At 38.3% G+C, this 72,089-nt stretch overlaps 3 protein-coding genes and 1 pseudogene across 3 annotated transcripts in view; 2 read left to right on the top strand and 2 right to left on the bottom strand.

Annotated features, from left to right (window-relative positions):
• Positions 1-28,829: 28,829 nt before the first annotated feature.
• On the top strand, positions 28,830-40,764 carry LOC104221785 (wings apart-like protein 2). The gene is made up of 13 exons (XM_009772918.2): positions 28,830-29,659; positions 30,573-30,672; positions 31,203-31,539; positions 32,358-32,470; positions 32,972-33,100; positions 33,192-33,285; positions 33,424-33,534; positions 34,573-35,192; positions 35,464-35,714; positions 38,243-38,393; positions 39,502-39,599; positions 39,686-39,767; positions 40,335-40,764. Exons 1-13 carry the CDS (start codon positions 29,031-29,033, stop codon positions 40,416-40,418), a joined length of 2,799 nt encoding a protein of 932 aa, XP_009771220.1. The 5' UTR covers positions 28,830-29,030; the 3' UTR covers positions 40,419-40,764.
• A 7,942-nt stretch (positions 40,765-48,706) lies between these two features.
• Positions 48,707-50,222, bottom strand: LOC138884134 (epoxide hydrolase 3-like; annotated as a pseudogene).
• Positions 50,223-63,258: 13,036 nt separating this feature from the next.
• On the bottom strand, positions 63,259-65,553 carry LOC104237029 (epoxide hydrolase 3-like). The gene is made up of 4 exons (XM_009791125.2): positions 65,264-65,553; positions 64,574-64,740; positions 64,248-64,505; positions 63,259-63,576 (listed from the first exon to the last, which is right to left on the bottom strand). The coding sequence occupies exons 1-4, from the start codon at positions 65,549-65,551 to the stop codon at positions 63,324-63,326; spliced, it is 966 nt and encodes a 321-aa protein (XP_009789427.2). The 5' UTR covers positions 65,552-65,553; the 3' UTR covers positions 63,259-63,323.
• Positions 65,554-69,826: 4,273 nt separating this feature from the next.
• The window catches only part of LOC138884132 (uncharacterized), a 3,998-nt gene continuing 1,735 nt past the window's right edge, over positions 69,827-72,089 (top strand). The window contains exons 1-2 of the mRNA XM_070164987.1: positions 69,827-70,731; positions 70,773-72,089. The exon at positions 70,773-72,089 is cut by the window's right edge and continues 1,735 nt beyond it. Coding sequence (XP_070021088.1) covers positions 69,827-70,731; positions 70,773-72,089 — 2,222 coding nt within the window. The remainder of the gene's footprint in view (positions 70,732-70,772) is intronic.

Here is a 72,089-nt window from a genome sequence, read left to right as displayed (position 1 = left end):
GTAACCCCACCAGAAGGTAGAAGGTTACAACAGGAATCCCCAGCAGGAAACAATAAAAATCCCGAATACCGGGAAGCAAAAGGTTGCGACAAGAGGTCTCAGCACAAATTCAGGCGCATGAGTCAAAAGGAAGAAAAGACCCGTCTTGAAAGAAGCAGCTTGTGAACATTAAATCATTCCCAGCATAACAAATCTGATGAAGAGAGTCGTACCCCCAGAGGAACCGCTGAAAAGCTTAACGAAGAAAGTCATGTCCCCAACGGACCGAGCAAAGCGATGAAAACTGGTATTCAGAAAAGCAAAGGGCCAGTATCATTCCCAAATTCAAGGAAGAAAAGCACCGGAGGAAACACAAGCCGACAAGAAAGGAAGGCAACAAGAACAAATTTCAGTCTAGCCTAGCTTCTTGTTTTCTTTTAAGCACGGTGTAATAAGGAGATCGGTAAGCAGTGGTAATAGCATGCAACAACAGTAACATTGCAGTCCCACGGTAGTCCCAGCTACCAAAACTTCCCGAACTATATTAACCTAATTCCCCTTTAGCCAGGGATATGTAGGAAACCTTTGAAGCAAAGGTTCGGTTAAATCTTTTTCAAAAAAAATGCTTCACACGGAGTACTCGGATGGGCAAAAATCGCTCGCTTTATCTTTGCACGAAAACCCTTCGTGTCTTCGGGCAAAGAGGGGCAGCTGTAAGCACGTGATTTTTGCCCTATATGAGAATTACTCCCAAAAAATTCAAAAAAAATGATTTTCCTTGGTGTGCAATTTTGTGATATTTTGTGATATTTTTGGATAATTATTTGTATTTTGTCTGTGTTTGTTTATTTATTAAATTAATAAAAAATATACAAAAATATGTCGCATTTTGCATGTAGGATTTAATTCTACAATTGTTAGTAATTAAATTTGTTTTACAAAAATTAAAAATTACAAAAATAGGCATCTTTTGCATTTTTAGCATTTAATGTCCAAATGAACAATTTTATGCTTAATTATTACTTAATTGTGCGTTAATTGTTAATGGGAGTTAATTTGCGTTTTTATAACTTAAGTTAGTTCTTAATAATAATTTAAGTACTTTTATAATTTAGTTTTAGAAAAATAAAAGAAGAAAAGAGAACAAAAATACAAAGAAAAATCAGATTGGGCCACTTCTTCAATTTTCAAACCACAGGCCCAAATAATTGCCCAATCTTCCCCATGATCCGGTCCACTTCAAACCGGGTCGACCCGGTCCGCTCCATTAACCCAAATACCCAACACCCCTTCTTCATTTTTGTCCAACACAAAAACAAAAAATAAAAATAAAAATAAAAAAAACAAAAACCCTAAAACACTAACTCATCCGCCCCCCCCTCTCATTTTTGCTTCTTCTTCATCAAAATACCGAACACCCCAAGCATCCATGGCAGACCTTCTGCCTCCCCATCGACAACACACACACGCACATCAACCACACACAAGCTCCACCACCCTCGCGTCCAAATAGACCCCGCCGCGTCTGCCTTCATCGTCTTCGTCGAGCTCAAGCTTGAGCTCGACATCCATGGTCGCCACTGCTGCGTCGTCGTCGTCAACCACCATCCATGCCATACCAGTCGACACACCCTCGTCGTCCAAACAACCCGCTGCTTCTGCTCTTTCACGTCCAAACAGCTGCTGCCCAAGATCTTTATCTTCTTCGTCCAAACAACCATCGTCGTCTTATTTCCAAGCGGTCAGTTGCGCCATGGACAACCACTTCGCCATGGCTGCTAAGTCCATGGCATTTTATTCCTCTTCCTCGACGTTCTTTCTTCTTCCAGCTTCGTCAGCATTCGAGGGGAGCTCGTCGCCGCTACTGCTCCGGCAACCGCCATTATTTCAGCAGCGATGATGAACTGCCACTGTTTCAGTAGCGATGAGGAACCGCTACTATAACTGTTGCGTCATCTTCAGTCCGTTTGGTCGAGCGATGATATGCAGCGATGATGAACCGCTTTGGTCGAGGTTTATCGAAACAGTCCGTACGTATTTCATTTCAATCCGGTGAGTAGATTTTGAGTTTTATTTTGTCCGTAGTTCGTTTTGATATTCTCGAATCTAAAATCGGCAAATGTTTGTTTTGTTCATGTCTATCGTTTGAATTAATTTTTTTTAATTTGTTCATGTGCTTTGTTAAATTAATTTTCAGATTTCAAACGGAAGTTTAATTAGTTGTTTTTCATGTTTATTTCATGTTTGTATTATGTTTAGGTAAATATTTGTTAGTTTAATGTTTGTTAGATTCAAATTGAAATTTAATTAATTATTTCTTCAATTTGTTTCATGGGTTATGTATTTTCCAGAATTTATTAATGTTGTTTGAATCCGTCATGTTTGTTGTTTAAAATAGATTTTAAGGCATGTTTATTCATTGTTTGAAGATAATCCAGTGATTTAAGTTGAGTTTATGTTTGTCTTTGATTTGTTAGTCTAGTTTGAATCATGTATTTTGTTGTTTGTATTGTTGTATCCTTGCTCATCCATTGATGGTCTAAATTAACCAGGATTGGTTCCCAATATGGTTAATTTATTTCCATTAATTTGGAGTTGTGTTGATTCATCGTGTGTTGAAGATTGTTGAGAAATTGGTCATCTTGGCTATATTTTGGTTAAGTTTTGATTAATTGATTGTTTAGAGCTGATGGGGTAGTTTGGTAAATTGCATTACATTCAGGGGTAGAATGGTAATTGCAATGAGGTCGGAGGGGTAGTTTGGTAATTGAATATTATTATAATTGTTTATGTAGGCATGGGGGACAAAATATAATGGGGTGGGGTTTGATATAATTGTTTAACATAACGGGAGACAAAACATAATGTAGTGGAGGGAAATATTGCATTTGTTAATGTAGGCATGGGGAACAAATTATAATGGGTTGGGGATGTTGTATTTATTTAATGTAGGCATGGGGGACAAGGTTTAAAATAAAGAAAACATTAGATAGTGGGGACAAAGCATGCCTTGGGGGAATAATTTCGGGTTGGGGATTCAAGACTTGTCTTGCTATATATATAGGGTCATTTGACACATTAAAGAGGAGGTTGAACATTATTGAGAGGACCAAGATTTGAGAGAGCACTTGAACATTAAACAGATTTTTACACTTGAGAGCGGACAGACTTGAAACATTTTGAGAGTAAAAGAGAAATGCAATTTGAACTTTCACTGGAATAATTTCCGTTTGCTTTTCTCGAGTGTTATTCAAAAATCAGAAACTACTGCATCTTGTATCTTTTCTCTCTTCTCCTTTGACTGTGATTGCACTTTGGCATTGTTGATTTTTCAATCCGTTGCTGGGTTATTCTACTGGTTGTTACTGGTTTGCGGTGTTGTTGAACCTGTTGTTGCTGTGTTATTATTGCTGCTGACTTCTCCTTCTTTTGTTCTTGTACTGCCATTTCCAGGTACACATTTGTACACTCTCGGATTGAAGAGAAAAATGAAATATTAATCAGGCTTTGTTCCTGTTGAATCCCTCATGTTTAGATTTGTGTTTGAACATAATTTCCCTTTCTTTGTATAAAAATCTGGTCGATTTATTAATGAGTAACGGGGTTGCATATGTATAACTTCTTCATCTAATAATGTTAGTTTAAATTAATCAAATACTAGTTAATTTGTTTGATATTATGGTATGTCAATCTCATGTTCTACTATTATTGAATAATATAATATATAATGAAAGCAGTTTTTCTTTGTACAACCGCGATCACAATTTTCCATTCACATTAGCCGTAACTTAATAACTAATAAGTTACGTTTTTCAGCATGTAATTAATTGAGAAATTTTCTTTTATTTTTAGAGACAAACTTAATAGAAGAAATGTAGTCACTGTAGGTTTATCCTTAAAATAAAATGAGACGAGCCTCGCCAAATAAATCACACATCGCTGGGGCCCTCGATAAATGCATAACCATTGACTAGACTTTGGATTTGGCCGTTTAATGAACCTTCACGGCCTCTTCCTAAATAACAATACGTTAGTCTCTTTAGGACGCGCCTTAATAAATCTTACCTTCCTAAACTCGGGTGCACATCTATGTGACCCAAAATCCAAATCTCAATGGAGTCGAAATGTGTTTCTAATCACGGGTACATTGATTGTGACGTGGTTTGAGATGCGTGTCCATGACGTTGCAAATTCCTTTTAAAAATAAGAATGAGATGAGCCTCGCCGAATAAAAATACAAAATTTGCGGGGCCCTCAATAAATATTTTCTTTGAAATTGCTTAGACTTCGGGATGGACCGTTTAGCAAAATTCCACGGCCCTACCCAAAGCAAAAGATACGCTAGTCACTTTAGGCGTGCCTCTAATAAATTTAATTTTCTTAAACTCGGGTGCACATTTATGTGACCCAAATCCAAATCTCAACAGAGTTGAAATATGCCAACAACCACGGGTGCATTGATGTGACGTGGTTCGAGATGTGTTTCCACGATGTTGCAATTCTTGATAAAAATAACAGTAAATGATAAAAGCGGTTAAAAGTTAAATTTTGCACATAGGTTCAACATGTATTAAATCAGATAATCAAGCCGAATATGACAGTTGAGCGACCGTGCTAGAACCACGGAACTCGGGAATGCCTAACACCTTTTCCCGGGTTAACAGAATTCCTTATCCAGATTTCTGGTACGCAGATTGTAATATGGAGTCATTCTTTTCCTCGATTCGGGATTAAAATTGGTGACTTGGGACACCCTAAATCTCCCAAGTGGCGACTCTGAAATAAATAAACCAATCTTGTTTCGATTGTCCTTTAATTGGAAAAAACTCCTACGCCCCTCGCAGGCGGAAAAAGGAGGTGTGACAGCTCTGGCGACTCTGCTTGGGAAATACCCAGAACCACGGGTTCAGGGTTAGAAATTCGAGCTTAGATAAATTGTTATATTTGGTTTTATCTGATTTTTACATGTTTGAGCCTAATGTGCTAAATGCTGCTTTTACCGCTTTGATATTATTTGAACTGTACATATAAACTGTGCCGAAACTCATCTTCTCTCTGAGTCTTCTGAATCATGAAGAAGGGTGTACTTCGTACGACTTCTTTTCTGTATAGTGTCAAATCCCAATTTAGAACGAGGTTCGGACAAGTTGCTAAGCCGGTGAAGCTTCTGTATTCCCGGTACGCTACCCCCCCTCGGCTCGAGCTGTCCGCTCGGGTAAGCCAGGTCTAGAACAAACACCCAGGTTCTGAACCTAGTATAACAAAGCCACATGCCGGATCCCTAGTAGGAACGTTTGTTTGCATCACGTGCATCTGACTTTGGAGGCTCAACACAGGGGTTGGGTCTGTCTAGGACAGGTGTACCAAAAAATAAAAATGACCATCCTGATGCATCTTACTTGTTGCTACTTGTGCATTTATTTGATTCGGACTTGTGTGTAGACCGATTTTTGAATATCAGGAATATTGTGAAATTGAAAAAAAAGGAAAAAAAGAAATAGCGGTTAGGGAATTGATTGTTTATTTTTGGAAAAAAAAACCAATGCCCAAATACTGCCGAAACTCTGCCGAAATTTTGAGAAACTGAAAAAAAAATATTTATTAGTTTGTTTTACTAAAATCAAAGGAAAAATAGAGAAAAAAAGAGTCGTTATTCTGTCTTGTTTTCAAAAATAGAAAAGGAAAATGGTTTGTCTTCCCATGGAAAATGAAAATGAAAAAGAGTCTTATTTTTAAAATAGTTTTTCTATTTGTTTATGAAAAGGACAAAAATAAAAAATAAAAAGAGTCTTGCGTTGAACGTGGTTTTATTATTTGTTGCAATATATATATATATAAATCCAAAAAGTATTTTTCTTTATTTCCTTTCTAGAAAAGTTTTTTTTAGACCCCCAATTTTCAAGAAACAAATCCAAAAATATTTTCCATTATTGATGTCTTTAGAAAGTCTTTTTAATTGTTTTAAAAAATATATATATAAAAATATTTTCTTTCAATTTCTTCCCAAAAAAAAAATCCGAAAATATTTTCATTGTTCTTTCAAAATTGAAAAGAAAAGTCAAAATTCAAAAATATTTTTAGAAGCATTTCTTTCATTGAAAATAAAATTCCAAAAATATTTTCTTTCTTCTTTAGAAGTCTCTCTTTCAGAATTCAAAAAAATAAAAAAACCCTTCTTTATAAGTCTTTCCTTAAAAAATAAATAAAAATAATAATAAAAAAAAAGTTAGTTTATTTACTTTATTCATGATTGCCCGAACTACGCGGGTTTGATTCTCACCGGATGTGAGATACGTAGGCAACCCTCATCGGGTCCAACCTCACCTTTTGCTAAAATAGCCAAAAGCAAATAAATAAATAAAATAATAATAATAATAATAAATAAATAAAAACATCCAAAATTTTAATTCTGTCAAAAAGAGGTCGGGTGACGCTGTTTTGTCAAAACATAGCCGAATGTTCCCGAAAGGGACGCCGGAAGGCTGACTTTGCATAAACAGCCACCTTCGGGTCATTTTTAAGATTTGGTCCAGTTGACCCACACAGCCTTAAAAATCTTCGTCCCCGAGACGTTGAAAGGCCGTGTTTGCAATATTGACTTTTCTAATTCGAAAAACGATAAAAAGAGTCATAAATAAGTTAGATGATGTTGTTTTGTCAAAAATAGCTGAATGTTCCCGAAAGGGACGCCGGAAGGCTGACTTTGCATAAACAGCCACCTTTTGGGTCATGTTTAGGATTTTTGGTCTAGTTGACCCACACAGCCTTATAAATCTTCGTCCCCGAGACGCTGAATGGCCGTGTTTGCAACACCAGGTTTTTATTGTAATTTGAAAAAAGAGTCAGCGGTCAGGTGAATACCGTTTGAATTTTTAGTCAAAAATAAGTCGAGCCAGCTTCGGCCGCGTCTTAAACCGTTCTTGCCGAAACAGCCTTAGAGTATCTTTCAGTTGTCGAAAGGCTATTTTCGTAAAAGAACGGACAAGTTTGTAAAGTGTCATAAAATAATCCTCCCCGGCCTCAAATTCATGTGAAATTTGGAGGGGGCCACGTTTGCAAAAAATAACCGTTCGGTTGCATTTGTCAAACGGAGAAAGGAAGCTGGCCATTTGTTTTTGGAGTTTGTAAATCTTTTTATCAGAATATGTGGGTTGTTTGATTTTCGAGTTTGTAGGTCATCTTCAAACCTTTGAAACCCAGTTTGTTATAATATGAAAATTGAAAAAAATGTTTAGTATTGTTTATCTTTTAGTGGTCCGAACTACGCAAGGTCTGATTCATTCGGGGGCATGATACGTAGGCAATCTCCATAAGATTCGACCACGACAAAAAAAGAAAAAAAATCAGAAAGAATGAAAAAAAAGAGAAAAATAAAAGAAAGCGCGAGTGCATCGCATCCCTGATAGAACGGTTTAACTGCATTGCATCTCTAATATATGATTATCTATCAAATGCCCTAACACTAACATGATGACTTCCCTTTGCTGTGTTCATATATAGAAAAGTGGTTGGTTGTGGTAACTCCTCCCTGCAAAGCAAAGTCAAAGGACAATGGCTCAGAACTGCAGAACCGAGTGGGTCGGTACTAATGACCGACAACAATTGGTCGAACGGAACAACGGGTTGGTAGAAGAAGTGAAAATGCTGAGACAGCATGTGGAAGACATGTATCAGGCATGGATAACTGGAAAAGCACCGCCCCCTCCACCGCCAAGCCTCTTGAACTTTGTCATTTCCCAAGCACCCAACACCATAATGGAAGATCCCCCATACTCTCCATCCCAACTCACTTATGGCAGCTTTCCCAGCTACCCGAGTAGCTCCATCACTCATCAACACTACTCCGCTCCCCAACACCACTTCTCTCCCCGTGACCTTAAAAGCCATACTCCATTTTTCAGGTACCCGGCTCCACAAAATGCCTACCCACCCACGCAAGCCTACCAAAATCCATCTGGATCAGGTTTCCGGCCCTGTCAACATGCAAGAATAAAGAGGTTGTTGAAACGAGGAAAGGCTCTCACCCCTATCGGAGTATCTTATGCCAGTCTGTTTGGAAGGCTAAGGCATGCTGGCTTGATTGAGCCACTCCCCGCATGTACTCCAAATCCACTTGCAAGGAACTTTGATCCGACAGCGCGATGCGCATACCACTCCAATGCCATAGGGCACAACATTGAGAGTTGTCGTAATATGAAAATGGAAGTAGAGAAAATGATCCAAGAAGGGAGGATTGTGATCAATAACAGTGACATGGAGCACTCGAACACTATCGAGAACTTGTCGACGGAGGTTGATGATGTTGAAGCTGGTAATGGTCTTGGCAGTATTGATGCAAAGCTCAGTGGCTAAGATGCCAGTTTTTGATAAAGTGGGAGGACACTTCGTTCCTTGGTTATCAAAAAGAGAAGTTTTTGATGGTTTATTTTGTTGTCATTTATGCTGACCGGATTATTCTTAGGGTTTTGTCAAACTTTCTTATCTTTCCATTTGTCATAGCGGTTTGTTTAAGTTTTGTCCAGTTGGTTTTTGTTCTGGTTTGTTTTGTTTTGTTATTCAAACCATTTCACCGGTAGTCTAATGCAAAATTCGGTCTTTTATTATTTCCAGTCATCTTTTTGTTTAGTCTTTTTATCATTTTTGTTCAATGCCGATTATAGTGACATGACATGTGCACATAGTTCGGGCCTAATCTTAAAAGTTAATCATAAAACCCTGGAGAGGTGATCAGAACATTTAAAGAAAATAAGGACGGTTTGAGATTATTCAGAGCTCGAGTCATATGGAACTGGGGCAAGTAAAACATAAAGAAAACCGTTAAAAGCAAGATTCGCCAAACTGGCATGAGGGTCGAGAGTGAGAGTGTCGCCCAACGGTGCTTTAGAAATGACAAAGGAAAAATAAATTGTTCAACATAATTGTCAAGTCCGTCACCATCGGAAGAGACTATAAATCTATGTTTAATTGTGTTGTTTGCACTTGGCATGTTTTGAAGACTAGAATGACGAAGGCATTTTGTTCTGCTACCTAAACATTTTATCCTTCGTTACCCCTTTTGAACCTTATTTATTTTTCTTTCATACCCCTCATTCGGAATCATTAGCAACGACTAGAAAACACAAGCATGATAGGTAAAGAAGAAAAAAAAACAACAAAAAACAACAAAAGAAAAAAAAAAGAGAAAAGAAAAATGATAACGAAAACAAAAGAAAGTTAGAAGAAAATAGAGGAATTGGGAACTACGTTTGACCTGATTCTCAAAGAGGATACGTAGGCGCTTCACGGCTCGGTCATAGGGTGCATAGTGTGCATAGTGTGCATGGTGTAATAAAAATTAAAATAATAATAATAAATAAATAATCCTCAAGCAAGAAACTGGGGCAAGAGTTGCGCTTGTTGTAAACAAATATGGTTCTGAAGGTTGTAATTTTGAACTCCGAATTGATTTCTTTTTTGAGCCTTTAATACCCTTTCTTTCTAGCCCTATCCAAAACCCACATTACGATCAAAAGAAAAACCTTCTGATCGGTCTTCAAAAGATGCCAAGTCAGACAAATGAGAGTCTTACCGGTGAACATAACACTCTGTTCCACAATAGAAAGGACTCTAATCTCCAGCAGAGAGAGTCATACCGGCAACACTCCAAATCCCCAGCTGGAAATAGATACAAATGAGAGAGTCTTATCGGTGAAAATCTTTACGGACACCATAAGGCGATGAAAGCTGAGAAGAAGAAAAAAACAAAATGAGAGAGGCTTGATAGTGAAAACCCTTCGGGCACTACAAGTCGAATAAGATCGAGAATCAGATAGGGAATTGCCAATTGAAGGTCTTGAAAGACGATTGACGGTGGAGGATAGGCCACATGTGCATGTCATGACCATTAGAGTCGGTATCTGCGTTTGATAGGTTTTTATTTATAGTTTCTTTTGTTAAAGAGTCATATTTTTCCTTTGTCTTTTTTTTATTCCTTTCCCTTTTATCTTCTCCTTTCATAGAAAAATTCCCCGGTAAAGTCTGTTTGGTCAGAACAAGTGAGAAATGACTTCAAAATCTGCCATCAACTTTCCAATTATACGAGATGAGATATGACTAATACATCCAAGTGGTATAGTCAGCAAGGAACAAGCGCGAGGCCAGTGTCAAGAAAGATATCTCCAGCAAAAGGAGATTAACAAAAGGATCAACGAGTGTCAAGAGGGATATCCTTGCCAAAATCAAAGGTTATTAAACCTCAAGGCCAAGGCCCGTGGACAAACAAGGAGAGCAATGAGCATGATTTGGGAAATTCATGCGAGACTAAAAGGTCAGGAAAATGCAAGTTTCCGAGTCATGCCACGAAAGAAGAGGGATATCACCAGCAGAAAGGGATTATCCCCAACAAATAATATCATCCCCAACAAGTTTTGGAACGCAGAGCAAGAAAGGAGAAAGGGAAAAGTCATCCCAGTAGGAGTATCACAACCAACCACCATGTTTTAAACTAACAAATTTTGTTTGATTTGAAACAGGTAGAGGAAATGGCATTAATGCCAGAAATGCATGCCACAAGGGATATTATCAAACTGGGGTAGAAAATTTTCCTTCCATTTAGAAAATTTTCTGGAAGTCAGGTACCCATTTGGGAAAGAATAAAGATAACACCAGTCTCAAGGGAAGTGGTCTTTGAACCAGTGTTGCCCCCAACATAATAAGTTTCAATGGAGGAAGTTGTTCCCCAGCAGACAGAACAAAGGGATGAAACTTGTGCTCAGAAAAAGCAAAAGGCCAGTATCATTCCCAACAGCTTTCCGAAAAGTTGAAGCACTAGTTTTGAAGGAATCAGAATCCCCCAGCAGTGTTATCCTCGACAGCGTTATCCCCAGCTGATAACATTTTATCCCCAACAGGTAAGTAAATAATTCCCCAACAGTGTTATCCCCAGTAGTTTCGAGGAGTCCAACACAAGTTTGGTGAAAAATCGGTATCCGCAGTGGTTCCTTTCGGGGAAAGGCAAAACGAGTCTTAAGGGAGTTAGTCTTCGAAGGAAGAGGCTAAAAAAATAAAAATAAAAAGAATATAAAAAAGAATTAAAAAAAAGGGGGGAGGGAAGCAGTTTGCAGAGGAATGAAACAACCTACTTAAAAGGAAGTAATTTTGGAAGGAGTAAGATAACATATTTACTCAGCAGAGTTATCCTCAGCAGTGTTATCCCCAGCGGATCATCGAGATGTAGAAGCATCCTCGACAGAGTTTCGGGCAACCCAGAGTGGGTAAGGAAGAAAAGGAAAAGTCATCCCCATCAAAATAATCCCCAGCAGTTTCGAGGGAAGACAACACAGGTAAGTAAATAATTCAGGAAGAAGGAAATGGTTCACGCATAGGAGACGCACTTCCTAAGTGAAGATTTCATTAATAGGAGACGCACTTCCTAGTTTGAAATCATTAAAGTTTCACCCATAGAAGATGCATTTCCTCCTAAGTTTGTTTTTACCCATAGGAGAGGCATTTCCTCCTAAGTTTAGTTTCACCCATAGGAGATGCATTTCCTCCTAAGTTTAGTTCCACCCATAGGAGATGCATTTCCTCATACATTTCTGTTCTAGGTCGCCCACCAGTATAATGCGGGAATACATTTCTGTTCTAGGTCGCCCACCAGTATAATGCGGGAATACATTTCTGTCTTTTCATTTCTGTTCTAGGTCGCCCACCAGTATAATGCGGGAATACATTTCTGTTCTAGGTCGCCCACCAGTATAATGCGGGAATACATTTCTGTTCTAGGTCGCCCACCAGTATAATGCAAGAATACATTTTGTTCTAGGTCGCCCACCAGTATAATGCGGGAATACATTTCTGTCTTTTCATTTCTGTTCTAGGTAGCCCACCAGTATAATGCGGGAATACATTTCTGTCATTTCATTTTTGTTCTAGGTCGCCCACCAGTATAATGCGGGCATACATTTCATATTTTTGCATTCAGACGCCCACCTGTATAATAAGAGGAATACTTTTTAGTCTTATATTGCAGATTTTGAAATCAGTAACCCCACCAGATGGTAGAAGGTTACAACAGGAATCCCCAGCAGGAAACAATAAAAATCCCGAGCACCGGGAAGCAAAAGGTTGCGACAAGAGGTCCCAGCACAAATTCAGGCGCATGAGTCAAAAGGAAGAAAAGACGCGTCTTGAAAGAAGCAGCTTGTGAATATTAAATCATTCCCAGCATAACAAATCTGATGAAGAGAGTCGTACCCCCAGAGGAACCGCTGAAAAGCTTAACGAAGAAAGCCATGTCCCCAGCGGACCGAGCAAAGCGATGAAAACTGGTATTCAGAAAAGCAAAGGGCCAGTATCATTCCCAAATTCAAGGAAGAAAAGCACCGGAGGAAACACAAGCCGACAAGAAAGCAAGGCAACAAGAACAAATTTCAGTCTAGCCTAGCTTCTTGTTTTCTTTTAAGCACGGTGTAATAAGGAGATCGGTAAGCAGTGGTAATAGCATGCAACAGCAGTAACATTGCAGTCCCACGGTAGTCCCAGCTACCAAAACTTCCCGAACTACATTAACCTAATTCCCCTTTAGCCAGGGATATGTAGGAAACCTTTGAAGCAAAGGTTTGGTTAAATCTTTTTCAAAAAAATGCTTCACACGGAGTACTCGGATGGGCAAAAATCGCTCGCTTTATCTTTGCACGAAAACCCTTCGTGTCTTTGGGCAAAGAGGGGCAGCTGTAAGCACGTGATTTTTGCCCTATATGAGAATCTCTCCCAAGAAATTCAAATAAAATGATTTTCTTTGGTGTGCAATTTTGTGAGATTTTGTGATATTTTTGGATAATTATTTGTATTTGTCTGTGTTTGTTTATTTGTTAAATTAATAAAAAATATACAAAAATATGTCGCGTTTTGCATGTAGGATTTAATTCTACAATTGTTAGTAATTAAATTTGTTTTACAAAAATTAAAAATTACAAAAATAGGCATCTTTTGCATTTTTAGCATTTAATGTCCAAATGAACAATTTTATGCTTAATTATTACTTAATTGTGTGTTAATTGTTATTGGGAGTTAATTTGCATTTTTATAACTTAAGTTAGTTCTTAATAATAATTTAAGTACTTTTATAATTTAGTTTTAGAAAAATAAAAGAAGAAAAGAGAACAAAAATACAAAGAAAAATCAGATTGGGCCACTTCTTCAATTTTCAAACCACAGGCCCAAATAATTGCCCAATCTTCCCCATGATCCGGTCCACTTCAAACCGGGTCGACCCGGTCCGCTCCATTAACCCAAATACCCAACACCCCTTCTTCATTTTTGTCCAACACAAAAACAAAAAATAAAAAAACCAAAAACCCTAAAACACTAACTCATCCGCCCCCCTCTCATTTTTGCTTCTTCTTCTCCAAAATACCGAACACCCCAAGCATCCATGGCAGCCCTTCTGCCTCCCCATCGACAACACACACACGCACATCAACCACACACAAGCTCCACCACCCTCGCGTCCAAATAGACCCCGCCGCGTCTGCCTTCATCGTCTTCGTCGAGCTCAAGCTTGAGCTCGACATCCATGGTCGCCACTGCTGCGTCGTCGTCGTCAACCACCATCCATGCCATACCAGTCGACACACCCTCGTCGTCCAAACAACCCGCTGTTTCTGCTCTTTCACGTCCCAACAGCTGCTGCCCAATCTCTTCATCTTCTTCGTCCAAACGACCATCGTCGTCTTATTTCCAAGCGGTCAGTTGCGCCATGGACAACCACTTCGCCATGGCTGCTACATCCATGGCGTTTGATTCATCTTCCTCGACGTTCTTTCTTCTTCCAGCTTCGTCAGCATTCGAGGGGAGCTCGTCGCCGCTACTGCTCCGGCAACCGCCATTGTTTCAGCAGCGATGATGAACTGCCACTGTTTCAGCAGCGATGATGAACCGCTACTATAACTGTTGCGTCATCTTCAGTCCGTTTGGTCGAGCGATGATGTGCAGCGATGATGAACCGCTTTGGTCGAGGTTTATCGAAACAGTCCGTACGTATTTCATTTCAATCCGGTGAGTAGATTTTGAGTTTTATTTTGTCCGTAGTTCGTTTTGATATTCTCGAATCTAAAATCGGCAAATGTTTGTTTTGTTCATGTCTATCGTTTGAATTAATTTTTTTTTAGTTTGTTCATGTGCTTTGTTAAATTAATTTTCAGATTTCAAACGGAAGTTTAATTAGTTGTTTTTCATGTTTATTTCATGTTTGTATTATTGTTTAGGTAAATATTTGTTAGATTCAAATTGAAATTTAATTAATTATTTCTTCAATTTGTTTCATGTGTTATGTATTTTCCAGAAATTATTAATGTTGTTTGAATCCGTCATGTTTGTTGTTTAAAATAGATTTTAAGGCATGTTTATTCATTGTTTGAAGATAATCCAGTGATTTAAGTTGAGTTTATGTTTGTCTTTGATTTGTTAGTCTAGTTTGAATCATGTATTTTGTTGTTTGTATTGTTGTATCCTTGCTCATCCATTGATGGTCTAAATTAACCAGGATTGGTTCCCAATATGGTTAATTTATTTCCATTAATTTGGAGTTGTGTTGATTCATCGTGTTCATGTGATTTGTTGTTGAAGATTGTTGAGAAATTGGTCATCTTGGCTATATTTTGGTTAAGTTTTGATTAATTGATTGTTTAGAGCTGATGGGGTAGTTTGGTAAATTGCATTACATTCAGGGGTAGAATGGTAATTGCAATGAGGTCGGAGGGGTAGTTTGGTAATTGAACATTATTATAATTGTTTATGTAGGCATGGGGGACAAAATATAATGGGGTGGGGTTTGATATAATTGTTTAACATAACGGGAGACAAAACATAATGTAGTGGAGGGGAATATTGCATTTGTTAATGTAGGCATGGGGAACAAATTATAATGGGTTGGGGATGTTGTATTTATTTAATGTAGGCATGGGGGACAAGGTTTAAAATAAAGAAAATATTAGATAGTGGGGACAAAGCATGTCTTGGGGGAATAATTTCGGGTTGGGGATTCAAGACTTGTCTTACTATATATATATGGTCATTTAACACATTAAAGAGAAGGTTGAACATTATTGAGAGGACTAAGATTTGAGAGAGGACTTGAACATTAAACAGATTTTTACACTTGAGAGCGGACAGACTTGAAACATTTTGAGAGTAAAAGAGAAATGCAATTTGAACTTTCACTGGAATAATTTCCGTTTGCTTTTCTCGAGTGTTATTCAAAAATCAGAAATTACTGCATCTTGTATCTTTTCTCTCTTCTGTTTTGACTGTGATTGCACTTTGGCATTGCTGATTTTTCAATCCGTTGCTGGGTTATTCTACTGGTTGTTACTGGTTTGCGGTGTTGCTGAACCTACTGTTGCTGTGTTATTATTGTTGCTGACTTCTCCTTCTTTTGTTCTTGTACTGCCATTTCCAGGTACACATTTGTACACTCTCAGATTGAAGAGAAAAATAAAATATTAATCAGGCTTTGTTCCTGTTGAATCCCTCCTGTTTAGATTTGTGTTTGAACATAATTTCCCTTTCTTTGTATAAAAATGTAGTCGATTTATTAATGAGTAATGGGGTTGCATATGTATAACTTCTTCATCTAATAATGTTAGTTTAAATTAATCAAATACTAGTTAATTTGTTTGATATTATGGTATGTTAATCTCATGTTCTACTATTATTGAATAATATAATATAGAATGAAAACAGTTTTTCTTTGTACAAACGCGATCACAATTTTCCATTCACATTAGCCGTAACTTAATAACTAATAAATTACGTTTTTCAGCATGTAATTAATTGAGAAATTTTCTTTTATTTTTAGAGACAAACTTAATAGAAGAAATGTAGTCACTGTAGGTTTATCCTTAAAATAAAATGAGACGAGCCTCGCCAAATAAATCACACATCGCTGGGGCCCTCGATAAATGCATAACCATTGACTAGACTTTGGATTTGGTCATTTAATGAACCTTCACGGCCTCTTCCTAAATAACAATACGTTAGTCTCTTTAGGACGCGCCTTAATAAATCTTACCTTCCTAAACTCGGGTGCACATCTATGTGACCCAAAATCCAAATCTCAACGGAGTCGAAATGTATTTCTAATCACGGGTACATTGATTGTGACGTGATTCGAGATGCGTGTCCATGACGTTGCAAATTCCTTTTAAAAATAAGAATGAGATGAGCCTCGCCAAATAAAAATACAAAATTTGCGGGGCCCTCAATAAATATTTGCTTTGAAATTGCTTAGACTTCGGGATGGACCGTTTAGCAAAATTCACGGCCCTACCCAAAGCAAATGATACGCTAGTCGCTTTAGGCGCGCCTCTAATAAATTTAATTTTCTTAAACTCGGGTGCACATTTATGTGACCCAAATCCAAATCTCAACAGAGTTGAAATATGCCAACAACCACGGGTGCATTGATGTGACGTGGTTCGAGATGTGTTTCCACGATGTTGCAATTCTTGATAAAAATAACAGTAAATGATAAAAGCAGTTAAAAGTTAAATTTTGCACATATGTTCAACATGTATTAAATCAGATAATCAAGCCGAATATGACAGTTGAGCGACCGTGCTAGAACCATGGAACTCGGGAATGCCTAACACCTTCTCCCGGGTTAACAGAATTCCTTATCCATATTTCTGGTACGCAGACTGTAATATGGAGTCATTCTTTTCCTCGATTCAGGATTAAAATTGGTGACTTGGGACACCCTAAATCTCCCAAGTGGCGACTCTGAAATAAATAAACTAATCTCGTTTCGATTGTCCTTTAATTGGAAAAAACTCCTACGCCCCTCGCAGGCAGAAAAAGGAGGTGTGACAATGCCCTCCTCAACCATGAAGTGGCATTTCTCCCAATTAAGAACAAGATTGGTTTCTTCACAATGAGCCAACACTCTATCAAGATTTTTCAAATATTCATCAAACAAGTCTCCCACAACACTAAAGTCGTCCATGAACACCTCCAAAATATCTTCCACCATATCGGTGAAAATGACCATCATACACCGCTGAAATGTAGCCGGTGCATTACACAACCCAAAAGGCATCCTAGAAAAGGTAAAGGTGCCATATGGACAAGTGAAGGTGGTCTTCTCCTGATCTTTTAGAGCAATCAAAATTTGGTTGTACCAAGAATACCCATCCAAGAAATAGTAGAAGGCACGCCCAGCAAGTCGATCTAACATCTGATTAAGAAAAGGTAGTGGAAAGTGATCCTTGCGGGTCACTTTATTCAACTTGCGGTAATCCATGCACACCCTCCATCCGGTAACGGTCCTGGTAGGAATCAACTCATTTTGCGAATTTACAACCACGGTTATGCCACCCTTCTTCGGCACACATTGCACCGACGAAGTCCAAGAGCTATTAGAGATGGGGTACACAACCCCGACATCCAACCACTTGATCACCTCTTTTTTCACAACTTCTTACATTGCCTCGTTCAACCTCCTTTGATGATCCAAAGAGGGCTTTGCATCATCTTCCAAAATAATCTTGTGCATACAAAATGCAGGGCTTATCCCCCGAATATCAGCTAAGGTCCATCCAATTGCCTTCTTTTGCTTTTGAAGCACCGCCAATGTGGCATCAACCTGCATGTTAATAAGACAAGAAGAAAGAATAACTGGCAAAATTGAACTAGGGCCTAAGAATTCATATATAAGGTGTGGAGGCAACGGCTTCAACTCCAACACCGGAGGTTCCTCGATTGAAGGTTTTGTTGGTGGAGTCTTCCTATTCTCAAGATCCAAAGAGAGTTTCCTAGGCTCATAAGAGTAAGAGCTCATTCCATGTAAAGCATTCACTCACTACACTCGGCATTCATCATCATTTACATCAAGATTCAACAATACTGCCTCTAGAGGGTCCTCCGTATTGATCATTAAACTAGTATCATCAACTATCACTGTGTGACAATGTCCACAAAAGAGCACACTTCAGAACTGTTGGGCTGCTTCATTGACTTGCACACATGAAAGACCATTTTCTCATCACCCATCCGGAAGGTGAGTTCCCCTGCTTTCACATCAACTAAGGCCTTCCCAATAGCCAGGAAAGGTCTTCCCAATATGATTGGAACCTCATAATCTATCTCACAATCCAAGATCACAAAACCAGTTGGCAAGATAAATTTGTCCACCCGGACAAGAACATCATCAATGATACCCAATGGTCTCTTCATAGTTCTATCCGTCATTTGCAATCTCATGAAAGTCGGCCTCGGTTGCCCAATACCCAAAGTCTTGAAAACTGAGTAGGGCATCAAGTTGATACTTGACCCCAAATCATATAGAGCTTTAACAAAGTCCGCACTCCCAATGTGCAAGGAATGGTGAAAGTACCAGGATCTTCTAGCTTCGGGGCCATTGAGTGCACTATTGCACTAACTTGGTTGGTCATCATGATAGTTTCACAATCCATGGATCTTTTCTTTGTCACTAAGTCCTTCATAAATTTAGCATAACCTGGCATTTGCTCTAAAGCCTCTACCAAAGGTACATTAATGGATAAGCTCTTCATCATGTCAATAAACTTCTTAAATTGATTCTCATTTTTCTACTTCGCGAGCCTTTGAGGATAAGGTGGAGGTGGCCTTGGCAAAAGAGCCTTGGCTTTAAGCACAACCGTTTTTGGCATGTCTATTACGTGTTCCCTAGACGGGTTCACGTCATTCTGAGTCTCCACTTCAGCATCTTGAATATCAATCCTCACTTCCTCATTCACGTTCTCATCAATCACATTTTCAACCACCAAAGGAATCTCATCTTCTTGCAACTCAACTTCATCACTCAAAATTTCTTTTTGTTTGGAGGCATTCACATCACCGTCTCGTCCACTTCTTGTAGTTACTGCCATAACATGATTGTTCCCACCCTTCGGGTTAACTACCATATCACTTGGTAGAGCCCTCTAAGGACGAGTATTCAAGGATTGTGAGATTTGGCCTAATTGAACCTCCAAGTTTCTGATTGAAGTATTGTGGGAAGCCAACTGAGCATCAGAGTCCGCATTCTTTTTTATCATCTGTTCAAACATCATTTCAATTCTCCTCATTTCATTATTGGAAGAACTAGGACTTTGGGATGGAAATGGGGGCGGATTGTTCGGTTGTTGATACATTGTCATCCTTTGAAAGCCTTGCCCCCGATTTCCTTGATTTTTATTGTTCCAACCACCCTGATTGTTGCTACCACCCAATTGTTGTTGTTGCCATTCCAATTACCCTGATTGTTCTGATTATTGTTCTGATTGCCCAAATTGGAATTTTGGTTGTTATTTCCCCAGTTATTATTCCCTTGTTGTTATTGATTGCGCCAATTGCCTTGGGGTCTCCATTGTTGTTGGTTGGAAGAATTGCCCCTTTGGCCCTGATAATTGTTCACATATTGCACTTCTACATTTTGCCCATCATAACCATCATCTTGGAATCCACCACAATCATTGTCATATTGATCCAAACTCCCTTGGTTCTATTGACCTCCTTGTCTTCTTTTGTTCACAAGCATGTTCACCCCCTCCATAGCATTTACTTGGCGCAAATTTTGAACCTGTTGTAACTGTGCCTTCGCCAGCTGGTTCATTGTTATTGTCAGCTCTGCTATAGCCTGCCCATGATCATGTAGCTCTTTATGCAAGTGAGTGACCGTGGGGTCACCCTGTGGCACATTGGCTCTACTTTGCCAAGCGGAGGACGTGTCAGCCATCTTGTCAAGAATGTCACAAGCCTCATCATAAGACAGCTTCATGAAATTACCCCCAGAAAGTTGGTTCACTATGCACTGATTTGTTGTGTTAATGCCCCAGTAAAATGTTTGTTGTATCATTGCCTCAGTCATATCATTGTTGGGACATTCCTTTACCATGGTTCTATATCGCTCCCATATCTCATGTAATGGTTCGGTAGGTTTCTGCTTGAAAGCTAAGATCTCATCTCTCAATGTTGCCATGTGCCCCAGCGAGAAAAACTTTGCAATGAATTTATCCGCCAACTCATCCCAAGTAGTGATGGAATGGTTGGGAAGTCGTTCAAGCCAATCCAATGCCTTCCCTCTAAGTGAGAAAGGGAATAGTCTTAACCAAAGTGCATCCTCTGACACATTAGTTTGCTTGTTCCCCAACAGGTATCCACGAAACCCTTGAGATATTTGTAAGCATTCTGATTGGTAGCGCTCGTGAAATACCCTCGCTGCTCCAACAATGTCAGCATCACATTTTTAATTTAAAAATTGCCCGCCCGGATCCGGGGTGGGACAATTGCACTTGCATATCCTTGGTTGGGAAGCACTCGAGGAGCCACTCTTGGAGGTGGCGGGGGAGGGTCTGGAATATTATCATTGGCCTGGCAGCCTCTCCTTTGTCCTTAAGGTACAATAGTAACCTCATCATCAATATTGTCATCTACCTCCTACCCCGGTGGAAGATCTCCAAGAGGTCCGTTGTTAGCTGCCATTTTGTACCTGAAGTTTTGACACACACAAATTAATAACGCAGAAGGAAAGAAGAACAATACACAAAACTATTTAGATAGATAGCCAAAATCGTTAACTCCCCGACAACGACGCCAAAAAGTGATCGGAGCCAACCCCACACCACTACAAAGTGGCGAGAACGGTCGAAGCAAATTTTACCCGAGATGGTCGGGATCGAATCCACAGGGAGCTAGAAGTGGGAAGTGGATTCCTATCTAAACTAGAGATGCGTATTGCTCTTAAATACTCTTCCAATCATCTTTTGTTTGGATATTAAATTCTAATGTTTCTGCTAATGATAAGCTAACTTAAACTAAGAATGATTACTTGTAGGGTTTTCTAATTAGTTAAAGAGGTACTAGGGAAGTGACTTTCTCCTAGGTGAATACTTGACGGGATCTAAAGCTTAAGGCAAAAACGTTATGTTGGGGATTGTGATATAGCCAATGCACGGATGTACTCACTATATACCTCTCGGTAGCTTGAGTGACTTTACCCTAATTGACTTTCTCAAGACCAATTGGGTGTCAAAATTGTGCAAGCAATATAGGCTCAAGTCGGGTATTACTATCTCTAGGTTTAGCCCTTTAATTGGGGCTATCAATCTCTTGATTACACCCCAATTCCTTATTGGACTGATTTTCCTAGACTCAAGTTCTCTTTCTCAAGAAGAACCCAAGTCAAATAGGCACAAATTAGTGTTTGCAACCACTAACTCAACATGGAAAATACAAATCAGTCCAAATATTAACTACCCATAAACATATAAGCCTTAAATCAAAAGATCCATCAAATACCCACACGGCTCAACCCTAGTTAATGGGTCTAGCTACTCATAATAATGAAAGAAAATAAAGAAATAGATGAAGAAAAACCCATAAGATTTAATTGCAAACTAAGATAAAGAAACTTCAGTGTTAAAGTAGCTACAAATTTCTCAAAATAATCAAAAAACCCCATTCACGAGCTCAGCTAAATGTTAGATTACAAAAGATGACCTAAAAATGGGAAAAGAAAGTATTTATACTAGGTCGAATTTTTTGGACAAAAATACCCTTGCGGGGGGTACCGCGGACCACAAGAAATTGAGTGCGGCTGCGGTGAGGCTTTTTGGCTTCAAACTCTGCTCTCTGAACTTGGTCACCGTGGACCGCATAAAATGCACCTCGGCCGCGGTGACTTTTACTGCGGTCTGCACAAAAAGGACCGCGGACCGCACTGGCATTATCCTCCAAACTCCCAACTCTCTAAACCCCATCTTTGCAGACCGCATAAACTTGATTGCGGCTGCGGTGAGGCCATTGCGGTCTACATAAAATGCTTTGCGGCCACAGTGATTGAGGTTCCAAAATGTGCACCTCTCTGAATCTCCTCATTGCGGACCGCACTAAATGGAATGCGGTCGCAGTGGATCTGTTGCATTGTGCTTAGACTTGTTCTTGGTACTTGTGCATTTTTCACTCCTTTTTGAGCTGGTTTTGACTAATTGTTACCTTTTTGATCAAACCTTGCAAACAAGTACAACATGTAAGCCTTTTGGGACTATTTTGTACATATTTTCAAGCAATACTCAAGTAAGAAGGAGTGTAAAATGAACCATAATCGCTAGTTATCAAGGATACCAACCCAAATCATGGGACAAATAAAAATACTTCCCTCCCCAGGAACTATCCCACTAGGAACCAACCCACAAGAGAGCGGCCCTATACAAGCATAAAAGGGAAGCAGGACCAGAGGGGAGAGACCCAATTTCTAGCAAAGACAAGGAACTTATACCTCAAAAAGAGAGTGTTCAGGCGGCCCCCAAGGGTAACAAGTCAACAGGCCCAATGGCCTAAGCGAAAGCTTGTCAAGGGTACAACCAACCAATGACACGCCATCAATACACAACCTCATGCAACAGATCTTCAATGCCATTCCCTTCTCCCCAGACCCAACAACGGTGGACCCAACTGTGATACCTCAGTTCTCAGTGTTGGATCAATGGTCTCAACAGGACCTTTCATCTTCAACGCCAAAGAAACAACATTCACCTCCACTGGGGAATATCTCGAAAGAGAACGAAAGCTCTAGGATACTCAAAAGTCAGGAAACAACCAAGGATAAGGAGCCCTAAAACTCTTATTGCCCAACGAGAACGAACTCCTTATGGCTAGAAGCAACAAGGGTAGTGGAATTTAGCGTGGATTACAACGAGATGCTGATTCTTCTCTATCCCAAAACCCTTGCCGGATGTGGATTGAACATATCCTCTCATCAGACCCAGGGGGTGTTGAAGCCACTCTTGACCCTAACTCCAGTCATGTGATCCTAAACATTGTTAGCAAAGAGGAAGAAAATGATGACTACCCAGGTAAAGGACAACGCACCGGCCGGAACTCCCCTAATAAACCCAAACCCCCTAATGAACTTCATAATATGGAATGTTAAGGGGGCAAACAGTGCGGAGTTCAGAAGACACTTCTCAGAGATGATCAAGATGCAGAAACCAGCAATGCTAGTGCCGTTGGAGACCAAGATGGCAGATCACAAGAAGCTTAAGAAAGACATACAATACGACCTGCATATTCAGTTCCCAGTAGTGGGCCACTCTAGAGGCATCGTCATCATGTGGAAAGAGACCATCCTCCAGGTAGATGAAGTAGTAATTACATCACAAGGTATCCATGCAATGGTTAAGGTACTACCATCTAATCCCCCTTGGTTTTTGGTTATTTATGCAAATAACTATTTAGAGGATCAAAAAACCCTTTGGGAAAATCTGATTGATACCTCTAAGTACTTAAATGGTAGTTGGTTTATGGGTGGGGACTTTAATGAAGTATTGAAAGCAAGAGACAAATTTGGGGGTAACTGTATTAACTAACATACATAACTTGTTCTGGAATTGTATTAACCTGCGTTGACTAGTTAATCTAGGCTATAAAAGAAGTAAATACACTTTATCCAACAAAAGATACAAAAACAGGACAAATTTAATCTTAGAGAGAATTGATAGGTATTTTGATAACAATTGTTGGGTAAATGAATTCCCGAATACTTCTGTAACCAATTTAGCTAGGACCCACTGTGATCATTGCCCTCTCCTAGTCAAGCTCAATAACAACACCCAAGCTGTTACTGCCAAGCCCTTTAGATTTGAGTCCATGTGGTGCAGTCACCAACCTTCCCAGCCTTAATCCGAGATTCCTTCCCAACTCACTCCTCCTTAATCCCTTCATCTATTAGATTCAAAATAATGTCAAATAATCATGCCTTTGACAACATATTACACAAAAAAAAGAGATTGTTGTCCAGGATAGTTGGGATCCAGAAATCTCCTAACTACCAATTTAGTCATTTCCTCCTAAACTTGGAAAACACTTTCATCGAGGAACTAGACTCAATCCTTAAAAATGAAGAAGATTTCTGAAATTGAAAGCTAGGATAAGCTGGCTCTACAATGGGGATGCCGACACCAGATTCTTCCACACCTCTACTCTTAATAGAATAATGAGAAATAGAATCTTCTCCCTTAAGGATAAGGTAGGGAATTGGCAGCACGAGCCTCATGAAATCAAAGACTCAATTGTCAGTTTTTTCAAGGACCTTTACACCTCTTCTCACTCCCAATCCCCTATCTCCACTACCACTACTAGCCCCCAGAATCCATCATTATCCATTGTGCAAAAAGCCAACATGGCCCTCCCCTCAGTGATAGTGAAATCAAAAGAGCTATCTTCTCTTTCAAACCCTTCAAAGCCCCGAGACCTTATAGATTATATCCATTATTTTATTAGAAGTACAAGGACATTGTGGGAAAGGATGTCATCTAATTCTGCAAAGATTGTTTCTCAACTGCAACAATGCACCTCGGTATGAATGAGACCCTTTTATGCTTAATTCTAAAATGCCCCCAGGCCTCCATGCTAAAAAACTTCAGGCCTATAGGTCTATGTAATACTATCTACAAAACTGTGACCAAAATCCCACTTAACAGAATTAAACCGTACCTGACCCACATTATTGGTCCCAGTCAGGTAAGCTTCCTCTTCAACAGAAGAGCCTCTAACAATGCTATCATTGTCCAGGAATACATCACCCGCTTTGAAACAATAAGAGGCAAAATACCTCACACGATCCTAAAGATTGACTTGGAGAGGGCCTTTGACAGAATTGAATGGTCCTTCATTAGGGATACCCTCCAAACTTTCAACTTCCTCATTGGCACCACTAACTTCATCATGTGTTGTGTAAACTCATTCTATATCTCTATTCTAGTGAATGGGGATCAAACCAACCCATTCAAACCTACTAGAGGCATCAGGCAATGTGACCTTCTCTCTCTTTACCTGTTTATTATGTGCATGAAGAGACTCTCCAGGTCTATTGAGAAGGAGGTCCAGAATAAGGAGTGGTGTCCAATTAGCATAAGCAGACCGAGTCCCAAGATCTCCCATTTGTTCTTTGCCGATAACCTGACTCTATTTGCAAGAGCTGACCAGAAAAATTGCTCCACAATTATTAGCACTTTAAACCCCTTCAATCAGGCCTCAGTAAAAAAAAATCAATCTTGCAAAATCAAGAGTTTTCTTCTCTGCCAATTGCCAACCCCATCAAATGGAGACCAACTCCAACAATCTGTCCATTCAAGCCACAACTACCTTTGGCAAATATCTGGTATTCCCTATCTTCTACAAAGGCTAGTCAATAGTGATTTCCAATTCATCGTTAATAATATGCACTTCAAAATGGCTGGTTGGAAAACTAACCTCCTAAACATGACTGGGAGATTGATAGAATTCAAATGAATTCAAAGGAATTTCATCTGAGGCACCATACCCTAGCAAAAGTCTCCTTGAATAGTATCCCTAGCCATGTCATGCAATTCATCAAACTCCCCTAAAAAACTACTAAGGAGATTGATAGAATTCAAATGAATTTCATCTGAGGTACCATACCAAATAGGAAGAAGATGTACCTAGTGGGCTAGGACAGTGTCACAAAGCCTAAGTCCCAGAAGGGTCTAGGAATTCAAAGGGCAGAGTTGAAAAACAAAGCTACCTACTCAGGACTGGCTTGGAGGATCTTTCACAACACATCCCCCCTCTGGGCAAAAACTCATATTGCAAAGCACTATAACTGGCGACACCCCCTAAAAATGCTAAATCAACCACTTGGCAATGCATTCTCAAAGGGTGGAAAACATGTTCACAAGCCAGGAGATGGGTGGTTAACAAAGGGAACATAGTCAGCTTCATAAATGACCCCTGGATCCCAAACCACCCATCCATTAGGACCATGGTTGAAGGTTCCCTTACCCAAGCTGATCTGTCAACCACAATTGCTACAATCTACAATAATAGGGTCTGAGATACCCCTTCCATCTCCCTAAACATCCCTACAAACATCAGAAATATGCTTTTAACCACTTTCATTCCACTCAATCCTATAAAGGAGGATATGGTGATCTAGGGAAACACTAGCAATGTCCTCTTCAGCACCAAATCAGCCTACACACTACTTACCAACAATGCCTCCCGTAAGGGGACAAATATTAGCGATAATTACTTGTAGATCTGGAAAATGAAGGCCCCCAATAAGATCAAATCTTTCATATGGCGTCTCTATCATGAAAGGCTCCCAACATGGGTTTTTCTCCGCCATATTGGGGTCCAATGTAATCCAATGTGCTGTTTTTGCAATGATGCTCTTGAAACATCTGCCCACATCTTCTTTGAGTGCCCCAATGTAAAATCTTTCTGGCAAAATTTAACCTCAAAGAGCACTAATGCAGCACAAACCCAAACCCCATTTTCAATAGCAGGGACTGGTTTGCCACATGCGCTTCTCTCAAAAGAAAGCCATTCAACGACACCCTTACTTGGGAAAATTTATTCCCCTTTAGCTTCTGGATGATCTGGATTACTAGGAATAATAACCTCTTCAACAAGAAGAAAGATATGGTCCTTGCTATCATTGTTTTGGCAAAGGCTACTAAGTATATCACTATCTCAGTAAACAAACCACTCACAAAAGAGAAAACCATCTGGGTCAAATGGACATCCCCATCAAGAGACCACTATAAGCTCAACACTGATGGGGCCGCTATTGGGAATTCTGGTAAGGGAGGTGTGCGAGGAGTTTTAAGAAACTCTAGTGGAAACTGGGTCCTGGGTTTCATGGGAAGCCTGTAACACACTACAAATACACAAGCAGAACTCTTTGCTATTCTGAAAGGATTACAGAACAAAGAGGGCTTACACCACTTGAAATCAACACAAACTCTAATGAGGTAATAAGAATGCTTAACTCGGGTAACTATGTATTTGACTAATTATTTTTTAATGCATGTCAATCATCCTAAGATTAGGAGACATGACGGTGAAGTACAACTACAGGAAGACGAACAAAATAGCTGACTTGATAACAAAGGAGGGTGCAAGCAAGGAGCTTTTTGATAGCCTTAGTTTCACGACAGTTCCTCCGGTGTTTGCAAATAAGCTTTTTAGGTAGACATCGCAAGAACTGTTTTCTCTAGACAAAAATTTGGACTGTAATATTAACACTTTTGATCATAGCGCAGGGGAATCCTCATACCCCCTGAAAACATTGCTACCGTCTTACCTTAACGGGTAATTTTAATACTTATATAATAGCCCAGTTAACCCAAAAAAAGAAGAATCTCCTAATAGTGGTAATTAGGTCTGTTATTTTGCATATATAGGTAAGAAAATAAATAAATATTTGGATTTGCATCGAGAACTCCTATTTAGAGTGTGTGTGTGGGGGGGGGGGGGAGTATATCATTCCCAATCAAAGGCGATTTCATCGGAAACAACCTCTCTATCCCTCGGGGTTGAAGTAAGGTCTGCGTACACACTATCCTCCCCAATTTCACTTGTAGGATTTTACTAGGTAGTCGTTGTTGTTGTTGAACTCAAAACCTTTAATTAAGGATGCCGGGATACTTACCGTCCCTTGACTTTTGGTGATATTTAGTTACATATCTTATTGAAATTGATACATCTTCATAATACAAAATAATCGAATATAAGATTGGAAAAGATTAATTGAGTCAAATGAAACTTCCATTCATGCTATAGCAAACACTCCATTAGATTGTCAAGTAAAGCAAAATTTGCCTCTTTTAAGTAAAATAGAAAAGGAAGAAATTTTGAATCACTATATCATATATAGAATGAGCTAATAGTGTATATGCGTGCTACCACCTATCCAACTCATCCAAAATCCCATTAAAATGAGCGTGTTTACATAATACAAACTACTAGTATACAATTAGAAGAAGAATTGTATAATGTGAAAATACTATTGGCTTTGTCAGTTAAACTGAGCATGACATGTGCTAGGTTGTAAGTGAAAATTATTATTTCATTTGAAATATCATTCAAATCAGTTTTTTTTTTCAACTTCAATTTGTGATTGCGACATAGTTCTTGATCATGACAAAGAACAATTGCTTCTTGTAAAATGTAATGTTGGGTGTTCAACATTGCTTTGCCCGGACTTTAGGTGGAAAAAAAGGGGAATATATATATATATATATATATATATATATATATATAGACAAAAATATATTGAAAAAAAATTATACTTTTGCGACTACGGAATATAATAGTTTCGGCTACGAGCTAAAAGTGATCTTTGCCCAAAAAAGGGATCTTTTACATAAATAGCCACCCGAATTCATTATTTTCCTTTTCTAGCCATTATATATAAATCATACATTGATTATATACGGTTATACATATATTTTATATTGATTATACATATTTTATACATCTATCTATTATTTTTAGTTTAAGTGGTTAGGTAAGTTGCTATTTGGGTTAATTCTTCCAAATAAGATTTGAAAAAATGACATTGTATAACCACTTTCAAAATAATAGCAAAGAGAAAAATATATATATGTATATATTGTATGTTATATATAAAAATTATATAAATTTTATATACTTTTTTAGCTACCGAACGTAAATAGTTTCTGGCGCGGGCTAAAAGTGATAATACAAAGCTTGTGTTAGGCCTTTTTCAGAATTCAGATATATTGGGCTCCGTTCAGCTACTTCTGTGGGCTTTCAAATTTTTCCAATGAGTTAATTCAACGGTCCCCACGGGACAAGTCTTCAAGACTCCAGAAAATTACCTAACTAGCCCTTCTCACCAAATATCCGAACAAACGTTCATAAAATCATAACGTTCAAAATTCAAAACCAACGGCTCAGATCCTTCGTTTCTTTACAAAACTCTGCTCCCCCAACTTGGTCCTTTTAGTAAATTACCTACTTCAAAATTAACGCATCTATTTTACTCAACAAATAAATTGCCTTAAAAAATCCATATTCTGTCTCGCACGCATCGAGGTCCTGATCTTCGTTTTTTCAAATCATACCAAACCCAAAACGAAGCTAACAAGAACGCTTTCTATAAACCCTAATTCTCCTTCCAAAGTACCCCAAATTTTCGATTTTAATTACAAAAATACCTCAATTCCTTTGTTCTTCAGTTGATCCAGTTATATGAATTTTGAATTGAATTCTCTGTTCGGAAAATGATCGTTAGAACGTACGGCCGGCGTAGTAGAAGCATGTCCCGAAGCTACTCTGATTCAGGCTTAAACGGCGATGTTTCAGAAGAAGGTTCTCAAGATATTTACAATTTTGGGTTTTCATCTCAAGACTCGGTTCACTGGAATAATTCAGATCCATACGCATATGATGCCGCCGGCTCATCTCAGGAATTGACGATTTTGCCCTCAAGAAAGGAAGATAGGGATGAGGATTTTTGGAATCCCAAGAAGGTGAAAAAGGTGTTTGATTGGGAGCCTTATAGTTTGAATTCATCCCAAGAATCGGACGAATTGGGGCAGAATGGTAATTTTGGCAAATTTGATGGGGGTTTACTAGAACCGAAGAAGTTGAAGGGCAAGGAAAATGGGTTTTTACAGAAGAAGAAGAAGAAGGTCAAATCTAAGGAGCTGGGATTGCCATCGCTGGGGCCCACGGCGACATTAATGGAGACACAAGAGTGTGGTGAGATGATGGAACATATGGATGAGGTGAATTTTGCTTTGGATGGTTTAAGGAAAGGGCAGCCTGTGAGGATCAGAAGGGCCAGTTTATTGTCATTGCTTTCTATATGTGGAACAGCTCAGCAGCGTCGCCTGTTACGCGCTCACGGGTATAAGAAATTTGGCTTTTAAACATACTTTAGAATTTAGATCAGTATGAATCTTGATTGGTTTCTTTGATAGATATAAATCTTGATTTTCTTGAATAACTCCGTAATCACAGTCTTTCTTAATAGTAATTTGCGTATACAATTATAGGAGATAAATATATATAAATATTTTGAGATAGAGGAATTTTGATAGCTGACATACAAAAAAATTGTACAAATTATATTCAAGTTTTTTACAAATTGTTTGAGCTCAGAAATAAATAGGGATGGTACTAAGGCAGGGGAATCTTGGTAGAGGAATATTTCAATATTTCCAAATGTAATGAGCAAGGCTCAATTATCTTCTAGTTTAATGTTTTGACCTCTGCTATCACATCATTCCTTTTTTTTTAATGACTGAGAACTCCAAAACTCATATCGAGCTTGGTTTCACTGATGAAGGTTTTCCATTTATAATTGTCTGAATGGTCCTAGTGTGTTAGTGTTACACATGAATTTTTTTCTCAGTAATTGCTAGCACCATGTTGATGGAGCCTTCAAGGAAGCTTCTTTTTCTTATTCTTGGGAGATATGATTCACCTTTAGAATATGTCTTCCATTTAATTCAATATTCTAGTATGTAAATTTTCAAGTCTGGAAGTACGTGAAGAATAATAGCTGAGATAAACAATACTTTACGCCTAATGGTAGTCATTGGTAACTCATGTAGGGATGGCTTCTTTTATGAAATAATTAGACATTCCCGAGGTCTAAATTTCTGATAATCACAATTACTATTACTTTTATTGAAGATGCATATGATCTATCATCTTAGATCCTAAACATGTAGTATTTTCCTTGAATTCAGTGGTCTGATTATTGATATTTATCCCTTTTTGCCCATTGGTATAACTGCCAAGTTTTTTGATGTCAGGATGGCAAAAACAATTATTGATGCTGTTTTGGGACTCAGCTTCGATGACTCCCCTAGCAACCTTGCTGCAGCAGCTCTATTCTACATTTTGACCAGTGATGTAAGTTTCTTCGTCTTTCTAGCGGTATAGCCCTTTCATTTGGACAGAAGAACTAGGTTATTGCATATTCTGCATGATTTGTCAGATAGGAAAAGGTTTTTTCTCCACTCTAGTATTGGTACTTTTGAAGTCTTTATTCTGTCTGTTAGATGCCTAGTTGATGAGTAACTTTGTCATATGTATGATTGGAAATAATCTCTTCTCAATTGATTTCAAGGCATCAGTATTTCTTTCCTTTCTCTCTGTTGGTGGATAACAATTTACAAATAAGCATACCGTGGATGCCCCTTCATCAATATATTACGTTCTGACTGTTTTAAAGTTTCTTCCTCCAAGTTAACCTTCCTTATAAGTTGTATCTGTATGCTAAAATTACTCTTCGGTAAATTATTCAGTTACAGATATTGTTTATATTTGCAATTTTTTGATTAATAGTTTAATACATTCTCATTTTACTGTATTATCATCCATATAAGTTATCTGAGAACTTCTCCCTTCCTTCTGTTTTTGATCTTCCAAATTTTTTCCAGGGAGGTGATGACCGGCTTCTTGATTCACCCAGCTGCATTCGCTTTCTTATAAAATTGTTAAGACCGGTTGCCGCTCCTGCTCTGATAGCAAAGGCTCCAACTATTGGGAGCAAGCTTTTAGCAATGCGCTTAGATGCTGATGTTTCTCAAGATAGTGTAAAAGGGCTAGATTCTACTTCCTCTTCAATAATAGGCAAGGTGCAGGAAGTTCTTGTTTCTTGCAAGGAAATAAAGCCAAGTGATGGAAATGATGGACATGGCAGACCAGAGTTAACCCCAAAATGGATTAGTCTACTGACAATGGCAAAATCTTGCTTGTCTACTATCTCCATTGAAGGTTTGGTTGGCACTTAATTGGTCCTTTAAGGGATATTATCACTTTGTTCGATCTGCTTTTTCTTCTTTCTGCGCAGTAAATGTCAAGGCTATTTAAGTATATATTTATCCTTCAGGATGGGTGGGTTGGTTGCTATTTTTCTATAAGCATCGGAAGTTAATCAGGGTATCTTGTGTTTCCTTAACTTCGTGAGATTGCATTTTGGTTGCTACCAGTGGCGGAGTCAGAAGTTTAACTAAGGGGAGTCAAAATATAAATAAGTAAGCACACAAAGAAATCAAGGGGAATCAACGTATAGTATATATACATAAAATTAAAAATTTAACGTATTTACACAGTGTAATTTTCCGACGAAAGGGTGTCAATTGACTCCCCTTGCCAATGAGTGGCTCCGCCACTGGTTGCTACCTGTGTCTCCTACTAAGAGGTAAAAAGACAGAAAGTAGAAGAGCTAAGTAGTTATGTGCTTTGCTTTTATATATGTTTACGGCTTATAATATGTTTTCCTGGTAGCGTTTTTTAATCTGCATTTGTCTTAATTAGTTGATGTTGCTTTTAGATGTTTGTGCTTTCAAAACTTGAGATCTGACTCTTTTTCAATTTCTGGAAATTCTATCATATGTTGTTCTAGAATTTTTTAGTGATCAGACCCATGTTTTTTGCCAGTCTTACCTTTAGTGTGGCTTACAATTGCATCATTTTGAAGAAATCATATGGATACTCGGGCTAACTTGACAGTGATTGATCTGTATTTCATCCATTTTTTCGCATTGTATAACATAATTTTCATTTTCCTATTTCTGTCAAAATTAATTCAGATACTTCTGGCACTGTGCGGAGAAGTGGGGGCAACTTCAAAGAAAAGCTGAGAGAGCTTGGAGGACTTGATGCGGTCTTTGAGGTGGCAAGGAGTTGTCATTCTGTATTGGAGGTGTGAGCCTGTGTGTTATTTTCTGTGTTATTACCAGAGATGTGTCTCATAAATTTGTGACATATGAGAGCCAACAGCGTGCTCTATATTCCTCTTGTAGTTAAGCTCTGAGTTGGAGCGCTGACATGACCATTTTGGATTGGAAGAACATGATGACTTCTATTTCCCGATCACCCCCTTCCCACCCTTTGCTTTTATCCAGTTATAGCATGAACATATGCACATAGGATATAATTTTTTTTATGGATTTTGGTATTTATCTAGATCTTTGGTTTACACGTGCAATCTGTGTAGGACTTTGTTGTTGTTATTTGAGTTGTTCTTCTCTACTCATTGTTGTTAATTTGTTATCAATAAGTGGATGTATAGAAAGATGTTTTGATGTTAGCTGTTAGCTTTAGGTGACAATGGACGGTGAGTTTTATGCTTAAAAGGATTGTTTTTTTTTTATTTTAATGTCAACTATGTGAAGCAGCTGCCATGACATTACTTTCTCTGCAGGGGTGGTCAGAGCTAAGCTTGCAGTCCGTGTCAGATTCTAAAGATTATGCAGCCCTAGAAAGTCTGGTGCTGCTTTTAAAATGTTTGAAAATCATGGAAAACGCGACCTTTCTTAGTATGGACAATCAGGTAATATCAATTCCAACTTTACTTTTTAATAGACTGCCTTTCAGAATCCTTGAAGTCTTGGATGTTCAGTTCAGTATCGGTTCTGTTTCAGACTCACTTGCTTCAAATGAAAGGAAAATTAGATGGTCTGAACTCCCCAAGGTCTTTCACAAAGCTAATCTTAAGCACGATCAAGATTCTCTCAGGTACTATTGCCTCTTATATTTTCATATAAAAAAATTATTGCCTCTTATGTTTTTTGTTTGCCTTTAGTCCATTCGCTATTTTTTCTTTTGTCCCTTGGCTTTATCATGATTCCTGACTGTTAACTTGTTTGAAATTAGGTGCTTTCCTGCATAGAACTTCTTTGGACAGTTCCAACAATGGAAAAGTCTGTAACCTTTCAGCTGGAACTGCTCATGCTTCAGAATTACGTTCACTATCAGACAAGAAAGGTAAGCTGTTATTCTTTTCTTTCTGGTAAAAGGGAATTGGAGTGTGCCTAGACTGCACATTGATGGTATCATCTTCTTCCTCTGTTTAAAGACGGGGTAAGGAGTTGAAACTACTTGACGATAACATGGCAGTTTCTTTTTCTTTTTTTATCCGTAAAAGAATTGGAGGATGTAAAATTCTTTGGTGGGTGGGGGTGGGGGGATATGGTTTAATGGAATTCTACTTTTCCCTGGATAAACTTGTTCTAATATCGATATAGCATTGCATGTGGATCACTTGTGCTGATTGTAGCACACATGGTCAAGAAGAAGGTCATAGGTGCTGCTCTCAGAAGCCCAAAGTTCTAGTAACACAAAAATATCCTCTCCTCTTTCTGTGGATTTACACCCATGAATGCGGTGTGTTAAATTATAATGCAAGAGATTACTAAAATAGGGAGATTGCTAGAGTTTGTGGTTTGATGGCTCACTTTGTGGTGCTTGTTTTGTTATTCTTAATTGGATTTTTGATAGTTTAAAGATACCCCTTTATTAGAAATGAATCCACAGTGAAAGTCAACTGAAGTTTATCTGGAGGATACTGGGAAAAGATATTGATGTAGGGCAGCTTTGGTATTTCTTGTTTGTCCCCAATATTTGTTAATGCCAAACATGAAATATGACCTCCCATTCTGTTCTCAGAAAGCATTGAAATGCTAACAGTAGTAAGCATATCAGTTCAACAGTACAACTTTTTAACTTTTGAATTTGTCAACTTTCAAATAGCAATTTAGTGCCATAGTTTGGCATTTTTGGCAAGGAATAGCTTGATTAAATAGTGAATGGCCCTGTGCTGCATGGCAGGAAAGTTTTCTCTTCAGAATGAAGGGGTCCCATTAAAGTCTTTCGTTGGGTAAAATATAAGCAAAGTCCAATTTGAAGTCTAGACTTGCTGAAAGAGCTATCAATCAAACAGACAATTCCTCTCTCATTTCTTTGTTAGTCAATGAAACTATAATTAGCTTCAGATGTTGAAAAATTTCGCTTTTGAACTTGTAGATGGAAATTGTCAGATTATGTGCATTGATTCTTCTACGACGTGCTATACAAGTGAAGGTTCCTATTCTCAGAAGAACTTAGGTAGTGAAAATCGGATTGGTTCAGCCGCATCCAATTTAGAGTCTGCTAGTACTTCCACCAGTGATTCTTGGCAGCTTAAATTGAGGATTGAATCTTCTAAGGATGGGTCATGTAGTGGAACCTCTGGGGCCTTCAGTTTTGGGGTCAAGAAGAATTCATCAAGAGTGAGTTTTTCAATTGGTGATAGTCAAAGAAGTAATGGAGAGAAGAGACTTGAGCTTATGGAAGAGAGTCAAGATCCTTTTGCATTTGATGATGAGTTTGAACCTTCACGATGGGATTTACTGTCTAAGCCAAAGGCGCCTCAAGCTCGAAGTAGGCAGACATCGTTTCTTGGACGCGATGATGAATACCAATCTCTCTCTGTGCTAAGCCAGCCAGAGTCAAGTAGCCAGGAGAACAAACAAGAGTCAAGTAGCAAGGAGAACAAACAAGAGTCAAGTAGCAAGGAGAACAATCAATCTGATCAGGCCTCTTGTTCTTCTGCAGATGAGGAAATGTCGACCCTTCTGGCAGATTGCCTTCTCACATCTGTTAAAGTAATTTGATTCACTTCAATGTTAGAAATTTATATATGCTATTTTGAAGCAAGGAAGGTCTTTCCTGTGTTTCCTCCATTCAGTATGGTTCTTTCATATGTTGATTATGAAGACGCGTTGCTTTATGTTGGAATGATTTATCATTCTACAGGTCAAATGTTTGTTGGAGAACCTTGGAGTCTTTAATTGTTGTTCTACATTTTGTTTCCAGGATTGCTCTAATATACTCAAACTTGCAGAATTTCTTGACATGCGAGTCTTTCAATGACAGGTTCTGATGAACTTGACGAATGACAACCCTATGGGCTGTCAGCAAATTGCTGCCAGTGGTGGGCTGGAAGCTTTGTCTGCTTTGATTGCTAGCCATTTCCCGTCCTTCAGCTTGCATATGGATTCTAATGGGTCACCAAAATCAGGTGTAGTATCTGATAGTGAAGGTCATCTCAACGATCAAGAGCTAGATTTTCTTGTTGCTATTTTGGGCTTGCTTGTTAATTTGGTGGAGAAGAATGGCTGCAACAGGTAAATATTTTCTTTTGATTTGCGCTTTAAGTTGTTAACCCTGCAGGCTTTACATAATCAGCTTTTGCGGCTATTTGTTTACTCGTCACTGTATTTTGGGTGGCTCTCCATGCATTTATTGAACATTGAGAAATTGGCCGCTATCTTTGTAGTTTGTTCTTGAATATTGATGGTTGCATATATTTCCTTATTTGTTACATCCCTGGTAGAATTCTTCTCTTGATGTGGATCATTAAATTCTGGGCAACTGTTTTTTTTCTTGTTATGTGGATTATTAAATTTTAGGTGTAATCTTTCACAAATTCCTTAAAATTAGAAAGCGCACACATTCTATTAGTCAGAAAAGATGCTAACATGGTATTCCTCTTTCCTAGTATGCCGAAAATCTCGTTGATCTCAATTTCCCAGCTGAATGTATATAACAATAGTTTTAGAAGGTCTGAAGATACTGTCCCTTCTGAAGGAAAAATGGTTTCCATCTCTTAGAAAATTACTAGGAATATTCCATATAACAGGTAATCTGTGCGTTCCAGTTTTAACTGTTTCCTGTTGAGTGGAGATCTTGTGGTAAATCTTGCTGCTTATAAATATTAGTGAACTCTATATTAGAGTCTAAATCAGGTCATTGGGTTTTAAACTTCGTTTCATATAAAAGTGGTTCCTACTCCCACTTTATATTGTTGATGACATCATAAAAAATATTTAATTGTTTTAAACAAACAATTTTCCTTTTTTGTGTGTGTGGAAAAGCTGCTGCTTTTCTTTTCGGGTAATCAACGTTTTCTCCATATAAAGTTTTTCCAACACAAAAACGAAACACTAAATGTATACAAACATTGTTTTTCAAAAAAAATAAAAAATGAAAATTAACCGTTTTCTAATCCAAACGGTACTTAGTGATAGGTGTTTGGGGTTGTTGAGCCTACTACATAGTGGGTAGACATTTTCTCTTGGTAAGTGGGATTAATGAAAGAATATCTCAATGCTTAACTTTACAACTGTGTACCTAGTCTAACTTTATTCCCTATATCACGTCTTTCGGCATAACTTAACTGTATGCTTGATCTAACTTAGTTTCCCTAGCTCATGCCTTTCAGTTTTCATGTATAACATGCGTTTGTTGAGATTATAGCAGTGGACGTTTATCTGATATAATTGTTAAATACAGGCTTGCACATTTTGGCTTAGAAATTAAGTACATGATTCCACATGAATTTTGAGATGCAATATTGTAAAACACATGGATAACAATCTTTGTGCATAGTGCGCAATTTAATTGATTAAGTGGTATTAACAGGGGTGTACAAAGGAAACCGACAAACCACACCAAACCGATACTCCAAGTCAAACCGAGAAAAAAAATCCGACTATGGTTTGGTTTGATTTGGTTTGGTGTTAGAAAAAAACCCCGACCATAATTGGTTTGGTTTGGTTTTAACTAAAAAAAGTCAAACCGAAACTAAACCAACCCGACATTACATGTATACAAGTTTTAAAAATACTTTATATATAAAAATAATTATTGTAATGTAATTTATAAATATAATTTAAACTCTTTAATAGTTCTCTCTTTTAATGTATTATTTCAAGCTTGTACTTAGAACTTTTGAATGGTCAAATATGTTTTATAGCCCATAAAAGTTAGTAACTCAAATAAAGCCCAAAGCAAAATCAAATCAAATCAATACTAATGCTAACAAAAAAATCCAATTCAATACTAGAAATGATAATAGTATTGGATATATATTTTTTTAGTTTTGCAATGATTTTGATAGTGAAAATGCATAATTCACTTTTAATATTATTTAGTGATGTAATTAATACTTAGTACTTATTAGTCGTACTTATTTTAACATGACTTAATACTTTTAGATTATGATTATTTTTATTATGGCTTATTAATTAGCAATATTTATCTTATGCGATTTGTTGAGTATTTTAGTATAATCATGACTCATCTCACATTATTTTATATTATTTTATTGGGTAACATCTTATATAGTTTTATCCTACTAGGACCTAAGAAATATTAGAGCACAAATTATAAATTTTATGCTATGAAGATTTTGTCGGAAAAAAACCCAAAACCCCGATAAAACCGAAAAACCCGGGAAGAACCAGTGATTGAAAAACCTGACATTTGTTGGTTTGGTTTATAAATTTAAAAATTCGAGACAATTGGTTTGGTTTGGTTATTGAAAAATCCAAACCAACCCGGCCTATATACAGGTTATGCTGATTGAGACATGTGTCTTTGCTGAACTCTCATCTCCACGATAATTCCTCGTTAATTTTTGAAATACCTTTTACAAAGAAAAAATTAAAAAGAAAGGAAGAACGCCCTGTATTCATTAATTCGATCATTTAGCATTCTGCCATTTAATGGTAGTTTGCTCATATCGCTTTACCAGACCTCTTAGAATGACAAACTGGTATGTGGTCATGCAAGTCTCAGATTTCAGTTGCTGATGATAGAGCACATGATAAAACATTTGCACTTATTAAACCAAGCTTTTCGCTAATGGCAGGTCGAGACTTGCAGCTGCTAGTGTTTCATTGCCTGGATCAGAAGGTTTTGAGGGGGAGAGCCAGACAGATGTTATCCCTCTGCTATGTGCAATCTTTCTGGCAAATCAAGGGGCTGGAGAGGCTGCTGAGGAAGGAAAAAGTTTGCAATGGGTAGGGAGATTGCTTTATCCAAATTTATTCTTTTCTGGCAATACCTGGGGTGCTTGTTACCGAGAAAGGAATATTGCATAGCTATTTTTATGTTGTTTGGTTCTGATTCTGGAATTATGGGGTTATTTCATTTTGTTCTCAGTTGTTTATTCTCCATGTGATTCACAGAGAAGTCAGTCACCTAAGAGTGAAACTAGAGTGTTGACTCCATTAGCATGCTTTATCAAATTCTAACCAATCAAACCTGTTTGCTGAAACATAACTTCTTGGTTATCCTTTAAAAGTACGGATAGAGTATTACATGTGCACATGTTATGATGGGAAAAAAGTAATGGAGAGCTTGGGCTCCCGAGGTTGCTCTAGTGTGCTTAAGCTTTGCACATACTTCAATTTTGATATTGAAATAGGATGTTTACAATGTATTCTTTCTAATTTTAAGAACTAATTTTCTCTCTTACTAAGTTACTCAACTACTCCTTTATAATTCAAGCTAGGTATAATTTGGTCAGCACAAATGAAATCATTATTATTTTTGTATTATTATTTCAAGGTCTAAAATGCGCATCTGACCTGGAGGCCAATAAATAAGATGCTGTTAAAAAGTTTAGATCTATGTCTGGAGTGTTAAGTTACTTATCCACACTGAATATCCTTTCTAAAAACCTACCCTTCAGGTTGTATGTATGTTCTAATTCTATATTCTGCAAATTGAATAAGGATACTGAATGTTCATTAATTTTGCATTTTCCAACTGATCACAAAAAAAAATTCTCCATTTTTCTAAATCTGCTTGGTGATGCCAGCTTTGATTGTCCAATTCAACTTGCTGATCATATCGCAAGATTTTTGGCTTCATGAGTTCTAATGGGACAAAGAGTTTGGCTACTTGTGGGGATATGAAATCCACTTGGGGTGGGGTAGGGGCAAGAGAGAGGAACTAAAAGATGTGTGTGTGGGGGAGAAACGTACTAAAAGATAGTGGAGGTTATTGAGTTTTTCAGTTGATTGAGCATGAAAGCAAGGTTAAACTAGTCGTATCATATACTAACCAGTGCTAGATTATCTTTTACTATGTTGCTACGGAATTGAATGTGGTTGTCTTGTACAGGATGATGAAGATGCTGTATTACAGGGAGAGAAAGAAGCTGAAAAAATGATTATAGAAGCTTATTCAGCTCTCCTTCTTGCCTTTCTTTCAACTGACAGGTTAGTTAAGTATTTGGAATTAGTTTTTAATCTGTTCTCTCTTATTTAAATGCTCTCTTATGTTTAAATACCTTTCTTTGGATCAGCAAGAGCATACGACAGGCAATTGCTGGTTATTTACCAGATCATAATTTGTCCGTTCTTGTACCCGTGCTGGAGAGATTTGTGGTATGTGATCTTGTCCAGTTCTTTGAGTTGATAAAGAATGGTAGTAAAAATTGTAAAATTCTCTCCCAACTTTTAAAAGTAGATCCAATTTGTCAATGTTTTCTCACCGGCTGCCGTAAATTCTCCATTGGGGCCCCAGGGCTTGGATTGTCAGTAAATTCAGGATTTACTTTCATTAACCTGGCTAGTAAAATAACTCTGACACGGTGTGTTTTAAAATGAAATTAGTGTGGCTTAAAATGAAGTATGTGAGAATCATAGAAGATTCAAATTTCAGCAAAGACAAAAACTAGTGATTTCTTCCCATCTATGTAGTGGGAGGTAGACCCAATGAAAATGTTTGAGGTAGGCGCAAAGTGGCTCAGCGCGGTGTGTGTGTGTGAGCGTGGGGGGGTGGGGGGTGGGGTTGACACTAAACTGCAAACAGGGGATACTCAATTTCAAATATCTAATCACTTCTAACAGTCATCTAACTTATTGCTACAAAAAAGTCTGGAACATTGTTTCCTACCGGTTTTGTATGTATACGTTAATAGAGAAAAAATCTTGATTGTGGTTTTTATCCAGGAATTTCACATGACGCTGAACATGATTTCACCGGAGACTCACTCAGCAGTGCTTGAAGTTATAGAATCTTGTAGGGTTCGGTGAGAGAACAGGAACTCGGACGTTTTCTTTTCCTTCTGTGCCTTGTCCTCAATATGAGAAAGAAGATGGTACCAATGAAACTTTGTACATCCTACCCACTCTTCTCTGCAGCATTCATTATTACATGACGGGCATCTATTGGTGCATTGCAAATCCTATCTTTGGTTTTATGAGTCATGGGCTTTTGTTTGACTATTATTTTTCTAAAGTTTAGGGGATAATTTTTTTTTTCTATTTTCCAGCCGATTGTCACTTCTTGTGAGGGCTGAGATGCTTGTACATGAAGAACAATCTTGGATGTGAAACACAGAATGTAATTTGTAGTAATTTTTTAGTGATGGTTTCTCTATCTGGCGACTTGTTATTCCTTTTGTATCAAGTTAGTGTGGAAACTTCCATATATTTCTTGATGAGAACGGTTAGTACGGTTTAACTTATAGTAAGCATTTCACGAGAAATTTTATTTTGAGTGAGATATGCCATGTAATACTTGAGTGAATGCGCATGTAATACTTGAGTGAGGGCATTCAGTTGCTTTCCAAATGGCATCTGTGGGACCCGCAATTAATGAAAAATTAAGAAAAAAACTCACCCTCTCTCTCCACCAAACCGTTCCCAGTGCCCCCACCCGCTCCTCTCTTTCTTCTCTTCTTCTTCCTCCTCCCATCACCATATAGAAAAACAACCCATCTACTATTATCTTTTTTAGTTTCAAAAAATATTTCAAATTGCTATGTATTTCAGTCTTAAAAAACTGTTTGAACCCTGTAGAAATTAAACAAAGCTCATGCTTCGAAACTTTTTCGGTATTTTTAAGTTTTCTAGATCTAACCCATCAATTTTGTTTGATTGACCTGCCATTGATATGCAAATTAGAAATCAATAAAAAAGTGGAATATTTTGTATATATACACAATGTTAGAGAACCATACACGTGCAAAAAAAAAATAAAAAATTATTGGATAGATAATTTTGTGGGAGACTACATTAATCTTAGTAATAATTGTTGAACCCCACTGAATAAAAGACTCTTTCCTTCTTGATAGAGGGGACAAAGAAACATGGCTGTTGTGTTTGAATTTTTGAACATAAAAGTTCCATTAGTAAATTATGAAATTGTGAAAAGAATTTGGGGAGATTTGAAAGAGGGGGTATTGGGAGGAAGAAGAAAGTGGAAGAGATGGAAGGGGGAGGGGTGACAGGGGGTGGGGGACTGGGGAACAGTTTGGTGGAGAGAGAGGGGGGGGGGAGCTTTTTTATTTTTTTATTTTTTATTTTTTATTTTTCATTAATTGGGGGTCCCACAGATGCCATTTGGCAAGCAAGAATACCTTCACTCAAGTATTACACGGTATATCTCACTCAAAATAAAATTTCTGTTAAAAGGTTTTCAGTGAACACACTTTTTTTTAGGTTGGTTGTCTAGGAAGCTTTTTCTTCAATTTTTTTATAAAGGGTTCTCTAAAAAGTTGTTAATGTTATAAAATAAAGACTTATAGTAAAGACAAGTATATAGAGAAACTGATATATTATTCGAATTCAAACTGATGTACATAATGAACTGAAATCTCTTCTATTTATAGAAGAAAGGAAGCTGCTCCGTAAGCTGCTACTACAAGCTGCAGTGTAAGCTGCTACTACAAGCTGCAGTGTAAGCTACTATAAGCTGCTGTGTAAGCTGCTACTACAAGCTGCTGTGTAAGCTGCTACAAGCTGCTGTGTAAGCTGCTGCTATACCAGATATGGATAATCTTCTACTGAGAGCAATATTTATCCATAACGGAGTACTGAATGGATAAGCTTATTATACCCGGTATGGATAATCTTTTACCGGGGGTAATGTTTATCCATAACTGGGTACTGAAAAGATAAGCCTATTATACCCGGTATGGATAAACTTATACTGGGGGTAATGTTTATCCATAACCGGGTACCGAAGTGATAAGCTTCTTCAGGAAGCTTATTTCCAATATAGTACTAAATAGATAAACATATTTACGGTGGAGTCCCATATGGATAAGCTTCTTCAGGAAGCTTATTTACAACGGAGTACTAAATGAACATCCATAATATAATATATTTATAACACTCCCCTTGGATGTTCATTAAAAGATCATGTGTCTCATTAAAACCTCACTAGGAAAAACCACGTGGGAAAAAAAATTCTAGTGAAGGAAAAAGAGTACACATATTTAGTAATACGCATTGTTAGGTGCCTCATTAAAAACCTTATAAGGAAAACCCCATGGGAAAAAACCTTAGTAAGGGAAAAAGAGTGCATCGCGTATTTTACTCCCCTGATGAAAACCTTGTTTCAAATATTTGAGTCTCCGCATTCCAATCTTGTATACCATCTTCTCAAAAGTTGAAGTTGGCAAAGATTTAGTGAATAAATCTGCTGGATTATCACTTGAACGGATTTGTTGCACATCAATGTCACCATTTTTCTGAAGATCGTGTGTGTAGAATAATTTTGGTGAAATGTGCTTCGTTCTATCTCCTTTTATAAATCCTCCCTTCAATTGGGCTATGCATGCAGCATTGTCTTCGTATAAAATTGTGGGTCTTTTCTCACATTCCAAACCACATTTTTCTCGAATAAAATGAATTATTGATCTCAACCATACGCACTCCCTACTTGCTTCATGAATAGCTATTATCTCAGCGTGATTTGAAGAAGTAGCAACAATAGATTGCTTTGTGGAGCGCCATGATATGATAGTACCTCCATATGTAAATACGTAGCCGGTTTGAGATCGAGCTTTATGGGGATCAGATAAATAACCTGCATCTGCATAACCAACAAGGTCTGCACTATCTTTGTTAGCATAAAACAAACCCATATCAAGAGTTCCCTTTAAATATCGCAATATATGCTTAATCCCGTTCCAATGTCTCCGTGTAGGAGAAGAACTATATCTTGCTAGTAAATTAACAGAGAATGCTATGTCAGGCCTTGTAGCATTAGCAAGATACATTAGTGCACCAATTGCACTGAGATAGGGTACTTCGGGACCAAGGAGTTCCTCGTCCTCTTCTGGAGGTCGGAACAAATCCTTATTCACTTCAAGTGATCGAACAACCATTGGTGTACTCAATGGGTGCGCTTTGTCCATGTAAAAGCGTTTTAAGACCCTTTCTGTATAGGCAGATTGATGGATAAAGATCCCGTCTGCTAAATGTTCAATTTGCAGACCAAGACAAAGTTTTGTCTTTCCAAGATCTTTCATCTCAAATTCTTTCTTAAGATATTCAATTGCCTTTTGGAGCTCTTCTGGAGTTCCAACAAGATTTATGTCATCAACATAAACAACAAGTATAACAAATTCTGATGCCATTTTCTTTATAAAAATACATGGACAAATAACATCATTTATGTAACCTTCTTTCAGCAAATATTCACTAAGGCGATTATACCACATGCGCCCAGATTGCTTTAAACCGTACAAAGATCTTTGTAATCTGATTGAATACATTTCCTGAGATTTTGCTTCAGGCATTTTAAATCCTTCAGGAATTTTCATATAAATTTCATTATCAAGTGAACCGTACAGATAAGCTGTAACTACATCCATTAGATGTATTTCAAGCTTTTCATGTAGTGCTAAACTGATGAGATATCGAAATGTTATGGCATCCATAACAGGTGAATATGTTTCATCAAAATCGACTCCAGGTCGTTGTGAGAATCCTTGTGCAACAAGGCGAGCTTTGTATCTTTCAACTTCATTTTTATCATTCCTTTTTCGCACAAAAACCCATTTATGACCAACTGGTTTTATACCAGCAGGTGTTTGGACTACTGGTCCAAAGACCTCTCTTTTAGCAAGTGACTTCAATTCCGATTGAATTGCCTCTTGCCATTTTGGCCAATCAAATCTTTGTCGACATTCTTCGACAGATCGAGGTTCAAGATCCTCACTATCTTGCATAATATTAAGTGCAACATTATATGCAAAAATATTATCCACCACTATTTCAAATCGATTTAAATTAATCCCATCACCGTTCGAACTTATTAAAAGTTCCTCACTCACATGAGCTTCAGGTTCATTGATTTCTTCAGGAATCTCAGAACTAATCAGATTTTGGGTCTCTTCAGGGGATCCCTTCATAGTATCGTTTTGATCATTTGTCGATTTTCTTTTTCGAGGATTTCGATCCTTAGAACCCAAAGGCCTACCACGCTTCAGGCGTGCTTTAGGTTCACTAGCTCTCATGCTAGTAGATGGTCCCATTGGGACATCAATTCGGATAGGCACATTCTCTGCTGGGATATGTGACTTAGTTATCCTTTTCAAATCAGTAAATGCGTCTGGCATTTGATTTGCTATATTCTGTAAATGGATGATCTTCTGGACCTCCTGATTACATATAGGGGTACGGGGATCAAAGTGAGATAATGATGAAACTTTCCACACAATTTCTCTTTTGATTTCCTTTTTCTCTCCCCCTAATTGTGGGAAATTTGTTTCATCAAACCGACAATCTGCAAATCGAGCAGTAAATAAATCTCCTGTCAATGGTTCAAGATAGCGAATAATAGAGGGTGATTCAAACCCAACATATATTCCTATCCTTCTCTGTGGTCCCATCTTACTACGTTGTGGTGGTGCTACTGGCACATATACAGCACATCCGAAAATTCGTAGATGTGCAATATTTGGTTCATTACCAAAAACTAATTGTGACGGAGAATATTTATTATAATGTGTGGGTCTAAGACGGATAAGTGATGCTGCATGCAAGATAGCATGGCCCCAAACAGTAGTGGGCAATTTTGTTTTCATAAGTAGTGGTCTTGCTATCAATTGCAAGCGTTTAATAAATGACTCTGCAAGGCCATTTTGAGTATGAACATAAGCTACAGGATGTTCAACTTTTATCCCAACGGATAAACAATAATCATCAAAAGCTTGAGATGAGAATTCTCCAGCATTATCAAGGCGAATAGCCTTTATAGGATAATCTGGGAATTGTGCCCTTAATCGAATTATTTGGGCTAATAGCTTTGCAAACGCCAGGTTGCGAGATGATAGTAGACACACATGAGACCATCTTGAAGATGCATCTATTAGGACCATAAAATATCTAAACAACCCACTTGGTGGGTGAATAGGTCCACATATATCCCCATGTATACGCTCTAAAAAGGCAGGGGATTCAATATCAACCTTCATTGGTGATGGTCTAGTGATCATTTTTCCTTGATAACAAGCATCACAAGAAAATTCGTCATTTGTAAGAATCTTCAGGTTCTTTAATGGATGCCCACTCGAATTTTCAGTAATTCGTCTCATCATTATTGATCCGGGATGGCCCAAACGGCCATGCCAAAGCACAAAAGTATTTGAATCCGTAAACTTCTGGTTTACGATAGAGTGTGCTTCAATTGTACTAATTTTTGAATAGTATAAGCCAGAAGATAAAGTTGGTAACTTTTCTACAATACATTTCTGGCCAGAAATATTCTTTGTAATACAAAGATATTCCCTGTTCATTTCATCTATTGTCTCTACATGATACCCATTTCGGCGGATATCTATAAAACTCAACAAGTTTCTTCGGGACTTGGAGGAGAACAATGCATTGTCTATAATAAGTTTTGTTCCCTTAGACAGAAATATTATGGCTCTTCCGGAGCCTTCAATCAAACTTATATTACCAGAAATTGTTGAAACATTTGCTTTTTCCTTATGCAAATAAGAAAAGTATTTCTGATCGTTGAATATGGCATGTGTTGTTCCACTATCAATAACACACATATCTTCATGATTTGTCTTTGATCCAAACATAATTTGAGGGTTATCCATATTCTTCAAAATAACATAAATAAAATATATTATAGTAAATATCATTATCAAAACATAACTTTTATTTATGTACAATAATTACATAACCATACTATTTATTACAAACAACACAAATTAAAATATTTACATTTCTACAGATTCACTACCGATTACATGACTTATTTCTCCTTCTGGGAGTGCAAAGTAATCAGCTACATCCAAATGCATGAAGTCTAAATTATCTTCAGAAATAAAATTTGCTTCAGCATTTTTCTCTGTCTTCTTCAGGGAGGCTTGATAAAGCTCAACCAGGTGCTTTGGCGTACGACAAGTACGTGACCAGTGCCCTTTTCCTCCACATCTATAGCATGCATTTTCTGCATTTGGCGCTTGCACCGCTTCATGCTTTTGTTCCTTCCTTTTCCACTGCTGGTGGTGAGGAGGCTTCTTTGGTGCATTATTATTACCATGATTGGGGTTTCTTCCCCGACCACGGCCATGACCACGACTGGGGCCATGACCTCTTCCACGTTTAGCTTGGTGGAAGTTCGTCTCATTCACTTCAGGGAATGGACAAGAACCAATAGGTCGGCTTTCATGATTTTTCATTAATAGCCCATTATGTTGCTCTGCTATAAGAAGATGTGAGATAAGTTCAGAATACTTTTTAAATCCCATCTCTCGATATTGCTGCTGCAGGAGCATATTCGAGGCATGAAAAGTGGTGAAAGTTTTCTCCAACATATCATGATCAGTAATATTATCACCACATAATTTTAATTGGGAAATAATTCTGAACATAGCAGAATTATACTCACTGATAGATTTAAAATCTTGTAGCCTTAGATGAGTCCAATCATAACGTGCCTGTGGAAGAACGACCATCTTCAGGTGGTCATATCTATCTTTCAAATTATTCCACAGTATGACTGGATCTTTAATAGTGAGATATTCCATTTTCAGGCCCTCATCAAGGTGATGGCGTAGGAATATCATTGCTTTGGCACGGTCTTGGTTTGATGCCTGGTTTTTATCCTTGATGGTGTCTGCCAGACCCATCGCATCAAGATGAATTTCAGCATCAAGTACCCAAGACATGTAGCTTTTGCCCGATATATCCAGGGCTACAAATTCAAGTTTAGAAAGATTTGACATTATTTAGGAAAAGAAAGTTCTTACCTCAGATACTTTCAAAATATTTGCTCGAGATGGTAGAGCTTCGTGCTGATAACGTGTTATAAAATAAAGACTATAAAGTAAAGACAAGTATATAGAGAAACTGATATATTATTCGAATTCAAACTGATGTACATAATGAACTGAAATCTCTTCTATTTATAGAAGAAAGGAAGCTGCTCCGTAAGCTGCTACTACAAGCTGCAGTGTAAGCTGCTACTACAAGCTGCAGTGTAAGCTACTATAAGTTGCTGTGTAAGCTGCTACTACAAGCTGCTGTGTAAGCTGCTACAAGCTGCTGTGTAAGCTGCTGCTATACCAGATATGGATAATCTTCTACTGAGAGCAATATTTATCCATAACGGAGTACTGAATGGATAAGCTTATTATACCCGGTATGGATAATCTTTTACCGGGGGTAATGTTTATCCATAACTGGGTACTGAAAAGATAAGCCTATTATACCCGGTATGGATAAACTTATACTGGGGGTAATGTTTATCCATAACCGGGTACCGAAGTGATAAGCTTCTTCAGGAAGCTTATTTCCAATATAGTACTAAATAGATAAACATATTTACGGTGGAGTCCCATATGGATAAGCTTCTTCAGGAAGCTTATTTACAACGGAGTACTAAATGAACATCCATAATATAATATATTTATAACACTCCCCCTTGGATGTTCATTAAAAGATAATGTGCCTCATTAAAACCTTACTAGGAAAAACCACGTGGGAAAGGCGGACCGCGGACCTATGCTTGGGGAGAGGAGTCACTGGACTCCATTAACTTCAATAAAAGTTCTGAATATATAAGTGTATATATATGAAAAATGGTGATATATTTTGCTTGGAACCCTTACGATCAAAAGAGCGATGAGGGCATTGGTTAAGCAATTCGCTCATATACCCTCGCCACTTTCAAATTCTGGGTCCGCCTCTGCATATAGCACCAGTCTTAATATAAAAAACCATTTGAAATTTTTCTTTGAATACAAGAAAAACACACAACTTATGTTGTGGAACAACCAATTCTATGCATCAGGGTATACATTATTCATTCATTTTGAGCTTCACTAGGAGAGTATACTGGACATACTTATATATTGCGACAATTTAACAAGTTACTTATACTAGATACTGTTACGTATTCAAGATACTCAATAGAAATTGCAGGGTGACTGCAGCAAATATTACATGTAGATGGTGAACTCATTCACACTTTTAAGTAAAGGGAACAACAAACGCCTCAACCCCAAGCAAGTTGGCGTCAGCTATATGAGATAGAACAACCAAAGTGTTAAGTGCTTGCCAACAAAGCCTTACTGAGGCTTACTATTCTTAGTAAGGAAGTCGAGCACGAGTTGATTAACCTGGTCAGGTAGTTGTTCTTGAACAAAATGGTTTCCTTCTGGCAAAGAGGCCGTCTCCAGATTAGGTACTAAAGTTTTAAGTTCTCCATTAATGTAGTCTTCCATTCCTGGAATTTGAGGACATAATCCTTCTTGCCCTCAATAAACAGCGCTGGAACATGAACTGTTGGATCTGTAATGTTGATTTGTTCATGCAATGACCTATTGCATCATGAAATTCATAAACAACCCAAAAAATTGAAGAGTAAATAATATATCAGGTCAGTAGGTAATCAAACAACTAAACAATTTCTATTACTTTTTCATTGTCAGCTTGCACACACCTTGACTATTTCGCAACGTATATGCATTCTCTCAGTACATGCTAACTCTCATGTGCAATTCCTATAAGTTGAATTTGCTTGTAGATTAGTAGTTTTTCTAATGTTAACACTTAGTAGATTATATTACGATTTTTTAAATTCACCTCTCCTGATGGAGGGGCGAGTCCATTATCTACTAAGTTCAAACCGTGTGCCACTCGCCCTTGGCTATTTCTGGGTTATCAAAACAAAGTCTGCCTTCTCCTACCAAGGCCGTGAATCGGGGCAGAGCTAGATCATTAGCTACAACTTCAAACGAAACCAGTATCTTTTGCTTAAAACTTTGTATTTGTAGTAGGAAATACATTCGATATGTACAAATATTTAATTGTGCACTCAATAACTAAGACAAGATATGGGTTCAGTGGAAAATTCAGAACCCATAAACTTAACATTCAGGCTCTGACTAAGTCGTGAATGACTATAACACGATTGTTGGTTTGATGTATGGGTGTGAGAGAAGTGAAAGCAGACTTTCCAGTAATAAAATATGTTGATGTTTGTGATACCTGTAGGGAACCTGCAATGCAGTTTTGAATCCAGAATTCTCATACAAAGCTCCATATGCAGCCAAGTCTTTCTCAGAGAACCAAGGGGGTAGAGGGGTTGAAGGTTGCACAATATCCATGATTTCCTGATTTTCATTGGCTATTGGTACTTCACTTCTGGAGAAAAGAATGTATACATTCCTCACTACTGTTTTAGCGTCGAGGCGACCAAAATCAACCTCAGCTCTCCCAGGCTCCTGGAAAGAATTTAAGATATCTCTAAGATTGAAATAGGAGCTATATTTCATGACGAAAACAAATTAAATTAGAGATTAAAAAAACAGTACCCCCCATCTTGAAATATAGAAGCCTTCAGGGAGGTCTTCTTTAAACTTGAGAGGATGTGGGGGCCAAAATGGCACTCCCATAACAATAAATCCAGAGACTCTCTCCTCATAGAGATTGACAAAACGAGAAATGACAATAGATCCAAAGTCTTTACCAATGAGAAAAGCCTACATTTGTGAGCAAACACGGAGATGAGAAAGACACAAATATACCAATACTTGACAATGACTATACAATCTTAAGATAAATGTATTGACTCATCACCATTAGATTCTATAACCTCCAACGCTACTATGGCCAAGTAAAAGGGGTCAATTTCTGTGTCTTTGATGCAAGTTTCGTAGAAGAGCTGTCATTTTCTCCTACTACTTCTGTCTTATCTAAGAAAGGGAGCCTTGACGTAACTGGTAAAGTTGCTGCCACGTGACAAGAAGGTCACGGGTTCGAGGTTGAAACACCCTCTTGCAAAATGCAGGATGAGGCTGCATACAATAGATTATTGTGGTCCGACCCTTCCCCGAACCCCGCTATGGGAAGTTTAATGCATTGGGCAGCTCTTTTATCTGTCTTAATTCTAAAGATTAGGATCCCTCAAACCACTTAATTCTTTTAAGGCTACAACACTAGTCCAAATTCCAACCAAAAAAAAAGGAACACTTTATTTTTGATGTCTTGCACATTTATTTGCTTCATATCTGCATGCTGACCGGCTTCTGAAATCGGGAATTTTTGAAAAATTGTAAAAAAAAAGGAAAAGAAAAAAAGAAAAATAGCAGTGTAGGGAGATAACTACTTATTTCTAGAAAAATAAAACCAATGTCCAAGTAGTGTCAAAACCCTGCCGAAATTTTGAAAAATGAAAAAAAAAGAATTGTCTTTTTTAGTTTGATTTATTTGAAAAACAAAAGAAAGGAGTCTTGTTTACAAGTTTAGTTTATTTTGGGCGAACTACGCCGATTTGATTCTCACAGGATGTGAGATACGTAGGCAGCCCTCATCAGGTCCAACCTCCCCTTTTGTTAAAATAGCCAAAAAAAAACATGTCAAAATTTTATTTTTTTTTGTCATAAATAAGTCGGGTGATGTCCAACCTCTCCTTTGCAAAAATAGCCAACAAAAATGTCGAATTTTTGTCATAAATAAGTCGGGTAATGCTGCTCATGTCAAATATAGCCAAGTGTCCCCAAAAGGACGCCGGAAGGCTGATTTTGCATAATCAGCCACCTTTGGTTATGTTTTGATTTTTGACCCTCACAGCCTTAAAATCTTCGTCCCAGAGGCGCTGAAAGGCCGTGTTTGCAATACCGGGTCTTTTATTCTAATTTGAAAAAAAAAGAATAAAGTCATAAATAAGTTGGGTCACGCCGTTTTGTCAAAAATAGCCGAATGTTCTCGAAAGGGACGCCTGAAGGCTGATTTTGCGTAAACGACCATCTTTGGTCATTCTTTTGGGTTGCGACCAGTTATCCCACACAACCTTAAAATCTTCGTCTCCGAAGTGCTAAAATGTCGTGTTTGCAAAACCAGGTCTTTTATTATTTGAAAAACAAGAAAATAGTCAGTGGTCAAGTGAATACCGTTTGGTTTTTAGTTAAAATAAGCCGGTCCGACTTCGGTGTTGTCTTAAACCATTCTTGCCGAGATAGCCTTAGAGTATATTTCAGTTGTCGAAGGGCTATTTTCGTAAAAGAACGAACAAGTTTGTGAAAGGTCGTAAAATAGTCCTTCCCGGCCTTAAAATTCATGTGAAATTGAGAAGGGGCCACGTCTGAAAAACAACCATTTGGTTAAAATTGGCATATAGGGGAAGGAATCTGGCTGTTTGTTTTTGAGTTTGTAATTCTTTGATTAGAGTATGCGGGTTATTTGATTTTCGAGACCGTTTGTTGTCTTTTGTCAAAGTCTGTTAGTATGGTCAGTTTTTAAACTTTTGTAATCAAGTTTGTTTTATTATGAAAATTGAAAATTCAAAAAAATATTTTATTATTATTTATCTTTTATTGGTCCGAACTACGCAAGGTCTGATTCATGCGGGGACATGATACGTAGGCAATCTACACAAGGTTCGACCACCGCTAAAAAAAAGAAAAAAAAGAAAGTGAATAAAAGAAAAGAAAAAGAGAGAGAGAGAGAGAAAAAGAAAAAAGAAAAAAAGAAGAAGAAAAAGAGAGGTTTCTGAAACACTCGAAAGAGGCACAAATAAAATAAGTTGGGATGATGCATGCGGTCGGAGCAAAAGCATGTTAGAAATGGTTAACTGCCTAAGAACATTGCATCCCCCAACGTGCAATTGCAATATCTGTTTAAAACTCTAACGCTGACAAGTTTGTTGTTTTTTCATACCAGTTAGTTTGTTAGAGCGTACTGGCACTATACCATTATCAAACAAGATCAAAAGGGCCTATACCAGAAAGCATGACTGGCTCAGAAAATAGTGTTGAGTCGGAAAAGACGGCACATCAGATGCTAAAGGAGGCAATGGCCAATATGGAAAAAATGAGATTGGAAATGAATGAAATGCAGCTAGCCATGGCTAAGGTGCAAAAGGGGCCTGAACCACCCGTCACTCCTACTCACCCACCGGGACACACGCCGAAATATTGTTCCCCCGGCCCTTCAACAAGCTTCCCAAGCCACCACTACTATCAGGGGAGAGATGCCTATGATCCCCAAGCTCCGCCACCCAATCAGAACCCTCCACCACCAAATGTTCCTGTCTTTGTGGCACTTCCCCCAGCCATATTACAAAGATCGTCTAGTGAACTACTGTTCCAAGTTCACGACACCCAATATTTTCCTCCTGAACCCACTTTTAAAGCTCCTGAGCCATACACATATACACCCCAATTTGGGATCCCAGAGGAAGCTGAGAAACCGGTTAAGAACACAGAACATGAGGAGGTGATTCGAAAGGTCAAAAGCCTGGAGCAATCCTTCAGGAACATGCACGGGTTAGGCCACCAGGTCAGCGTGGCCTACAAGGATCTATGCCCTTTCCCTGACGTCCAATTGCCGGCAGGGTTCAAGATGCCCAAGTTCGATTTATACGAAGGGCATGGCGATCCTGTGGCACACCTACGGGGTTTTTGTATCAAGATGAGAGGAGCTGGTGGCAAAGACGAGCTGTTGATTGCTTACTTTGACCAAAGCCGTAAGTGGGTCAGCACTGGAATGGTATACAAGACAAGATCCAAGCAGGTGGTACACTTGGGACGATCTAGCACAGACTTTCGCAGGTCACTTCCAGTATAACCTTGAGATAGTCCCTGACTGTCTCACATTGCTAAAGTTTGAGAAGAAGCCTGGGGAGAGCTTCCGGGAATTTGGGTTCTGGTGGAGAGAACAGGCAGCCAGAGTTGATCCTCCAATAAGGGAAAACGAAATGGTGGACTATTTTCTGCAAACTCTAGAGCCAACGTACTTTGGTCACTTGGTGACGTCAGTTGGAAAATCCTTCAATGAAGTAGTGAAAATGGGAGTTATGATAGAAGAGGGACTTAAGTCCAATAAGATCCTGAGTTACTCGGCAATCAAGGCAACGACTCAGGCCATTCAGAGCGGCACGAGAGGTGCGCTTGGAAGGAAAAAGAGAGAAGAGGTTGCGACAATAGAGGCAGACAACTGGTCCAGATCGAGAGGTCCTTCCCCTCGCTACCAACCCAGACCCCATCACCCAAACTACCCTCACACTCCAAATTACCCTCCACAACCCTACTACCCGCCACAAGAACCACACTTCTCCGTACACCAAGCCCAGACATATACTCAGCCTCTGGCTCGCTCGCAATGGCGCGCGCCGGCTCCACAAAATACATACCCACCTCCACAAAACACCTATTCGCCGCCAAGGGCCTACAGGAACCCTCCAAGGGCAGGTTTCCGGGGAAATCAGGCTTTCAGAAATGAAAGAATACAGAGAACATTCACTGAGTTGGGAGAAACCTATACTGCCGTGTTCCACAAATTGAGGCAGTTAGGCTTGTTGAGTCCTATTGAGTCCAGATTGACAAATCCCTTTCCCAAAAATATGGACCACTCGGTAAGCTGTGAGTATTGTTCGGGGGCTCCCGGACATGATACCGGGAAATGTTGGAAGTTGAAACATGCAGTGCAAAATCTTATTGACACCAACAAGATTGAGGTTCAGACACCAGAGGCACCCAACATCAATCAGAACCCGTTGCCGGCACACCATGAAGCCTACATGATTGAGCTAGTGCACGAAGGAGGGGAGCTAAAGAAACCCTCACAAACAGTGATGATGATCCGTGCCGGTTCAAAAGAAAAGTCGACCAGTGGAAAAACGGTGGCATAGTTGGAAAAGGTAGATGACAAGCCAGTTATGGTGATGGGGGAAGGGTCCAGCAAGGCGGATGTACAGTTTGTGGGGTTGAAAGCAAAAATCAACAATTGAATGGCTACTCCTCTTCCTATCCGAAGGGAGTCTTGGTAGTGGGCTCTGATTTTCTTTCTTGTTGTCTGGATTATTCCAGGGTTGTAATCCAGATTTCTTTTTGTGCTCGCCAAAGTGTGAAACCTTGCTATCCCGTATTTTAATAAAGTGAAAGTTTTTTTCTTCATTCCTTATTTTGTTTTAATTTTTCTTCTTCTTTTTCTCTTCTGAACATTTCTCTTTATACTGGTTCTAATGACATGACATGCACGACGGATCTTCAACCTAGTCTAAAAAATCAATCTGATTTCGAACTTATAGTACAAGATTGTGATGATGAGTCGGAATACGATGATGATGAAACCTTCAAAGAAATTAACACAGAGTTGAGCCAATTTGAAGAAGAAAAAAAAACCAAACCCAACTCAAATGACACGGAAGCCGTCAATCTAGGGGATGTGGATGATATCAGGGAAGCTAAGATAAGCGTCCACATTGAACCAAACATCAGGGAAGAACTAATCAAAGCACTTATTGAATTCAAAAACATTTTGCATGGTCATACGACGACATGCTGGATTTAAGCACCAATCTAGTGGTTCACAAATTGCCCATTGACCCGGCATTTCCTCCCGTCAAGCAAAATTGAGGAAGTTCAAAACCGACATGAGTGTGAAGATTGAGGAAGAAGTAACCAAACAGCTGAATGCTAAGGTTATTCGGGTCACTCGATATCCTGATTGGTTGGCTAATGTGGTTCCAGTGCCAAAAAAAAAGATGGAAAAATCCGGGTGTGTGTTGATTATCGTAATCTGAACAGAGCAAGCCCAATGATGCTTTATGTTTAATAGATATCGAAGGGAAATGCGTCGACATGGCTATCAATTCTGACGCAGTTAAGAGATATTATGTATGATTTCTTGTAATTGTAATTGTTGTTTGTTTGTACTTAGCATTTATCGGAGAATGAAATGACGGAGATAATTCTTTCTTCTATCCAAACACTTTAACCTTTGCTTCCCCTTTTGAGCCTTATTTATTCTTTCATACCCCTATTTTTGGAATCAGTAATGAAAATGAAAGAAAAAGAGAAAAAAATAATAATAATGATAATGAAAACAAAAGAAAAGTCACAAGAAAAAAACAAACAAAGGAATTGGGAACTATGTTTGACCTGATTCCTCAAAGAAGGATACGTAGGCGCCTCACGGCTCGGTCATAGTGTAACAAAAAACAAAATCCCCAAGCAAGAAAAACTGGGGCAGAAGTTTGTGTTTATAATTTTGGGAAAGAAAGTTGATTCCGAGAGTTGTAATGTTTTACCCATCAAAATTATTTTGAACCTCTTGTTACCCCTTTTCTTTTAACCATACACAAAAACCCATATTGATGTCCAAAAAAGACCTCCCGATCAGTATCCGAGAAGTGCTAAATCAATGCAAATGGAAATCGGGAATAACACTTTGATCCCCAGCAAAGAAGAAGATCATAAGCTGGAAATGAATTGATAGCCGAAAGAATCCCCAACAGAGAAAGTCATATCGGTAACACTCCGATGCAGCTGAAAAATAAAATAAAAAGAGAGAGTCTTATCGGTGAAAACCTTCACAGGCACCGTAAGCGACGGGAGTTGAGAGAAATGAAAGAGTCTTATTAGTGAAAACCCCTCGAAGGGCACTATGAGGCGACAAGACAAGATTGGCGGAAAAGATCCGCATTTGGCAAAGAGTTGAGTGCCTGTTTATCCCCAGTAACATGAGGCCGTCCGAAAGGTTGATTGATACAAATATACTGGGTTGATTAGACCGAAATGCGTGACATGATCGTTGGGATCGGTTATATCATTCAGATAAGTTCTTTTCTTTCCTTTTCCCCAGCATTTGTTCAGAAAAACTTCTTCTTTTTCTATTTTTTGAGATCATCACTTTTTCATTTCTTGGTTTAAAGACTTTACCTACCCAGCAATTTGTTTTTGAAAAGGATTTTTAGAGCTTACTACCAGTTGCCAAAATGATGCAAAGCAAAATGCGAATAGGACAGGCCAAAGATAAGGCGATAAAGCGAAAAGAAGTTGGTCGCAAGACCAAATGATGAATGGGTCTAGATCCCAAGAGGACCAAATTTCCAAGGGAAGTTGGAGAAAAACAGGAAAACAACAATTGAGAAAATTGTGGACCTAATTCCAAGAGGGCCCCCAGCAGATCATCGAGATGTAGGAGCATTCCCGACAGATTTTCGACCAAGTTCCAAGAGGGTCGGACAACACAGAGTGGGGAAGGAAGAAAAGGAAAATTCATCCCCAGCAAAATAATCCCTAGCAAGTTTTGATAGCGTAATGAAACACAGAGCAGGGAAGGGAGAAAGGGAAAAACCATCCCCAGCAGGAGTGGCATGACCACTCACCATGTTTTAAAACTAACAAATTTTCTTTGATTTGAAGCAGGAAAAGGAAATCTTATTAATGGCGAAAAAAACATGCCACAAGGAAAAGCACCAAAACTGGGGCAGAAAATTTTCTGCCATTGTCGAAAATTTTCTCGGAGGAACGAGGAAATCAATTCATGTTTTAAGAGATAGCAAGACAGCACGATTTTAAGAAAAACAGTCGGAGGTAAGACAATTTCAAGTTTTGAAGATGGGTCTATCCGCCCTCGAATAGGATATTTTGGGTTCATCCACCCTCGAATAGGATATTTTGGGTTCATCCGCCCTCGAATAGGATATTTTGGGTTCATCCGCCCTCGAATAGGATATTTTGGGTTCATCCGCCCTCGAATAGGACATTTTGGGTTCATCCGCCCTCGAATAGGACATTTTGGGTTCATCCGCCCTCGAATAGGATATTTTGGGTTCATCCGCCCTCGAATAGGATATTTTTGGGTTCATCCGCCCTCGAATAGGATATTTTGGGTTCATCCGCCCTCGAATAGGATATTTTTGGGTTCATCCGCCCTCGAATAGGATATTTTTGGGTTCATCCGCCCTCGAATAGGATATTTTGGGTTCATCCGCCCTCGAATAGGATATTTTGGGTTCATCCGCCCTCGAATAGGATATTTTGGGTTCATCCGCCCTCGAATAGGATATTTTGGGTTCATCCACCCTCGAATAGGATATTTTGGGTTCATCCGCCCTAGAATAGGATATGATGGGTCTATCCACCCTCGAATAGGATATTTTGGGTTCATCCGCCCTCGAATAGGATATTTTGGGTTCATCCGCCCTCGAATAGGATATTTTGGGTTCATCCGCCCTCGAATAGGATATTTTTGGGTTCATCCGCCCTCGAATAGGATATTTTGGGTTCATCCGCCCTCGAATAGGATATTTTGGGTCTGTCCGCCCTCGAACAGGATATGATGGGTCTGTCCGCCCTCGTACAAGATATGATGGGTCTATCCGCCCTCGAATAGGATATGATGGGTCTATCCGCCCTCGAATAGGATATGATGGGTCTATCCGCCCTCGAATAGGATATTGAATTTAATCCTTCCTCAAAAGGACATTTAATTTATTTCGACCCGAGTGGTCCTGCTTGTATAAACATTTCCAAAATATATATTTTCATAAATCATTACCAAATGCATTTTATTTTCAAAGTTGCTGATGAAAGTCAGGAGCCCGCCTGGAGAATGGAGGGAGTTAAATTCTAAGATTGTTGAAGAAGTCAGGAGCCCGCCTGGAGAATGGAGGTTGTGTCATCTTTCAAAAGTCAAGGTGGAGTCAGGAGCCCACTTGCAGAACAGGGGAATACATTGAAGTTTGAAGTCAGTAAAGCAGAGGGTTACAACAAAAATCCCCAGCAGAAATCAGAACGAAGACCACAAATCGAGCTAGAAGTAAAGAAATACCAGAGGAAACACAAAGCAACAAGGCATCAACAATCACATGACCAAGCTCGAGAATAAATCTTTGTAATTCATAGATCATAGCTTAGTATAACTTCTTGTTTTCTTTCTAGCAATGGTGTAATAAGGAGATCGAAAAGCAGTGGTAACAGCATGCAACAACAGTAACAACAAATTGCAGTCCCAGCTACAAAAACTTCCCGAACTACATTGACCTGATTCCCTTTTAGCTAGGGATATGTAGGAAACCTTTGAAGCGAAGGTCCGGTCAAATCTTTTTTAAAAAAAAATGCTTCGCACGGAGTACTCGAACGGGCAAAAATCGCTCGTATCCGCTCACTTTATCTTTGCACGAAAACTCTTTGTGTTTTCGGACAAAGAGGGGCAGTTGTGAGCACGTGATTTTTGCCCTATATGAGAATTACTCCCAAAAAATTCAAAATAAAACAATTTTCCTTTGTGTGCAATTTTTGAATTTTCGTGGCATTTTTGGATAATTATTTGTATTTTTGTCTGTGCATGTTTATTTGTTAAATTAATAAAAATAAAATACAAAATATGTCGCATTTGCACTTAGGATTTAATTCCACAATTAGAAGTAATTAAGTTTGTTTTATAAGAAAGAAAAAAATCGTAAAAATAATGTACGTTGCATTTTTAGCATTTAATGTCCAAATTGTGTGATTTTATTGTAATTATTATTTAATTGTGTGTTAATTTTTACTGGGAGTTAATTTGCACTTTTATAAATTAATTTAGTTCTATATGATAATTTAAGGATTTTTAGAATTTAGTTTCAGTTTAAGAAAAATAAAAGAAGAGCAAAAAATATAAAGAAAATCGAAATTGTGCCTCTTCTCCAATTTTGAACCTAGACCCAAAACACCTATACCCAACCTTCCCCTACGACCCGGTCCATTTCAAACCGTGTCGACCCAGTCATAACCCCAAAGACCCAACCCCTTTCTTCATTTTTCATTTTTCTTGCATTTTCCTAACCCTAAACCTAACAAACACTACCCGCCCCCCTCTCTTTCTCTTCTTCTCCAAACTTCATCCCAAACCCTAGCAACCATGGCTGCCTCCCCTCTCACACCCCTGCCCCTTCATGCCACACAAACATACGCAACACATACACACACACACAGCCTCGTCGACCAAACGACCCCTCGCCGCGAACCTGCGCCATGAACGACCTCGAACCCCAGTCCGCCATGGCCGCTGCCTCTTCTTCTTCGACGAGCTCCAGCAGCCATCGCGTGAGCTGCCCATCATCATGTCATCGTCTTCGTCGAACCAACAGCCTTCGTCGTCGCCATCTTCTTCGAGCTCGAGCTCGAGCTCTCATGGCTGCGGCTTCTTCTTCTTTTTCATTGCACAACTTAGTCCATCGAGCTACATAGCCATCCCTACTCCCTCATCTTCCTCATCGTCCTCACGACAGCCCAACAAAAACCAGCCATACCCACGTCGCCATAACTAACCAAACGACCACCCTGTGTCGTCTCCTCTTCTGTCGAGCAATAGCCACAACAGCCATCGTCCATCTCTCTTCAACCAATGAACAACCCAAACGACCACTCAGTTCACGTCCAAACGAACCCCATGGCTGCTCCTTCGTATGCTACGAGCCAGCTCATCATCCCCAGCCCCGTCGTCGTCACATCCAAACGACTATCGTTGCCTCCATAGCAAGCAAACCAGTAGCAACTTCCACAATCAGCCGCTGCCTCGTCGTTCTTCAGTTTCAATCCGTCGAAGTCGTCGTTTGTCATTTTAGTTCATCAAGGTTAAAAGGAAGGTGGGTTTTCGTTGTTCGTCGAGATCCGGTATGTCGAGGTTGTTTGTTCGAGTTGTCCGTTTCCGTTCGAGCTCGTCGTTGTTCATTTCCGGTTAGTTGGTTTAAGTTTCATTTTTTGTCCGTATTTTGTTTGATATTTTCAGATCTGAAATTAGTATAAGTTTGATTCTTTTCTTGTTCGTTATTTTCACTTTGATTATTTCTTCAGTTTGTTTTTATTCATTTGTTCTTGTTTAGTTTTAATATAGAGATGTATTAGTCAATTGAATCCTTTACTTTGTTTGTAAAATTGTTAGATTTAGTTTGAGGTTCAATTGGTTATTTAATTTAGTGATTTGAATCTGTTTATTTGTTCTGTTTAAGTTTAATTTGAATTTGATGCTCAATGATTTGGATATACTTTTTTGTAATTGCTGTTGACATCTGAAAGTAGATTTGTTGTTTAAAAATATTGTTCAGTCAAAATAATTCCAGTTGTTTCTTTGTTGTTCATCATTTAGTTTGAGTTTGTTAATAAAATTTGTTTAGGAATTGGTTATATTTGCTGTATTTTGGTTGGAATTGATTAGGTGAATTGGTTATAGCTGATGGGGGTAGATTGGTAAATTGCAGTATTTTTAGGGGTAAAATGGTAATTTCAGTAAGGTCGGAGGGGTATTTTTGGAATTGAAAATCTGAACAATTAATTATTTTGAGTGCTCTGTCCATTAAGATTAAATAATATTTTAATAATATTAAAATAGTACATGGTGGGGGACAAGACATAATGTAATGGGGGAATAATATAATTGTTTAATGTAGGCATGAGGGACAAGATATAATGGGGGGATAATGTATTTGTTTAATGTAGTGAGGGACAAAATATTAGGTAGTGAGATTAAAAGGGGGATGAGTGAAAGATAGTGGGTTTTAATTTTAAAAATGCTGAAAGTTGGTAATAAATAGAGGGGACTTGGATAGAGGAAAAAAAAAGGGAGCTGAATATTGAAGAGAGAAAAAATTCCGAAAATATTAAGACTTCGAAAAATACAAATAAAAACATTCTGGAAATTAAAAGAGAGAGTAGTATACAGCTGATATACAATCTAAATATTCTGATATACGGATTCAGAAATTAAGGGTTAAACATTAATTAGTCTTTCAAATCTGAAAAGATTCCCTTGGCTTCTGTCCGTTGATTGTTGTCGGTGTTTCTGGATTTTTATCTTGATTTTAAAATCTGTCACTGGTTTCTCGTTGCTGGTTGTTACTGGTTGCTGGGTGTTGCTGTTGTTGTATGCTACTGAATTTCTGGTGATCTCCCTTTTCTTTTGCTTCCAATATCAGGTACACAACTGACACGCTGGTTACTGTAAACTGAAACATGAAGCATGAATACGAAATGAAGAGTTGAAGTTCTGAATTTATTTTAATTATATTCTGAATTTTATTTGTATATATAAATTATTTAGCTTACTCTAATCAGAATCATGTAGCTGTTTAATATATATAGTGGAACATCTGACGATAGCTTAACGGACGAACTATCTATGTATTGCCTAAATAAATAAATGGTGTAGTAACTCTGTATAGTTAATTCGTTATTGTTGGACGATTATCATGTTTCAAAAAGCATGTTAGCTGATTTAGACTATTCTTAAACATTCAACAGTTAGTTCATTAAACGAATAGACCATTTCGGAACTTGTAGAAATATTGTTTAGTTAAATACTATTGGTCAATTTCAGCATGTAAATGGTCTAGGATTAAAATTAGATTGCCAAGTTTTTTTTTAATTTGACAAACTGTGAACATGCATAGTATAATGTAACTAGGTAGTAACATGTGAATAAGATGACCCAGGTCCAGTTTTATGCCATACACGTTGGGCTTGGGCCCGCATTGGCAACGAACTGCCCTGATTGCTTCATTTTCAGATTTTATGAATCATATTCGAAACCCAACTATAACAACTCAGGCATGTAAATAAATTAAGACATTTTCTCTTTCATTTTGTAGAGACAAATTTAATAGAGAAAAATGTAGGCATTTTAGGATTGTCCTTTTAAAATAAATGAGATGAGCCTCGCCCAATAAAACGCACAAATTACGGGGCCCTCAATAAATGTTTAATTGAATACTTAGATTTCGAGATGAGCCGTTTAGCAAATTTCACGGCCTTCTCCAAAGTAATAAAGCATTAGATTCTTTAGGCACGATTTTAATAATACTACATCCCTAAACTCGGGTGCGCATTTATGCGACCCAAATCCAAATCTCAACGGAGTCAAAACGTGTCAACAACCATGGGTGCATTGATTGCGATGTGGTTCGAAACGCATTTTCACGACGTTGCAATTCTAAAAATAATAATAATAAAAGCGGTTTAAAGTTGATAAAAGCACATAAATTATAATATGTATTAAAATCAGATATCTAGCCATTACAACAGTTTAAGCGACCGTGCTAGAACCACGGGATTCAGGGGTGCCTAACACCTTCCCCCGGGTCAACATAATTCCTTATCCAGATTTCTGGTGCGCAGACTGTTAAACAGAGTCATTCTTTTCCTCGATTCGGGTTAAAACCGGTGACTTGGGTCACCATAAATCTCCCAAGTGGCGACTCTGAAACAAATAAATAAATCCTATTTCGATTGTCCTTTAATTGGAAAAAACTCCCTTCCGAGCGCCTTTTGGGCGGCGCAGGCGAAAAAGGAGGTGTGACAATTCTTACCAAATTATCACTGACATGCACGAAGCGGAGGCGGACCGCGGACCTATGCTCGGGGAGAGGAGTCACTGGACTCCATTAACTTCAATAAAAGTTCTGAATATATAAGTGTATATATATGAAAAATGGTGATATATTTTGCTTGGAACCCTTACGATCAAAAGAGCGATGAGGGCATTGGTTAAGCAATTCGCTCATATACCCTCGCCACTTTCAAATTCTGGGTCCGCCTCTGCATATAGCACCAGTCTTAATATAAAAAACCATCTGACATTTTTCTTTGAATACAAGAAAAACACACAACTTATGTTGTGGAACAACCAATTCTATGCATCAGGGTATACATTATTCATTCATTTTGAGCTTCACTAGGAGAGTATACTGGACATACTTATATATTGCGACAATTTAACAAGTTACTTACAGTAGATACTGTTACGTATTCAAGATACTCAATAGAAATTGCAGGGTGACTGCAGCAAATATTACATGTAGATGGTGAACTCATTCACACTTTTAAGTAAAGGGAACAACAAACGCCTCAACCTCAAGCAAGTTGGGGTCAGCTATATGAGATAGAACAACCAAAGTGTTAAGTGCTTGCCAACAAAGCCTTACTGAGGCTTACTATTCTTAGTAAGGAAGTCGAGCACGAGTTGATTAACCTGGTCAGGTAGTTGTTCTTGAACAAAATGGTTTCCTTCTGGCAAAGAGGCCGTCTCCAGATTAGGTACTAAAGTTTTAAGTTCTCCATTAATGTAGTCTTCCATTCCTGGAAATTTGAGGACATAATCCTTCTTGCCCTCGATAAACAGCGCTGGAACGTGAACTGTTGGATCTGTAATGTTGATTTGTTCATGCAATGACCTATTGCATCATGAAATTCATAAACAACCCAAAAAATTGAAGAGTAAAATAATATATCAGGTCAGTAGGTAATCAAATAGCGAAACAATTTCTATTACTTTTTCATTATCAGCTTGCACACACCTTGACTATTTCACAACGTATATGCATTCTCTCAGTACATGCTAACTCTCATGTGCAATTCCTATAAGTTGAATTTGCTTGTAGATTAGTAGTTTTTCTAATGTTAACACTTAGTAGATTATATTACGATTTTTTAAATTCACCTCTCCTGATGGAGGGGCGAGTCCATTATCAACTAAGTTCAAACCGTGTGCCACTCGCCCTTGGCTATTTCTGGGTTATCAAAACAAAGTCTGCCTTCCCCTACCAAGGCCGTGAATCGGGGCGGAGCTAGATCATTAGCTACAACTTCAGACGAAACCAGTATCTTTTGCTTAAAACTTTGTATTTGTAGTAGGAAATACATTCGATATGTACAAATATTTAATTGTGCACTCAATAACTAAGACAAGATATGAGTTCAGTGGAAAATTCAGAACCCATAAACTTAACATTCAGGCTCTGACTAAGTCGTGAATGACTATAACACAATTGTTGGTTTGATGTATGGGTGTGAGAGAAGTGAAAGCAGACTTTCCAGTAATAAAATATGTTGATGTTTGTGATACCTGTAGGGAACCTGCAATGCAGTTTTGAATCCAGAATTCTCATACAAAGCTCCATATGCAGCCAAGTCTTTCTCAGAGAACCAAGGGGGTAGAGGGGTTGAAGGTTGCACAATATCCATGATTTCCTGATTTTCATTGGCTATTGGTACTTCACTTCTGGAGAAAAGAATGTATACATTCCTCACTACTGTTTTAGCGTCGAGGCGACCAAAATCAACCTCAGCTCTCCCAGGCTCCTGGAAAGAATTTAAGATATCTCTAAGATTGAAATAGGAGCTATATTTCATGACGAAAACAAATTAAATTAGAGATTAAAAAAACAGTACCCCCATCTTGAAATATAGAAGCCTTCAGGGAGGTCTTCTTTAAACTTGAGAGGATGTGGGGGCCAAAATGGCACTCCCATAACAATAAATCCAGAGACTCTCTCCTCATAGAGATTGACAAAACGAGAAATGACAATAGATCCAAAGTCTTTACCAATGAGAAAAGCCTACATTTGTGAGCAAACACGGAGATGAGAAAGACACAAATATACCAATACTTGACAATGACTATACAATCTTAAGATAAATGTATTGACTCATCACCATTAGATTCTATAACCTCCAACGCTACTATGGCCAAGTAAAAGGGGTCAATTTCTGTGTCTTTGATGCAAGTTTCGTAGAAGAGCTGTCATTTTCTCCTACTACTTCTGTCTTATCTAAGAAAGGGAGCCTTGACGTAACTGGTAAAGTTGCTGCCACGTGACAAGAAGGTCACGGGTTCGAGGTTGAAACACCCTCTTGCAAAATGCAGGATGAGGCTGCATACAATAGATTATTGTGGTCCGACCCTTCCCCGAACCCCGCTATGGGAAGTTTAATGCATTGGGCAGCTCTTTTATCTGTCTTAATTCTAAAGATTAGGATCCCTCAAACCACTTAATTCTTTTAAGGCTACAACACTAGTCCAAATTCCAACCCAAAAAAAAGGAACACTTCATTTCTGATGATTTAAGAAGATCAATATACCTTACAGATGCCAAGAGCATCAAGAAGTGCAAGGGTGTCACTGGCAAAATCAAGAAAGGTGGTTTTCTCGGGTTCGGGTGGCTGATCCGACAACCCGTATCCTCTGAAATCGGGTGCAATAGCTCTGTAACCAGCTTTGGCCACAGCTATCATTTGATACCTCCAAGTATACCATATTTCAGGAAATCCATGCAAGAACACCACAACTGGGGAATTTCCACTTCCAATTTCAGCTACATGAAGCTTTATCCCATTCACTTCAACATATTTATGCTCTATTTGTTCCATCTTTCTGACTGTTGAATTTCTCTTTTGCTTTTTCTCACTTTCTCTTTGAGTTTTTCCCTTTGGGAGTTGAGTGAAATGATGAAATACGTATGGGATTTTTATACTTCAGGAATTCATGTATGAAGGTCAAAGCAAGTCATTTTTTTTTAAAGTTAAAGCTTGTTTGGATGGTTGTTACGTATCGTTTCATAATGTATAGTGTAGTATTATATTGTATTATATTATGCTGTATTGTTTTTATTATTTGGATAAATTATATTATTTATTGTCATCTTATGATGTCATGCACCTACAACATGAAGAATAAACTTGCAATATTATAAAGAAAAAGTAAGGTACGAGGTAATATTATTATATAAAAATAAAATAAAATAGGATTATTTAATCATAAAAAAAACAAGATGAGAGAAAAAAATAAGGTAATGGCGCGACCACACCAAATCGGTAATTCCATAAAGTGACACTTTTCGTCGTTATGTAATAACGGATTTAATAATACGATACAATAAAATTTAAGTAACAATCAAAACAAATATTATATATAAAGTAATAATACGATACAATACAATAGTTAATAATCATCCAAATAAGTTAGTTATATATACGGTCCGTGTAAAGAATGTGTTACACTCTCATATCATAATAGTACTAATTATGCATCATAGAAAATACAAAATTTCTCTTTTCAAATTTGTTCCTTCATTGTGAATTTGTGATTCTTGCAAAGCAGAAAAGCATCTTTTAGATGTATTATAAATACAAATTATGCATCATACTGTATTACATACAAAAATATTTCTAGTCAAATTTGACCCCTTAAATTTTGGAGCAGGAGAGTGATTCTCGCTAAGCAGAAAAAGCATCTTTGCTAAACCACTATCGACAAATAAGCATATAATAATCCGTTGAAATTTTCCTGTTATGTGATAATTTATGTCTGCCATTATTATTAGCTTGATTTTTAAGGATAAACATAAATCAATGAGTAGTATATTATAATTAATATTCTTTCTTGGTATTATCTTATATTCCACTATCCTTTTTCTTGATTAACTGCCTGCTGGCCGAAATTTATTAGAGATGAGTAAATAAGGGTGTGACACAGTATATCTGTCATCTTCTTTGTTGTCATGTCTCAAAAAAGATACTTAGGATATGATTAAAGAATCATAATTTGACTTGGTTACGTACCTAACTTCAACAAGTTCCTTTTGTGGAAAAGTACATATAAATAGAATCAACATAACTAACTAACTGGCTTAGAAAATTTTACAAGAGTAAGTGAATTTTTAATTATCCTGTTTAAGACGAGTTCGTATGTACTTATATTTGCTAATAATTAGTTTATCTTTTGTATAAATAAAAAGTACACCTAGCCGTCTTGGTGCCTACTTGTTTTGTTTCTAATGTAGTTATATAGTCAATTCGAAGCTATTGATACACATACAACCAAGAGAATAGGAATTACATCATATAAAATAGGATCCCCGGAATAGTAATTTTGTTCATCATGTTCCACAATTTCTATTGTCTCTTCAGTTGATATACCTACCTATAATCAAGAATATAAAAATCTGTTTGGTTTTATATAAGGAAAGAAGACATAAAACTTTCATCGATCAGTTTCATTTTCTCCACAATATCTTTGAAACATGTTTCTACTAAACCATTTGGAAACAATTAAAACTAGAAATGAAATAAAATTCTTGGATATGTGTAACACCCCGTAAATTTGAATCCGTTGTGGATGTATTAAATGAGTATTCATGTGATGGTTATCAATTGGTTATGATAATAAGTGTACGAGGCATATCATAAGTGATTTGGGGTCCAAGGAGAGGCCTAAGTCTAAGTCAAGTTTGAAAATTTCATGACAAACTAAAATTCCAAATGAGCACGCACAAGACCAAATTTTGCACGACCATATCTGCATTTATATAAGGTATTATGTGATTCACAACCCATCAAATGAAAGGTCTTTGAGTCTAGTTTCTAACGCTTCAAACCGTTCGTCATTTGGACACTCCTAACAGAAGTTATGACCAAATTACCAAAATCAGCGCAGATTTTTATACTACCGCGCCGCCCCATGCGGCGCGGCTGTGCAAATTAACAGAGCACCTCCAAATTTCGTTTCTAAACATATTTTTCATTACCACGCCGCCCCATGCGCCGCGGCTATGCAAATTTGTGTTTTTTTGTCAACCCGACCCTATTTTGATATAAAACCTTCGGGGGTTATTTTCCCCACTTTATTTGGACGAATTTTAGGGTCTTCCTCCACCCTCTCAAAACCTCCAACCCCTCCCATCGTCAAGGTAAGTAATCCCCATTATCTTGCTGTGAATTTCATCATTTATACACTGATATTGATGAAATCTACACATAAAATACTTAGATCTTCAAGGGATTTCTTCAAGAACTCAAATGAGAGTTTTGCAAGATTTCTTCCAAAAAGGTAATCCTACACCCTTATACTTACATGTATGGATTTATTAAGGGAATATGAGTATGAATAAGTATTGGAACTCTTGGTATGGTGATTAGAAACCATAAGTTCCCAATTTGATTACACAACTATTATAGAGATTGAAAGATGTTTATTTAATGGAACTTTGTTGGTTGAGTGTGGATGGATGGTCATATATGTGATTTTGGGAGTTATAAATTGGCTAATCATGATGGTGGGATAAATTGTTGATGAATGGTAGTAGTTAGATGAACTAATTATATGACGATGAGATGTAGAGATTTAGGCTTACAAGGTGTTTGATAATATGCCTAAATGGCTTAAGTTATGGAATTTGTTACTAATATTGAGTTCCATTGGATGTTGCTATTGTAGATTGAAGGTTCTTAGTATTGTGGATCATTGTAGTATCACTAAGGGGCGAAATTGAGGTATGTAAGGCTAACTCTTTACGTTTGGGAATGCCTATGATTCTCCCTACGTCCCATTCATTATGACCATTACCAATTTCCCTGAGAAAGTAACTATGCCTCGGTTCCCTGAATAGTAGTAGAACATCTATTCTCTATATGGCATAGTCTCATAATCATTCGATATTCTATGAGTTTCAGTTATGATAAATCTACTTATTATGAATACTCATCTCAGTTTAATCCTATTCACTAATTCAGTATCATGTAACTTGGTATGGCTCATTATTTCAGTATCATGTATTGTAATATGATTCTCAGTTCCTAATCTTATATTCTTGAATGTTGAACACCAGCATTTGGGCCGGAGGCCGCAATTTATGCTTTATGCATTTTGGACCTGAGGTCGCAGTTATATATACGTATACTTGGGCCCGAGGCCGCAGTTGTGCACATATATATATATATACATATATATATATATATATATATATATATATATACATATTGGGCCTGAGGCCGCAGTTTAATATTCAGTTCAACAGGTTGTTCATCATTCAGAAGAGGGAGTATTCACATCCTTACTTCCTTGTTTAGTTATCAGTTTATCAACTAGCAGTTCAGTTTCAGTTTCAGTATTGACAGTTCTTTTGTTTAGCTATTTTACATACCAGTACAATTCAAATGTACTGACGTCCCTTTTGCCCGGGGCCTGTATCTCGCGATGCAGGTAACGATTTGCAGGTTGACGATTCTGCTTGCTAGGACATCTCATATCAGCTATTGGTGAGCCCCAGTCTTCCGGGGCCTTATCTCTCTTTTGTTTTAGTCATTATAGTATTTCAGTTAATAAGTTATACCGGGGACCCTGTCCCGGTAAACAGTTAGCATTTTTAGTATTTTTAGAGGCTTCGCAGACTATAAACGAGTTAGTCAGATATTAGCAGGTTTTCATGTGTTAGACTTGTCGGCTACTTGTTTATACTTGCAGACCTTTCAGTATTTTTCGCATCTATGATATTTCAGTCAGACTCTTTAGTAGATTATTAGGTTTTATATTTACCTCTAGCTCATAGTTACACCACATGTTGATTCAGCCATCCAGTTGGTTCGCTCGGTCACATGTAGTCAGGCACCGAGTGCCGTGTTACGTCCAGGCCTAGGTCCGGGGCGTGACAAAGCTTGGTATCAGAGCCCTAGGTTCAAGAGTCCTAGGGAGTCTACGAAGCCGTGTCTAGTGGGGTCTCTTTTATGTGTGTGTGCGCGCCACACATGTAAACTGTTGACCACCAAGACATCTAAGATTGTTTCATTTCTTTCATACTCTAGATGGTGCAGTTAGAGCTTTGCTTTCAGGAATCTTTCTAACCCGTGCGAATTGCGTATTTAAAAAAAATGCCTGCAAAAAAAAAGTACACCAGGAGGGCCTCAGCTACTATCCAGGGGGCCACAACTAATGCTGCTCAGGAGGAGGACACTCCAGCCCAAGGCGTTGCATCGGGCTCAGTGCCCAGTGCTTCAGACATGGATGTCAGGGGAGCTATCCAGTTGCTCACCCAGATTGTTGATAATCAGGCTCAAAGGCAGGGAACAAGTGATGTTCATGAGACGGGTAGTTCCAGGTCTAGGGAATTCCTCAAAATGAAATCTCCCGTCTTCATAGGGTCCAAAAAGGATGAGGATCCGCAAAACTTCATTGATGAATTTCAGAAGATATTTCGAGTGATGCATGCTACAGACACTGAGGCAGCAGAGCTTGCTGCATACCAGCTGAAGGATGTTGCCAACATTTGGTATGAAATATGGGAAGAGTCCCGAGGGGAGGATGCGGATCCTGCGACTTGGAAGGAGTTTGCAGATGCGTTCCTTGAGCACTTTCTACCCATTGAGGTCTTGGAAGCTAAGGCTTCGGAGTTTGAGAGACTTAGACAGAATGATATGAGTGTGAATGAGTACTACCTCAAGTTCGTCTCTCTGGCCAAGTATGCTCCGGAAATGGTACGTGATATGAGGGCCAGAGTTAGGCGGTTTGTGTTGGGGCTTTCAGATGATTTGTTTGCTGATGCCAATATAGCTGCTCAGAATAATGACATGACCATCACTAAGATGGTTGCCTTTGTTCAAGGGAACAAAGACAGGTTGAAGGAAGAAGAGCGGCTACGGAGAGAGAAGGAGAGGGAATTCAGCAAGAGAGCTAAGTCTGCAGAAATTTCAACCATGGGGGATCTCAAGCAGGAGGCAATCACCAATTTTTCAAGAAATCAAAATCAGGACCTGCTCCATCTTCAGCTAGTGCACCGGTTCTGAGGTCTAAGTTTAACCAGAAATATAAGAATTTCAGAACAGCAAACTCGCAGTCACAGGCGAGTGTGGGATACAGAGTCCCTGATTACCCTATTTGCAACACGTGTGGTAAGAGGCACCTAGGGTTGTGTCGTTTGGGCACAAATGGTTGCTTTGGGTGCGGTCAGCAGGGCCACTTCTTGAGGGATTGTCCATCGGCAAAGCAGAACAATAGAGGCAATGCAGCTCAGTCCACTAATTCAGCAGCCCATCATAACTCTCAGGCCCAACAAGGGCACGGTGCAACAAAGTCTAATAATGCAGGCGGTGGTCGAAATCGCTTGTATGCACTGGCAGACCGTCAGGATACAGAGGCTCGTAGAGATGCTGTCACAGGTATGCTAACAATATTCACTTTTGATGTCTATGTTCTTATAGATCCGGGATCCACCCTATCTTATGTAACCCCATATATTGCAAAGAAATTTGGGATAGAACCAGAAAAGTTGTGTGAACCCATTGAAGTGTCCACTCCAGTTGGAGAATCAGTTATAGTAAGGTGCATCTATAAGGGATGTCCAGTCAAAGTGCATCATCGTCTTACTGTAGCAGACTTAGTAGAATTGGAGATGTTAGACTTCGATGTGATCATGGGCATGGATTGGTTAGAGTCATGTTATGCCAAAGTGGGTTGTAGAACCAAAATAGTAAGTTTTGAATTTCCTGGTGAACTAGTCTTAGAATGGAAGGGTGATGTAGTAGCGCCTAGGGGTAGGTTTATTTCCTATCTTAAAGTCAGAAAGATGATCTCCAAGGGATATATCTATCACCTGGTTCGAGTTAAGGATGCAGATGCTCGGATCCCCACTCTCCAGTCGGTACCAATTGTAAATGAGTTTCCAGAAGTGTTTCCTGAAGATCTCCCTGGAATTCCTCCCGATAGAGAGATTGACTTTGGAATTGATCTACTTCCAAGCACTAAGCCAATATCTATTCCGCCTTACAGAATGACTCCAGCAGAGTTGAAAGAGTTAAAAGTCCAGTTGAAAGACCTTCTAGATAAGGGATTTATAATGCCAAGTGTCTCACCTTGGGGCGCACCGGTCTTGTTTGTCCGAAAGAAGGATGGGTCGTTGCGTATGTGCATTGACTATCGTCAGTTGAATAAAGTCACCATCAAGAACAAGTACCCTCTTCCCAGAATAGATGATTTATTTGATCAACTTCAGGGTGCCCAGTGTTATTCCAAGATTGACCTCAGATCGGGATACCATCAGTTGAAGGTTAAGGAAGTCGATATTCCAAAAATAGCTTTTAGGACTCGATATGGGCATTTTGAATTTTTGGTAATGTCATTCGGTTTAACGAATGCACC

Source organism: Nicotiana sylvestris, chromosome 2 (assembly GCF_000393655.2).
Source record: "Nicotiana sylvestris chromosome 2, ASM39365v2, whole genome shotgun sequence".
Lineage (NCBI taxonomy): Eukaryota > Viridiplantae > Streptophyta > Magnoliopsida > Solanales > Solanaceae > Nicotiana > Nicotiana sylvestris.
This window is presented reverse-complemented; position numbering and strand designations above follow the sequence as displayed.

What these genes read in the sequence shown, in the direction of transcription:
- LOC104221785 (XM_009772918.2), top strand. Translation starts at nt 29,031, where the DNA reads ATGATCGTTAGAACGTACGGCCGGCGTAGTAGAAGCATGTCCCGAAGC. An exon ending in CACGATCAAGATTCTCTCAG is followed by an intron (nt 33,286 to 33,423) that starts GTACTATTGCCT and finishes GTTTGAAATTAG; the next exon opens with GTGCTTTCCTGCATAGAACT. An exon ending in GCCTTCTCACATCTGTTAAA is followed by an intron (nt 35,193 to 35,463) that starts GTAATTTGATTC and finishes TTTCAATGACAG; the next exon opens with GTTCTGATGAACTTGACGAA.
- LOC104237029 (XM_009791125.2), bottom strand. Translation starts at nt 65,551, where the DNA reads ATGGAACAAATAGAGCATAAATATGTTGAAGTGAATGGGATAAAGCTT. An exon ending in TTCTATATTTCAAGATGGGG is followed by an intron (nt 64,506 to 64,573) that starts GTACTGTTTTTT and finishes TTTCAATCTTAG; the next exon opens with AGATATCTTAAATTCTTTCC. An exon ending in GCATTGCAGGTTCCCTACAG is followed by an intron (nt 63,577 to 64,247) that starts GTATCACAAACA and finishes ATGATGCAATAG; the next exon opens with GTCATTGCATGAACAAATCA.